Here is a 72,089-nt window from a genome sequence, read left to right on the forward strand (position 1 = left end):
GAAGAGCCAGTTTTGTTATTCTGTGCTAGAAGTAGTTAAAATTTTTGAATTAGAAATGCCATTATTAATAACAACACCAAAGACAACACATCCAGGAATAAATCTAGAAGAAGACAGGCAAGTATTTTGTGGAATTTTAAAATTTTCATTTAAAGATATTAATGGAGATAAGATATTTAGAGGCCTACTGTATTCAAAGATAGGAAGATTCAACTTAAGGACTATGTCAGTTCTTCTGAATTCAGTCTGCAGATAGAACATAGTTCCAATTTACCAGTGTGCCTTTCCTTATATGAAAGGTGTGCATGATGATTCCAGTGTTTACATTGAAAACCAAACAAAGGAGTCCATAATGTTCCTACAGGAGAACTTCAAGGGATCAGTGTTGTCACAGATAAAGACTTACTAAGATGCTAAGGCAGTAGATTCTGTGATTTTGATAAGGAACACACAAATGGAACAATGGATTCAGCAAAGAGTTCCAATATAAAGCCAAAGCTATGTAACATTTGATTTATAAAAATGCACTGGTCAAGCCAGAGAGGAAGGCAATGACAGTTCAATAAATTAGCTGAGAATAGTGGTTATACACATGAAAAAGTTTCAACTCATGACGCATAGAGTTCATGATGCTTAGCTGCTTCAAACGTGAAAAGCAAAACATAGTAACTGGAAATGATCCCCGAGAGTATATTCATGAGAATGAAAAAGTCTTTCTCATACTAGACCTTCACCTGGGATGATCCTAAAGGTGGGGTGGGTAAGCTTTATGGAAACCTCTAAACTTTCATTAGAACTTTTATTTTCATAGAGAAAATTGAAAAACCAGTGTGCAACTAAAGAAAGGATACATGTGTGTTTATGGATATACACCTATCAACAGAACAGTGCAGGAAATATAAACCCGAAAGAGCATATCAGTGCAAACATACGGAACTCAATTGTAAGGTGATCAGAATAATTGGCTGGTAGTTTATTGGGGGAAACAGCAGGAGTCCTCAAGATTTTCCATGGTCAATGTCATTAATCATTAAGTAGATGCAGATTACAGCCACTACAACCTTTTCTATCTTTCAGAGTTTAAATGATTTTTAAAACCTGAAACAGCTGATTATCACCAAAGACATGAATAATAAGACCTCCTATTTACCATAGGTTGGACCATAAGTTGATAGAATCACTTCTGAAAACAGTTTGATAATATAATGATAAAAGAAAAGTTGAAGGCAGAGGTTTTCAGAGTGTGGACTGTGAAGCTGTCAGCAACTTTGGGACACGTCTTGTTTCCAATTACATGTTGGAGAGAGCAGATGTTTTCAAATAGTTGCACTGAAAACAAGTCCAATACACTGAATACAGGGTCAGTAGGAGAATTTAGTTACTGTTTTTTTTTAAGCTATACAACTAAAATGATTTGACTTTTTCAAGCTTGAACCTATTTTCTTCTTTTAAAAACAGCATTTTTCATAAAATTGTTACTGATTTTAATATATGTCGTAGTCAGGCGAGGGTGCTATAACATAAATACTATTGACCCATGGCTTAAGCAGCAGAAATTTGTCCCTGGCTGTTACTGAGAATGTAAAGGGTAGGATGGAATGGCTGGCTTGCCCAGGATAAGACTTCTGCCAAATGGACTGCAGGGCTTCATGCTGCTTCCTTGCTGGAGGGGAGAGCAGCATCTCTTTCCTGTCCTTTCTTAAAAGGGCTTTGGCCCCATTTCTGAAGATCACTCCTCAGGCCCTGCCTCCACAGACTATCACAGAGACTAATGCTTCAATTTAGGGATTTGGGAAGAGACAAGGAACACTCTTTCCACGGCAATGCATAATAGGGTTACTCTGCTTACTTTTACATAAGCTAATACACATGCAAACATTTCTGGATCATGTACTGCCTCTTTTTTGGTGGGGGGGGGATGCTGGTTGAGAAAAAATTTTCTCTGTGTAGCTCTTGCTGTCCTGAAACATGCTCTGTAGACCGGGCTGACCTCAAACTCCCAGAGATCCACCTGCCTCTGCCGTCTGAGTGCTGGGATTAAAGCCTTGTGCCATCACTGTCTGCTACTCTTTCAACACCATAAACTTTGTAAATATAATCTACCTAAATCACAGTTCTTTGCTATCCTTGACCATCTCAGTAGTTAGGGGGGCCTCTGAGATAGGAAGTTTGAGAATGGCTGTGCTTAACCCTTATTAGTCTGTAAAAGTTTCCTTTCTCCACAGAAATGACTGTCATCTCAGAGGCTTACTGCCTCTGTCTGCTGACCTAGCCCTAGTCCTGGAAGGTTTTAGCTTCCATACAATCTAATCTAGCCCTAGAAAGTTTTTAGCCTCTGAGGCTTTCTGCTGAATAAGTTCATCTTTTCTAGCTTATTCTGAACTCTTGCTGGCTCACTAAACTCAGCTGTTCTGGCTCAAACTTGTCTTCAAGCTGACTGATTAAAACTGCCTTCTCTCAGTTTCTCACCGAGTTGCTAACTGTTAGGCCTCTACCTTCTCTGGCAGTCTGTTCTGATCTTCTGCCTCATTCTCATTCTCTGCCCCTTTCTGTTCTCACCTTTGTCTAGTTTGTTGTCTCTCTGACCCAGTAAAACTGCCTCCTCCTGTCTCGGTGCTGCTTTCTCAAGTAACTTCTTTCTTCCCTCTTCTCATCAGAGTTGGATATATCCTGTTCTGTCAAATCTTTCTCTAATTTGTCACTTTGTCTGCCTCTCAATTACATGTCACTTTCAGACATGGCTGCTTTCTAGTACAAACTTATTTTACCATCAGTGTTTGGGATTAAAGGTGTATACTAAGGGGTGTTTGCATTCCAGCTGAATCACACAGACCTAGAAGGTCTTTGAAAGTGATCAGAGCAGCCATGTTGCCAGATTGAAATTCCTCTGCAGCTGGTGAAAATTAGGAGGTTTGTATAAGAGTGCTCATATTAATTGTAAAGGAAGCCAAAACAGGGCACTGTATGTGTGTGTTAGCATGTGTGTACTCACACATGCAAAACAAAATAATAAATACATTTCCCCCAAAGAAACTAAAACAAATACAGAAAACACTAGAAGAGCCCTAACTCCCACTGACAAATGGATAAAATGCCATGTTATATACACTAACTAGAATAAGTATATTTTAAGAAATAGTTACTAAGCATTATATATATATGTATATATGTATATATATATATATATATATCATATGTGACATACGGTGAAAACATGAACTTTATCCACAGTCATTATTACAAATGGGCTTTAAGGAAAAAGAAAATTGGTTAGTAATATAGTTATAATCCAGGCATGATGGCATATACCTTTAATCCCAGCCCTTCTGAAACAGAGGCAGACAAATCTTTGTAAGTTCAAATCCAACTTAGTCTACATATGAGTTCCAGGAAGCCAGTGACACTCTGCTTAATGAGACCTTGTGTTTAAAAGAGACAAATAATCATACCACAACTACTACTAATGACAACAACAATAATAAAATACGCATGATAGATATGGGGGTCTGAAGACTATAACCCTATCTCTATATGATATATTGATTGAGGGGACATACATTTGGTAAACATGTAAAGAAAATCAGAGAAATACAAAATATAAAATTAAGAATATGATTTCTCTAGGAAAATAGGAGGTATAGAGAGAGAGCTTTCAAACTTTGTTCAGTTCCTTAAGCCCTGTGGTTGTTTCAGACATGATGTGTAGTGAGAAGAGGAATGGGAAGTGGGAGAGAGAGAGAGAGAGAGAGAGACAGAGACAGAGACAGAGACAGAGACAGAGACAGAGACAGAAACAGACACAGAGAGAGACTTAGCAATTGTCAGGTACACAGGTTTTAATGAACTATTTTTAGTTTTTTTTTTTTTTAAATTCACCACACATCCCAGTATTATTATTTGTGTCAAATGGAATTAGAACAGTTCAAGATAAAACAGGGCATTGAAACACAGAAGTGGGAAGGAGGAGGAAAGAGAAGCAAGGGAGGATGGAGGAGAGAGACTTCCTGACCTTTACTGGGGCTAAATCAGTCCATTAAATGTGCCTCCTCCAATGTTAACCAACTTTTCTGTGCTTAGAGAAGATAACCTTTTAGAGAAAGATATCACCTGTTTGGCTCCATCCATTCCAAAACACTGTTAAAACAGCCATTTTAGAATTCTTTCAGATAAAGAGACCCATTAGAGACGAAAGCCAGGCCGAGCTGACTCCTCCCAGAGTTGGCCCTATACTTATCCAATTTACAGAGTGGCCCACGTTATGGGACCAGAAGAAAAGGCCTCAGAAAAGGGTTCTGGGGGTTGGCAGGAAGCACTGTGTCCCCTCCCTGGCAATCTTTCTTTCTCACCCTCTGAATACCCCAGGTAAGATACACGGCTTATATGCTCTTCACACATTTCACACATTTTACACACCAACCGCTAGACCGGTGGTCTTTCCTTGGAAATGCTAACAAACTTCAGATGCCTTGTAAGGGGGTTTCTGTGCGGAGCCAAGAACAGAGCCTGGCTGCCAGGGTCCTCTCATTTCTTTCAGCCTTCTCCTCACTGTCTTGTACCCCTGTGATTCTATAATTAGCAACACTGGCACCTATCTTGACACTTTGAAATTGCATGGCTAATTATAGTTGGGTGGGTGGGTAGGGGAAACAAAGAGATTCTCAAAGGAGAATGGAAAAATGGGAAAAGAAGGAGAAAAGGGTTTTTTTTCTTCTTTCTTTCTTTCTTTTTTTTTTTTTTTTTTAAATATCTGGCTTGTGCCTGTGCCAGGAGCAACTGTGAACTCTCAGGACTAGCAAGGCTTCAAACACACACTTCCTTTTGCAATGCTGTTGCTCTGTATGTGAAGAGTCAAAGGTAGTGAAACATGAGTGCTATCAGCTGTGTCATGGCAGTTCGCTCTCTGATATGACAACAAGAATGATTTACTGCAAATTCGATGTGAGTGAACAAGCACACCCCAAATGAGCTCTGTTGTATGGCTTTACCATGACATACTGGGGAGCTTCATTCCAACCTTCTGTGGAGGAGGCCATCTGAAGCTTTCAATGGGTGTTCGGAGCATCCCTTCTCTCGGAGGATTGTAAAGAGGGTTTTGCTTAACAGGGCTTAGACTCTTGAAGGGAATATTTAAAAGAGAAGGAAGAGGCTGTGCATGGACTGCCCAAAGAGATTGGGTGACCCAGCAGGGTGTGAGTTTCTGGTGGGCTTTCTGTGGATATGGGTTCCTGGATCACAAGAACTCTGAGACCTGAACACAGGAACACTGAGATCAGACACAACACCCATGATGGAGTCTCCAGGCTTTGATGATCTGAGCAAAGGCTTCGGTGGCTTTGGAAGGACTGGGACAGGAGACACATGCCTCAGCCTTACATACCAATTCCTGAACCTTGTAGTCTTTCCCTGGAAATGCTAGCAAAACTGCAGGTCCCTTGCCTGGCTGCAAGGGTCCTCTCCTCGTTTCTTCTTTTTCCCATTTTCCTTTCTCCTACACGTACTTCTCTGCCTTTTGTCCCTTAGTCCCTACAAGCCACCCCTCTTCACCTGGAAAACTGTCTAGCAGAGTGCAGCTTTGCTAAAGTGGGTCATTATGCCGCTGCCACAGCAACTGTACATTGAAATGTTTTTCTTAGTGCCCCATGGATGGTGAGTGTCAATTTCTAGCAGAACATCCATATTTCTGAAGTGTGGCTTCTGTCAAATGTGAGAAGAGGACTTATATGTGGGGTCACATTTGAGGAGTTGAGTTGGAGGTGAGGAGGGGAGAAAAAATAAATAAATAAAAAAACCCTCAAACAATGATGAAGTGTATTATTTATTAAATGATAATCTGAAGCATAGCATAGCACAGGCCAGATCTATGCTAGTTAAAACATTTTTTTTCACAGTACCAGGAGTAGAGCTGAAGGTATTACATTTGCTGAAGATGGTGCCTCCTCTGAGTGGCAGTGCCCAGCCCTCATGCTAATGCCATTCATCCCAGTTCCTAACAAACCACTCAAGCAATCCTAAAATTTCCAGGATGGATTGGAAACCGAATTCTTATGAAAATTAAGTACTGTTCATGTCCACAGCAAGTAAATGATTAAACCCAGTTTGAAGCATGTTATGATTACTTTGTACTTAGTAATTATTTCAAGAATGATTATCTAAAACCCTCCTCTGATTGTGATACCCAAAGAGTTACAGTTACCAAGTACTGAGAGTTTTACTTATATTTCAACATTTGCATACCAGGACAGTCTACTATGATGGACTAACGACCTTGGTTTCAGAAACAAAAATCAAATGTCTTATGGAGAGAAAAGGACACACAGTATAATATAATATGACATAGCTCAGACGGAGGCTCGCCTCAGCTGGGGGTCTCTACCCATCATTCTTGTTCACCGTGTGAGCTGAGCTGGCTCCTCTACACTGAGGCAGTGAAGACAGACAGCCCACTACACTTACTCAGAGCTCCCAACCTTAGCACCTGTACTCACAATAGTCCCGGGGAGAAACATCATCAGGTGGAGGGCAGAAGGGAAAATGTGGTATATCGGTGCAGCGGAGAGCTACTCAGCAGTGAAGGACACAGCTAGAGGAATACTGTTAAAAGATAAACTTCAAAAGGCCAGGACAGAAAACAACACAACAAAAAATTGTATATTTTCATTTCATTATTATACATTATCACATAATTTATTATACACATAATTATTATAAAATGCAAAGTCTAGAAAAGACATTCAGATATATGTAAGTAGTAAATATATTATTCTTTATATATTACTTACACACATACACATAGTATATATGTGTATTTTCTGCTTGTGTGTACATACATACACATACACACATATATATAAACATATATATTACTTTATGGTTACCTGGGATGGGGGTAGAGGAACGTTTAACAGAAAAATTGGCATGGGGAATTTTATTGAGGTAAGGAAACACTTTGAAATAGAAAATATGTTGATTATTATATAACTAGATTAACAATAAAAATCAATACATCAACATATTATATACTTCAAATAAATAGACTATGTGATCTGCAAAGAATATCTCACCAACAAATTTTTCTTGAAAAAAAAAGAAAAGAAACCTTGAAGGGCTGGTGATGGATCAGTGAGTAATGGTCATTGCTGCATTAGCCTGGCAACCTGAGTTCCATATGTGGAACTCACACAAAGGGAGAAAGGACTCCATATAGCTATCTGCTGACCTCCCTGTGTGTGCTGAGGTGAGGCTGAACTTTACATGCATGTACACACAAATACTATTATAATAATATTGATAAACAACAACAATAAATAATAATAATGGAGTTTTAAAAAGCACTATGGTATGAATGAATGTAGCTGTCATGGTGAAACTCATTTCTTTGTATGGTAACCCAAATGAATAAAAAGTTTGAGAAAACATTCTGTAAAACATCTAGCAGCTTTCAAGTACTTTACATTTGGGTCATTGTGTGCTTTTCCAGCTATTCTAGACTGTCTTGGTTTTAAATATGGTATTGTAGGACTACATTAATGCCTGTGAGCAACTTATGTTCTTGACATGTGGACAATTGGGGGAAGGGAAATAATCAAAGTACATTGTATGTAATTCTCAAAAAAAAAACAAAAAAAAAACCAAAACGCACACTATTAAAATGCTCACTCTTGAATCCATTACCCCTGGTGGAGATTTCCATTTTACATAGTATTTTCATGAACACTGAAGAAGATGCTGAGAGGCTCATTGTCATCTCTATCCATGTGCCTCTCATCAACTATTGATAACTTTTAAATTGATTTATTTATACCATTGGGGGCAATGATTTTCTGTCCCCAGCACTGTGCCTAGACTTTCTTCTTTTTATCATTATCCATATTCTTGAATGAGGAAAGGTGAGGGGTAGGGGGACTCCCACAGAGAAGAAACTCCACTGTTGCAAGGAATTGTGGGCTCACTTCTGACTAGGATCATCAAGAGACTTGTAGTGCTGAGCCTTCATGGGGATGCCATGACACAGAAAAATGCTTAAGAGACACTGCAGACATATTGTGTGAAGAATGAAAGAGGAGTCCAAATGTCTCATGAGAAGGTGGGACTTTGATTCAACTTTGGTAGCAAGACACCTTGATCTGTCTTCATCATTATGCCATAAGTATACATACATTTTCCCCCACTTTTTATGAAGACAGAAACTTGCCTGCTGCCCCTGAAGCTAGTTTAAGGCAGACTTTTATGAGGCTCACATCGCAGGGTGTATCCTCCATGGCCAGCGGCTGTGTTGAGGCATATCTCCATGTTGCTTTCTTGTTTTCCTTTGCCTGAAATGTGTGATTCAGCCACTGATCAGGGAGGGATGAGGTTCATGGAATTAAAGAGCAAACTCTGACTTAGTTTTGAATGGAATATCCCAAATCCAGGTAAAATTCTCCATCTATACTAGCTAGCAGTAAAAGGGGACTTAGAGTCTCCTGAAGTTAGGAGGTTTAGGGTAAAACCATACTTTTAGTGGTGGTGGTGGCTCCACCTTTAACCCCAGCACCTGAGAGGCAAAAGCAGGCAGATCTCTTGAGTTTGAGGCCAGCATAGCCTATAAATCAAAGTTCCAGGACAGCCAGACTACAACAATAAAACAGACCAAACAAACAAAAAAATTATAGGAGGGCTACAGCTGGGATACAAAGTAAATAAACTGTAATTAAGATAAAAAATAAAAATTAAAAAAACATACTTTTTCTTCTTCCATGGAGGTCTGTCCTTTATTCTGGGATAGAGAAAACAATGCATACCAATATTGGAGCATTTTTATGGGTCTCTGGTACTGGAGCATATATGAGCCTTTGAAATGTATTATGTACACGTGTGTGTATGTTTGAAAAAGGTAAGTAATTGCCAACTTAAAGGGATTTCTTAAAAAATATATAAGGCCGAAAAGAAGCCTAAATTAAATTCTCCACCAATCAAAGACTTTGTGTCTATAGGACCAATTGGGAAAAATTAAAGCTGAAACTCAAAAGATATTAAATAACAATAATAAAATAATTGGAGGCTTTAGATTTTAATGAAGGGCCACTATATGTGCCCTCTATCAATATAATGGGCTATAAAGATGAACTCTTACTCAGTCATCAGTACTAAAGACCACGTCCCCCCTTCTAAAAACACAGTGTCTCACAATGCTCTCTGAAGACTCCAATTTGGGTTGATGACTTTTTGACACCTTGGCAAGGAGCTCAGGTTGTTATCTCAGGGACTCTGAAGTTTGTGTTCTACGGCTTGACCCTGACCTGCTCTCTGCCATGCCATGTCTCCAACATCCTCTTCTTGTCATTTTTCTCTAGGTGGCAAAAGAAAACTCACCTAGGTACATGCCATTTTTTTTCTTGATATTTAATATGCAGCAAGTAGACAAAAATATTTTAGTTGGCAAACGTCAGCAGGGGAATACAAGCAGAAACTTAAATCAAAATCTTGCATTGTAGGTCAAAGACTCATGTACTTTGTGTATTATTCTGTGCCATTTCTGTTGCAGTACTGGAATAGAACACAGTACATGTGAGAGGGAGCGGGTGATGGCAGGGGTTGGAGAACACGTGTTAGGAAAAACAATATGAAAGCCCAGATCATGACATCAGAAACCTACAGGAGCCACACAGTTCTGAGTGAGCACTGAGCAGGCCAGAAATTGAAGAGCGTCCAACTGCTGTGTTTGGATGTGGTTTGTTTCACAAGGAAGGTGGAAGCTTGGTCCTCAATGCCATAGTGTCCAGTTGGACAGTGGGGAGGAGATGACTACCGTGTGAAGGGGTTAATGCTGTTGTCTCAGCATAGGCTTTGTCTCATGAGAGTGGATTGGATTTTGTGAGAGCAGCGAGTTAGTTACAAAAGAGTGAGCGTAACTCAGCCCTAATCTTTTGCTTCTTTTCTTGACATGTGACCTCTCTTTGCACACTCCAGCTTCCGTTTCTACAGTTCTATGTAACGATGCATCTAGGGAGTTCTTCCAAGAGATACTGTTGTCATGCTATTTGGACTTTATAGCCACCAGAACTGCAAACAAACTGTACCTCTCTTCTTTTTACATTGTTTAGCCTGAAATGTTATATTATAATAACAGAAAATGGATAAAATACATCTTAAAAACTAGTTCCTTTCCCACTTTTTCTTGAAAATATAGACTTAATGTTTGTTTTATGACAGAGAAACAAATCAATGAAATATCTTTTTTTCTTGTCTCAGAAATTTAAAAAAAAAGCAAGATGACCAGCATCAAAAAAGACCCAAAAGTCTAAGAGTTTGGTTGTCCTACAAGATGATGCAGTGAACACTTGGCTAGTTGGGTGCTATGTAGGGAAACAGAGAAGTACTTCTTCAAAGTTTCATTATCATTAGAAAATGAAGATGCCATCCCTTGGCTAATGTACAAATCTTCCAACTTTTACGCTTACTATATTATAACTAAAAGTAAAGAACCTCTGTTGTCATAACAACAAAATCTCAATCAACTTTACCAATGAAGACTTGGAAGCTAGATGCTGAGATGAAAACTTGTTAGCTCAGAGTAGCAGAGAAAGTACCCAGAAAGTATGTTCCTACTTAGCTGATGTCACAGAAGGAAAAAGCCCTTTCTAATTACCTCAGGTCTAAAAGAAAACAGCCAAAAGCACTTTTTTGTTCTCCATGCTGTCTTAAATAAATACCCTTCTCTTAATGTCCCTTCTTTCTATTTAATCCCTGTCAGCTGGTTGCTTGCTCTACCTCTTGACCTAGGCTTAACTTTATTTAAATCCTGCTTACAGAAAGCTCTTGTGTTAAAGGTGTGTGCTAGGGCTGAACCACAAGAAACAAGGAACAGGTTTTTATAGTTTACAGTCTGAGAGTCCAAGATGTGGTCAAATATCCTGCAACACATTTCAGAAAGGTACATGTTGCAAATCATGTCTGCAGAGAAAATTGAGCCAAAATTAATATCATGCTTCTTAGAAAATCATCCTGCAAAAAACAGAAATGAGAGCTGGAGTTCTCAAAGATCTAGTCATCATTTTGGGTTACTCTACTTCAGAGAAGTTGCAAGGCCTGAAAGTTACCAAACACATCTTTGGTGCTTCAGGAAGAAAGCAGTCTACAAAGTGAACCTTCTGTGAGTCAAATGGGCTGGCTCATGAGATGACAGGCATCTAAATCTCGGCCTTATGGGAAATGGTCTTCAGTGAAAATGATGCCAAAGAAATGTCTTGGTTCCTCTCTGAATACTCTGAGATCCAGCCAGGACAGCCAGTGACTTCAGCCCTAACTCAACCAGAAAAACCAAATGCACTCACCAAGCTTATGTCTTTATTTTGTTTACTTAGTTTTGACTTAAGTTGGTTACTAATTATGTCTTTGCAGGCTCTGTAGTGAAGGAGGCTGAAATTTCATGGAGGTTTTAACTTATTCACTTCACAACCTTGAATGAATTATAAGGGTCTGTGAGATTAACTTTCCTGGTGTGCAAAATGGACTTGGTAACAGTGCTCTTTCATGATGTCAGTGTGTATGTATGTGTGTGTGTGTGTGTATTTCATTAAGCACTACATACATACAAAGTGTTTAAAATGCTTCCTGTAACAGAGTCCTGGGTAAGTGGTAGAGCCACCAGAGCAGTAGTAACTTTAGCAGTAACAATGGTAGTCCTGTCCATGGATCCTGCAGTGTAAGTCAAGATATTAGAATGTATGCTCTAGAGAGCATGAGCTGAGCCAGCTTCTTTATTGCCATGCCCCAGTGCTAGGCCCACAGGCTGTTAGAATCACAGTCTTAAATAAAAAGACATTTCAGACTTCAGGTCCCAGCACCCACATTTGGTGCCCACACATGCCTGTAACTTCAGTTCCAGGGTATCCAATGCTCTAGTCTGGTTTCCATAAACAAGTGAACCCATGTGCACATATCTTCACAAACACACACATGCATATACATAATTACAAGTTTAAAAAATTCTAAGTAAAGGAGATTCAAAGAGAAACGTCATAAACCTCAAGTGGCAGGGGAAAAGATGGGGATGAAATGCAGAGCTCAGGTTTCAAGCAAAGGCCAAGAGGTTCCCCTGATCCCACCTGCAGCTCAGCAGACATTCCACATTCCTGATAAACACATCTTGAAACTGAAAATCCTTGTTTTGTGCAGGCATCAATAAAACATTGTTTTCTGGAGTCTAGCTGAAAAATACATGAGCCCCTCAGACCCTGGATGAGAGTGATCCAGCTGGGCCCATTCACTCGTCATAAGTGGGATTCCAGCGTACATCTTCACAAAGTCATAAATGGGAGTCTCATAGAGAAACGGTGGGAAGCCTGTTCAGTCTTTGGATCCTGCCAGACTGGACGTCCAGGCAATCAGAATAGACAGTGGCCTTAAACAACCCAGGAACTGATACATTATAAACATGCCGGGTCCTGGCCCTTGGGATCACTCACTCTTAAATAGATGCAATCTTAACTGTGGGGTCATTAATGTTGAGGGTTCTTTGGTTCTGTTAAATACTCTTAGGCAATCATACAGTTCTCAATTAATGCTGTCTTCACATGCCCCCTTCCTATTATTTTATTTTTATCTGAGTGTTGTCCTTGCAAAAAAAAAAAAAAAAAAACTGTAACTGTCTTGAAAAAAAAAAGACTTGCAAATGAAGACTATGTTTTGCTTGGGGCATGCTTATAATTCTATCATGGGGTTCTGCACGTCCAGTCCAAGGGACTAGTTGAAAAGATCAGAGCCTTCTATTTTTTTCCTTGCAGGCCCAGAGTGTCCTGTACCTCTGTGAGCACTTTGTAAGGAACCAAAAATCAACACTCTAATTACAGGCAAGAGGAAAGAACATCGTGAAGCCATGCCAAGACGGAATGGAGATGGCTGCAGCTTCTCCTCGCAGAGTTACATAAGCGGCTCGCCGTGCTCTCCTCACTGACATGGAGGCCTACAAGGCCAACAGGCACACTGTATCTCCTGGAGCCCCCGACCCTTGTTTAAATGTGAGTTCATTAAAAGAAAAATCGTCATGTGTTTATGCACATCAGAAGCTGCGTTTATGTGTGGGGTGGATCAGCGTCATGGTTGTGGAGGTCAGAGGACAGCCCTCAGGTGGTAGTTCCATCCTGCTGTGAGGGTTCTAGGGACAGATCCCAGGTCATCACTCTCAGCAGCAAAAGCCTTCACCCACTGAGCCAACCCAAACTCTCTATAAATTTTCGAGAACCAACAGAATATTTGTGGGAAAGATTAGACTCACCAGAGGAGCTGGACTGTATAATTATAGTCACTAACAGAGGACGTTTGGAGGCATTAATAACACCAGTTAAAGTATTATCAACATTGCTCTTTGTTTACTGAAAGTTCCAATGACTAGGCTTAAGATCTATGCCGCAGGCAGCTCTGAACATCAATATTAAAAGACATTTAACATTCTGTACCTTCCTCTGTCTGTAATGAAGAGAAGTTTAGGACTTTTAAAAGTAAATTGTCACTCACCAGTGTTTGGTACATTTTGGTCTTCAGACCACCTACATCAAAATCTCCTGGCAAGACTGTTAAAAAAATGTACATTAATACAGCAAAGCTCTACCAGGGTCTACATCTTATTAATGTTTGTATCACTAGCTCCAACATACTACTTAGCCTAATGTAAGTGCTCAATAAATTTGTTGAATAACATGACTTATAAATTAATAGGATCCCGAGAGGGATGAGTTGGATGGGGTTGAGCTAACCAGGCCTTTGCTTTTATCTTTCATTCCTCTGATCTTCAGTTGGCAGAAGTAAAACCGTTGGAAAAATCCAAGTCAAAACATTTTCCATAGTTTCCTCTAAGCTTCCAAATTTCCATCAAGTCAGTAATCTTTAAGAGATGAAGTTAGTCTTGGAGCAGTTCTCTGCTGGCTAAGACTCAAGGGAGTCTTAGTGGTCCAGAATTAAACCCTAAAGCTCAGACAAATAAGAAAGTATTCAACACCTGGCAAGGAGTGGGAATAAATGCATCCCCAGCAGAAAGGAAGACTTCAAAGTGTAAGACCCTGGGGACAGCTGAGGAACACATTTGTACAGGTGTGCACACAGATGCCATCTTTGACCTTCAGAGCTGGCCTGACTACACTAGGAAAATGGCGTCTTATAAGGCAGGGATTGGGTCCTGAAAGCCTTTGATGGGCCTGGAGGGAAGGCTCAGTCAGGAAGATGACTTACTGCTCTTGTAGATGACCCAAGTTTACTTCTCAGTGCCCATGCTGAGCTGCTCAAACCTGCCAGCTCCAGGGGATCTGATATGCTCTCTGGTCTGTGTTGGTCTCTGCAGCCATGTTCATGTACCCACACACAAATACACACAGACACCACACACAATTTCAAATGAAGTGAATCTTCTAAGAAGCCTCTGAACCCCCAGTGTTTCTGTTCATCAGCTTGTCTTGTTTAAGCGTGAGGAGTCAGAATATCAGTAAAATACCAAACCAGGTATCACAGCACTGAAGTTTACTCAATTTAACCCAAGACAGTGATTGAGCCTGGTATGTCCCTCACATCCTCCTGAAATCTTCACTACTTTATCTGCATGTTGTCATAGGCCCTTGTGAAAGCAGAAGTTGCCGTGCTCAGCAAGAAGCATCAAAGAGTTGGCTGACTGGGGGCATCGAGACACCCTAAGACACAGTCTAACTGCCAGCTGCTTTCCCAACGATTAGCTACTTCATACCTTCCTTGAGCCTTTTTATAGAAGGCTTCCTATAAGGTAGAATGCAGACCCCTGGACACAGCCTTCTCTGCACCAAGTCCTTATTCTGTGTTTCTTAATTTGAGCAAATACTTGCTGTTCCCTTCACAGCATCAACAACTAAATGAGACTTGCTGACTTTTAGAGGTACATTGACAAAAAGTCCTACTAGAAGCAATAGCAGCCAGCCAACAAACCAATCATGTGTTATCTGGGAAAACATAATTTATGAAAGGTCTCTCCGCACGGGGTGGCCTGCACCTGGTGTTTCTCCACAGTTTGCCTCCTCTGGGTTATTATATATACCAAGAGCCAAGAAAGTGCGCACTTTGTGGTGAGTGGTAAAGTGTTGAAGGGAATGGAGCGTACCCTCAACGGCTCTCCCCCTCACAGAGCAGTAGGCCCAACTCAAAAAGACCCAAGGGGCTGGTCACGCTCATCAGAACTGACTTAAAAAGCTTTTAATTTCCTGGAAAAAGAAAACCTCAGATTTATCCGTATTTAGCTCTATTTCATCTGATCAAAGTTTAAGAATACAGGTTGAATCATAAAACATATAAAGTTCTTCATTACTTGAGGATAAAGGATCGAAGGATGTGTGGTCAGGAGATACAGCAGCTAACCCATGCTGTGGTGTGTAGGGCTGAGCCCCACCCTTCCACCTGAGGTCCTCTATGTGGCCTGTGAGCAATCTCTGCTTCCACAGTGGTACTGCTTTCTAGTCTCATTTGGCCTGGGCATGTCTTCAGCCTCAGTTAACTTTCTTTCTTTCTGATTTTGCTTTGAATCCCAGGCACCTTCCATGTAGGGAATGGCTTTTCTAGACAGTTCCAAACGAGGTCTGCAGGATGGAAATGGAATCTTCCCTATTTGGATATATTCTGTCACCTGTGTCCCAGGGTGGGGTTGGGAGAGCTGCAGGCATCCAAGACCAGCTGGTAAGGGGCCCAGAACAACTGCAAACAGCAGCATCATGTCCTCTGAATGCTTTCCAATTGCCACAGTTCATTTACTTAAACGTAATATCTTTGTTTATGCCTTTAGAGTTTGGCATTACATATTTTGATACTCATCCTCCTCCTCCAACTCCTCCCTGTCGCACCCTTTTTAATCTATTTTTTGGGGGTTTCTTTAATGCTTCTTTCTCCCTTTTCCACCTCAATCCTTTCCAATACCCCAACACTGGATAGGAGAAAAAAAAGGTTAGTGGGGAGAAGGGGCATGGTTTTTCTTAGCTACTTTCTGCTGGTTAGGGTTATTAGGTTCCTTAGGGCAAGTCCAATCTTCATTTTAGGAGATCTCCAACTTCTTCTTATCCAGCTGCATCAACAGCAACCAGCAGCAGCAGAGGAGAGCACCCACAGCCTTATTCTTTTCTGGAGCTCCCTCAGTACTCTCTGGACTCTGGCCTTTTTTCTCTTTCCAGAGTTCTCAGATTTAAACTATATGCACCTGGCAAAGAGACCCTCTCAGAGCCTGCATAAAGCAGGCTCTTTGCTGCTGTGGACCATCTGAATCAGTCCCACATTCTATACCTAGGATCAAAACAGAACCATCTTTAGAGCCAGCAACACCTCCCAGATCCACTCTTACCTCTCTGCTCACCCAATTCAGTTTTTTTGTTGTTTTTTTTTTTTTGCTCTCTCTCTGTCTCTCCATCTTTCTCTGTCTCTCTGTCTCTGTCTCTCTATCTCTTCCTTCTCTTCCTCTCTTAAAAAAAATTCCCAAGAAATACAGCTTATATTGTGCAACTACAGGCTGTGGATCCTTCCTTAGAGTTTGGTGGATTTATCACTCCATTGACGAAAACTGACTTTACCTCATACTTAAAACAACACCCCCCTTAAATGTATACCACCAAACTACAAAACTTAAAAGAAATACATGAATTTCTACCAAAATTAAATCAAGACGAAGTCAATGCCTTAAAGGCACCCATAGCATAGTTGGAAAGAGGCAATGATCAAATTGGCTTTAAGGAACACATCAATTATGATAAACTATTTTGATGGTCAGGTCTGTAATAAGTCATATGAAAAGCTTAGCTATCTGGACGCTGTTTATTAGAAAAACATGGAATTGAGTAACCATTAGGTTTTACCTTTCAAATTATTGCTAGATAGGGCTAGTACCCTGACATAAGGGGGAAAAATATTGCGATTTTTCAATTAAAAAATTCTGTCAAACAAGGAAATTATACAATTGAAAATAACACTGAGCATCTACTGAACATATTCAGCCATTTCACATTTGCTTGTCTTCTCTGGAGCCATTGGAGGGGGTGTATCATACCTACTTTATGAGCAGAAATATTGAGGCTTAGGGTTTGGGCTCAGGCATGGGTCCAGGTCATCTATGCTTCCACTGTCTAGGGGTCTGGGAAGGATAAGTTCTCTCTAGAGTTTCTCTGGCTTGAAGGCTTGTACTCTTAACTCTGCTGCTTCATATTGCCTATTATGGCTCTCTGTGCAGATCTCTAGTCCTAAATGGCAAAGCATCTTCTTGTCTTCATCTTTTTCTGCTTCTCAAGCTTTACTACTCACTGATCACCTCATCTAGATCTCTACCTAACTCTCTGTCTCTTTCTCAACAGAAACATTACTCCATAGTGCCATGGTTTCTCTCCATGTCCAAGAGAATCTACCCTTTCAGAGTCAGCTCATGTAGCTGACAATTACCCTGGCCTCTTTAACACAGTTGTACAGCATCTGCACTGTGCTTCCATGGCAACATGCGTGACTAGTTGTTCACAAGATTAGGACTCTTTCATATCATCATTCTAACAAAAAAAAAACAAAAAAAAAACAAAAAAAAAAAAAAACACCTAGACTCTCACACAATGCCTGCTGTCTCATAGGACCCCGGAACACTTTACTATTTGATTTCATAGTGTAGAACTCTTAGTCTTGACTTCTATTAAACTGCAATGATTCATTACCTAGAGTTCTTGACTTTACAGCTTTGTTTCCCCAGGTTATCAATTCAGGCTTTGCTCTAAGCCAACAATACTAATTAATGTCTACATCATCATTTCTATCTCTTTGATCTACATATACTTTCTCACCTTCTTCCATCATGCCCCCGGCCCCTTATCCACTTTCCTTGATACCTGGCCTTTCTATTCCATTGCTTTATTTTTGGGGTAGGCATGAACTCTTAACAGTGGTATGGTGAGGATTTAAATTCCCAACATCATTTTCCAGTTTTAGTAAGGCTGCTCATGCAGGTGATTGTCTGCAGGGGACACACAGGAAGTCTTCGCCTCCTGGAAGCAAGTCCTTGACACTTTGGTCTCCTCAGCTCATGGCCTCAGTTTGACAGGGACCCTGTGAGCAATCAAGCTCTGTAGTCCCATGGTGAGGCAGAGGCCAGACTTTACCACCCAGCTCCTCTCCTTCCTGGCAGATAAAACATTCTTTTGCTTCTAATTAAAAAGATTAATAAAGAATCAGGACACATCAGGTTCACATCAATCATTGCCCATGTGGTTCTTATTAATGTAATTAAAAGCTATCTTCTCTAAATTTCAGGATGAAAGTGTCATGATCTGCACTTGAGAACAGATTGTGAGTTCTACATTTGCTAACTTCTCTCATCTTCTCCCTTCACAAGTAGAGAAACAAAGTGAAACTCTTGTGGTAGATCAGCTTAGAGGTCCCCTCGGTACCAGCCCATCAAGAAAAAGGCATTGCTTTATTCTCAAAATACCTTAAAAGGAGTTGCACGTCTTTTATTTTTCTTTCAAAACATGCCATTGCTTATTTTTATAATTCTCGTGATTGCCTTTTCTTTCTGTCCAGCTGTTGTTGTCCTTGAAAATTCTGAAAAAAAAGGCATTTTTAATGACTAGTTAAAAAACTAACAGCTCTGCATCGTGCTTGGACCCAAGCAAGACAAACTTCAGGCTTGTAGAGTTTATGTCTCGCCAGTATATCAGTTTTCCTGAATTGACACCAACTGCCAGCATACCTTGTCCCTCAGACTGACCAGGAAATGTGTGCGATTCTGAGGCCACTGATCCTTTTATAGGATTTGATGGAGTGGAGTCAACCCTGGGCCAATTTCTGGGGCATTAGCAATTTAGTTTCCCTGCCATCAGATTTTATTAAGAACCAACAGGTCAACTGGGTATCATGGACTTACAAGGATTTTGGGCATCAGCCTGGATGGAAACAGTTGGAAAAATAGAATCCTAGAAAATTCATAGCTCATTGCTGTGTTCTGGGTATGAGTTCTCCCTGGCAAGAATGATTCTCCTGGGAAGTTGATTGTCAATGCCCCCTCCGTGTGTGCGTGTGTGTGTGTGTGTTTCTATACTTCTATATGTGCCTAACCATCTTGGAAATGGCAGTTCTTCTGCTACCTTGCTGCTTGTTCGTTCTTCCTGCATCCTGGTGGCTGGGAGCGTGGCTGGTTGAAATATGTGAGTGTTGCCTTTCTCCAAGTACTCAGCCCTCTGACCCAAGGCTCTGTCTTCTCTCTGTTTCCCTTATCTGTGTCAAAGCTGGGGCCTTGTAACATTCTCTGCACATCTCACATCTGCACAGTTCAAAGCAGGAGCCTGCAGCCTCAGTGTTTTTTTTTTTTTTTCTTTTTCCTTATCTCTCAAGTCTTTGCTGTGCAAACAAGAACCTCAGCAGCTTCATCTACAAGATGCCCTCACCACCCATCCTAACACACGTAGAAACAGACTGGATGCTTCTATAATTCTAGCCACTTTCTTGAAAAAAAAGGGGGGGGGGGTGGCATGCAACTTTAACTTACAAGCAACAAATTTCTTAAAACTTCATGGCTTTTGCTTTACTGATATCTAAACTTACCAAGGTCCATCGGACCCTTGTCTGCAGAGAACTAAATAGTCTCTTTAAGTTGGAATTTCAGCCTGAGAAGATAGTTGGTTAAGTGCTACTTTTAAAGCCAGAGAACATAAATTTGATCCCCAGAATCCACATAAAAAAAGCTTGGTGCCATGGAACATACCGGCAATCCCAGCACTGAGGAAGAAGAGATGGGTGGTTCCCTAGAGCTTACTAGTGAGCAAGACTCTCCTACTTGGCAAGTTGCAGGACAGTGGGAGACCCGGTCTCCAAATCAATAAAAGCAAAAAGTAATGATAATAATAAAGTAATAAATAAATGAGAAGTCAACAGCCCCTAAAGACTGATATCTGAATTTGTCTTCTGACCTCTGCAAGCGTGTACATGAGTGTGTATTTGTGCCCACTCATACGCATACAGAATTGGAATGTGCATTGAGTCATATTCCTAGACCACAGCATTTTTCTCAAAAATCTCGTGACCAGCATCATTCCCATCACTCAAGTGGCTCTGAGGGTAATGCTCTTTCTGCCTTTGTAGTTTTGTTCAATACTATCTCACTTATAGTGTGAGTCTCTGGAGCTTGGGAGATCTGTGTTTTTTTTCTCTGCTTCCCAGTACTCACAGTGTTCTCTCATTGCAGGTCCTCACAGAGTGTTTAGAAGGACTTTTAGAGATTCACATAGTGAATGAATCTGGAGTGTCACAGAGCCAGACCCAGCAGGTGAAAAATATACATACAGAAATACTTGTAGTTATAGATAATTAATACCCATTTAGCACAGCTGCCTGTGTCAGTGGCTGTCATCATGGCCCCCTCTGGATTTCTCAAAAGCTGATCATCTCTCTGTGCGTAGTCAGAGTCTCCTGATGCAGTAAGGCAATGGAACAAAGCATGAAATCAGAATTTCTTTGCCAAAAGAGGAGTCCCTTCATTTACGGAATATGAGTGAGGAGAGTCCAGTCCAGTCCAAAGACAATTCTCACAAGATTATACTATCAAAAGTACTCACAGGCTGAAAACCCCTGCAGCTTTCCGAAGAAGTATTGGAGGGCCAGTCCTAGCCTCTCTTCCAAACATATGAGACATGGAGCAAGCCTCAGAAAAGTTAAGCACCAGATGGAAGGTTGCTATCCTTTGGGCTCAGAACCGGAAGTCTGCAGTTTGAGTCAATCGCAATGGGGAGAATGGTCCGCATACTGCATCCAGACACAGGGGACAGACAGACAGAAGTGATTTCCAGAACCTGCAGGAGAGAAGGCAAGGCTAACGCTGAAACTGTGCACTCCCAGTTGAGCCTGTATTTCCGTAGCTTGCTGATGCCCTCCCTGTAATCTCTCTCCTCTATTGAAAGTTGAATTTTCCAAGGGAGAGGCATACATTTCAAATATTCTAGATCTGCAAATATTTTCAAAGAAATCGAACAAAAACATATCATTTGAAACCACAGATATTTCCCACACTTTTTTTCTTTGTTCTTTTTGGATACTTCTCTAACTTATGTTTGGTTTCATCACTTTTAAGACGAGAAAACATTATCAGTGGGACAGCAAGAACACCAGCCCAACAGAACACTCAGAAACAAGCAACAGAAGCACATTGTTTGGGCTGCAGATCCTTTTTTTACTTTTCCATATGTTGGTCTACGGAGCTGGTGATGAGGCAGAATGTCTGTCACCCCGACAGCTAGTCTGGAGCTCTTGTAAGGGGATGGGGTGGTATGGGGGATGGGTTGGGGGGGAACACAGCACAATGTATTGGCTGGAAATGGAAATGGATGTGTGGAGGAAATGTTTTGTAGGTAAGGGACTTGCTTTCCAACTCGTCTGTAAAATCCTTGAGACAGAGCCATGCACCTCTCATGCATAGCGCTTAGCTTATTTTTAGTATGCATTTACATACAAAGTTGATTCGAAGTCCTTGACGAACACTTCTCTCCAAAAAAAAAGTTTGCTGGCTGTTGCAGAGACAGTCTCTGTTTAAATGGCATCCGTCCTGCTTTGCTTTGGTGGCTGGCCATGCATCTTAAAGATAGCCTCTTCTACCATGTTTGAATTAGCAGTCTTAGTCTCCAAAATCAAGAACAGTCCGGTGAAGTTTCACCATGTGTCCCAGTTGGCCAAAGTGACTGTTTGTCTTGTCCTTGTCATCCTTTGACCATCAGCTAAGTAATATCTCCAGCAATCACTTTCCATATATTTATCACATTGTCTGCTCAGATGTATATTAGGGGCCTGCCCTAATTCAAGATTAATAGAAAGAAATACTGATGGGAAAGACAAAGAAATGGGGCCTTTTAGGGGACTATGTAGGAAACCTTCCTGCTAGGGGGGAGTTGTTAAAAACAGAGCAGTGAGTGTTGCAGGTACTGCTATCATAACCTCCTGTCTGGTTGGTTCTCCTAGAGGAAGCTCAGGCTCGTGCTTTCACTTGCACAAGTCCTATAAGATGTGGACTTAGTGTGGATCAAAGTGAATGACTCCTAGCAGATCCCAAGACCACACGGGAATTCAGTAGGAAACTGTAACTGTGTATGGAGGATCGCCAGGCCAAGCCTGAGCAGCCCCTGTCCTTGTGTGAGGGACCTTCGCATGGAGGAATTCACTTCCCTGCGCTCACCTCTTTCTTCCCGGCTTTCGGAGTGAAGTTTCCCCACTATCTTCAGTAAGTGGGTCGGGGTGAATAAGGAGTAGTGTTTCATATAAACCCCTGAAATAGCTGCAGAGTTGCTGAGTTGGTGTCTCAAGACATGGAGGGTTTGGGCTATCTAGAGTAGTTTAGCACTTGGAAAAAAATGTGACCAAATGCATGTGGTGAACACAGAGAAGTCTTCAGATTTTTGAGGGAGTGTTTCTGAACTTTACAATAGACCAGAATTTGGTTTCAAGTTAGAGCAAGAAGGCTGCATAGGAACAATATTTCTTTGAAATTACTCCGCACTATGAGATTACATGGGGAACAGATGAAAGCGAATAATAGAGTTCAATACATTGTAACTCAAGAACAAGAAATTGTGTTTGGCAGGACTTTTGAGCATTTTGAACATGTCTAAAAGCCAGAAACAAGTGCCTAGCCTAAACATTAAACATTAGGGGAAGGTTATTTGTTCAGGCCTTGCTTCGTGCTGTGCAAAAGAACCACAAACAAGGGTGGTGGTTTGTTACATAGAATGCATTCAGTGCTATGAATCTAGTTGCGAATGTGGGGTGGTAATCATGACTGTTTACCATTTTATCATCGTGATTTAGGCCGTAGCTTGGAGGCAAACTGCCTTAGAAAAATGGGCCTTTCCACATCTCCACTAGCTCCAGGAGGGAACAAAGGAAAAAAGCCAAGCCTTTTCATGGAGATTTTTAGCATGACCATCAATAGCACAGCTTTCAACAGGAAAGAGTCCTAAAGCAAATTCATCAGGGTCTGGGCACTGTCGACCTCAGCCATATTAGTGACGATGTTCGAGAGAGATGTTGTATGCTGCCCAAATTCCATTTATGGTAGATTCGCTGTGACTCATTGAGGAAGGAGCCAGGCCCCTGAATGCACACACTTCAGAAGAAGCAGCACCTTGAGAGTACAACGTTTACTGGCTTCCTGCCTTAGGTGATGGTTATACACTGTGGAAAGTAGAATAGCATAGAGGAAACTAGCAGCTGATTTAATTCATATTACTTTTCCTTTTCTTCTTCTTCCCATTTCCTTCCTGGTTCCTGACCCGCAGTTTCCTGTAGGTCAAATAAACTACTACTGTAACATCCGTCAGTTGCTGAGCACTGTGTTAAATGCTTCAACATGTGCCAGCACATCTAATCATGCCCTCTGTGGTCAAGTGTTTTACAAAGCAAACACGTAAGACAGCGACACAGGGAAGTTAAGGCATTTTCCCGAGGCTGTGTAGTTAATGAATGAATAACAAATGGGAGTGTTACAAAACCAAAAGCTAATAATCGCTACCCAGTGTTTGATTTTCAAGAGTCACATTGACTTAACTACCCGGTGGCTGACAGACGTAGCTCTCCATTTCTGCTTCTTTTTTACCATTCATCATAACAGCTTTTACTTTTATGTGACTTTTATCTCCTTAAGCAGATATAGGACACTTCAAAACTAAATTCTGTTTGCTTTCCAAGTCACCATGCGTGTCTTAGGTGGACAACATTATCTGTCGTTTCTATGGGAAAATGACAGAGAATGATCCACCTGCAGAGATCAGCTTTCCATCCCTAGGGACATGCCAATAACTTTCCTTTATTTTTCTCAAAATGGTACTTGCCAGTCTATCCCAGAAACCCAAAGACCCAGATCCACCTTGACTGTGGAGAACAATTACTCAGAGAGTAGCAGGTGAGAGAAGAATATACTTAGGTTATTATTGAAACTAAAAGGCAGCGGGCACACACACATCACAACAAGCAATCACAGACTCTATAAATCTATTTAACAAGAAAGGCAGAGTTAGCCAGAACTAAAGCAGCACAAAGCTTCTGAAGTCCCTATTGAAGATCAATGACTAATGAAAAGTTCAAGGTGACATGCTGTCAACAAACACGTTAAGTATCTGCTGTCTGCTAGAACTGGGAAGCAGCAGTAAGCGTGAGGTAGGAGTGCCTCACCTTCTTTGGGCAATGTAGTTAATGATGGAACAGAGACCAGAAACAAGTTTCAATAGAACTGGATATGCAAAACTGAAACCAAAGAGCCAGCAAGATTGCGCGGCTGGAAAAGGAGCCTGCTGCCAAGTCTGGCGAACTGAGTTCAATCCCTGGGATTGAGAGAGTTCAGTCCCTGGTGGAAGGCGAGAACCAACTCTGGTCAACTGTCCTCTGACAGCTCCACTTTGTGTACATGATCACACGGACTCCCCAACACACAAAATAAAACAGTTTAAAATGTAATTAATTCAAAGCTGAACACTGAAGGGCTGTTAGAATTTGTCTAGGCAAAGACTGGGAGGTCAAAGAGATAAAAATACAACATGAAAACTGTCAAAATACCTTAATAATGTCCAGTATTTCTGAATACTTGTGTTCTAGAAGATAACTGACTCTGCGCCAGAATCAACTGGCTCTTCTCTCATGCCTTGTTCTACAGAGTTCTTCAAGGGTGCTTATAGATCACACTCCGTGATAACCTGATAGAGAAGAGAATATGTCTGTGTATTTTCTCTCTCTCTCGGCATTGAAACGGGAAGTGCATTCACGTACTCAATAAACACACCTCAATGTGAACAAAGCAAAATAACAGAAGGAAACCATGATGGAACATAGCAAGCAAAAGCTGCATGACAAATCTCACACATGCTTTCAACATCAAAGGCCAGAGTTTCAACAACCTAAGGTTATACTCCTACTATATAGTATTGTAGTCTAGGATATATGGATGAGGCTTAATTAAAAGATGAAGAAAAGGGTAACCAAGGTCAAACGGCCTCTGTGGACAGCAGGTTACTAAGTGAGCATTTTCAGATGAAGGGGTGAATGCTGGAACAAGGTGGTGCTCCTCTTTCTGTGACTTAGAACTCCTGTAGCTATATGGTTGGGACGTGGGGAGGAGATTGACGGCAAGCTCTAAGCCTGATGCCCTGCAGAGGTGTTGAGGTAGTGTGATTTCGCAGAGAGTAATTTAGGAAGATGACCAGAAGCAGCAGGAGATACTATGTGTATGCATATGCTGACAAAGAGAACTGGACTGACGTTGAAAAGAAAAGATGTATGTCTGTAAGGAACACCCATGGAAAGAACAGAAAGAAAAGGTCCATCTGCGTCCACTCCTTCCAGCCCTTTGCTATTCTAGACAGCAAAGGAAACACACACTAAGGGTTCCCAGTAACATTCTCCATTCTTCAGGGCCAATGAAAAATATTAGCACTTGACAAATAGGTGTGAAAGTGAGAAAATTAAATGAAAGAACAGAGTAAATGTGGACAGTTTCTCTTGTGCCATCAACAAGCAATCACTATGAAATCAACAGAAAATAACTGATGAATTACTATCCTGCTTTTTTCATAACTTATGAAATGAAGAATTTTTCTAAGGTGCAGCTGAGAGAATTGTGTTAAAGTCCCAGAGCTTCTGCTCAGGGACTAGCTGACTTCTCCACCTTCCCTCTGCTTCTGTCCTCTCTGTGATATTTCCTATTTTGATAATGGAAGGACAGCTCTTTCCAGCAAGTGGCCATTTATTATCTTTATAAAGTAGCCCCCGTGGATGGGTAGATAGCTCAGCAGTTATGAGAACTTGTTCTCACAGAGGATCTCGACTTGAATTTGATCCCCTGCTCTCATGTAGGGTAGTTCACAAACACCTGTAACTCTAGCTCCAGAATATCTGGCTCCTCCCCCTGGTGTCTCCAGGCACCTGCACTCATATGAATATAACTGTACACACACACACACACACACACACACACACACACACACACTTTAAAAGGGAAATGAATCTTTTAAAACTATTTTTTAGTCCTTCCCAAATTAGCTGTCTTAAAAATTCTCTGTCAACTACGGAAGTGGACACTTGAGTGGTAATTGCTCTTGATGAGATATCACAACGCAAAGCACTATTCTGTTGTGCAGTCCCTCATCCATCCAATTACCGCTCTTTAAAGCGTTGTTTTAAGGACTCAGTAGCCCCCCTTTCTTCACTTTGATAACTACATACACCACTTCTGCTTCAGAGAGCATCTGTAGGATTCCCAGGCTTGTGCATTTCTGGAACTTTTGTTTATCTTCCCTAGGCTGCCCTCGTTCACTAGCTGACCTAAAACTCTCGGTGGATTATTTACCTCCTTATAACTTTGTTTTCCCCTAGCACTGAAACATTATAGGAGCTTGCTAAATATTGTTGAATTTACTTCATTTGTTTGAATGCTAACATTTTCAGAATATGATCATGTATCATACCTACATCTATCTATCTGTCTGTCTATCTCTATCTATGTATCTATGTATCTATGTATCTATCTATCTATTGATTGATCAATCGATCTATCTATCTTCAATCTATTATCTTTCAATCATATATCTTTTGGTATCATCATCTATCTATCTAATCTATCTATCTATCTATCTATCTATCTATCTATCTTTTGCTATTATTTTTATCTATCATCTATCTATCTATCTATCTATCTATCTATCTATCTATCTATCTATCTACTTACCTATCCATCCCAGGTATCAATTTAAACACCCATCTATCTGCTCATCACTCCATCTACAGGCATGTTGTTAAACATTTTTCAGCATTTGCTACAATAGGAGGGCTGGAGACAGGGCACTTCTACCTCCTGGCAGCATTTGAAGCTTCTGTCTTATAGGTAGGTGTAGGTGTTGTATGCAGGGCACCTTTCTTGGAGTGTCATTCTGCCACAAACCTGTGGTGCCAGGCCTGGCCATGTAAAAACACGATGTAACATCCCTCCCAAACACTTACGTTGCCCAGGGGAAAGCGAAAGAGACAGATCACCAAATCCCTGCCCCTTAGAGGTTAGGGGACAACACAGTGAGGGTTCTTTCAAGCTAGCCATTGAAGACTGATGGAATAGTCCAACAAGCAAGAGAGCAGAAGACTGGTCCTCGGAAGGGCTCAGGTTGCACAAAGGCACAGAGATGTGTAAGCCAATAAGGAAGTTTGGGTTCTCCTGGCTCAGACAAAGTATTCATAGAGATGGAGCAGAGGCCATGGCAGCAAAGAGAGCCCTAGAGGTACTGTTATGTTCTCCCCTCTCTGAAGGACATGGATAGCCAGCATGGGGTTGAGGAGGACTGATAGAATTAACCTTGCATTTCAAAACTCACGTGGAATCAGCTCACACAGGGGGAAATTCATGAGAAATGGAATCTTATTACCAGATTCCAAAATGGCTTGTGACATGAATTGATTTCTTCAGAGTACTCCATACTTTATGACCCTAGTCACTCTTCCTGATATTAATTGTATTTAAGGAGAATATGGCACTCTAATTGTGTCAGAGAAAGATAACATGTTTTCAAGTCATAGCTGTCATATTTTTAAAAGTTTTCTCCCAACGTAAGAATTTTGGACCAAGGACCTACAATATTTCATCTTTCTCTGACTGAATTGTTTCTTCTAAACAATTTCCTGAGATTTCTCCACTGATTAAAGTGAGAACTTCACTGTGGGAATCCTTGAGTTTTAGCCAAACACAGATCACTCTTTGGATAATACTGTGCACAGTGAGATGGAATATGCCTACTCTTGTGTATCTAAAAATGATTAAGAAGCTCTGTCCTGAATGTGAAAGCCAGAATGAAATGATACACATTAGGCACAAAGCAAAGAAGTAAAGTACCACCCAGAGGGCAAAAAATATGGGTTTCAACATGGGAAGATCTGTAGGTCTATCAAAAATATGATAAGGCAGAGAAAGATGCTTGCATTAAGATCCAGGTCAGACTCCTGAACTCAGGGGGCGGGTAGTCGTGTGTTGGGAGATCGGCCTGTTCCTGGGCAGGTCCTCAGGGCAGAGTGAGGTCCCAGGAGACCAGAGATGGTGATGATTACCCTGCTGTGGGCTCCACATAAGGAATTCATATTGTCAGATAAGTTGTTTTGTCTCCTAACACTCCGTCATTTTTCCTTTCTTTTGAGACCTGGGGTGGTATGTGTGTGTGTGTGTGTGTGTGTGTGTGTGTGTGTGTGTGTGTGTGATGGCATAGGTTATTCCTCTATACCTGGGAAAATGCTAATTCCTGTTTTTAAGTATATAGGCTAAGAAAAGCTCAAGGGAGTCTAGGACATCAAAGAACTCTTAAAACAACTTTTTTCCCCCACCATTTAAATGAAAATGAGGCAGACATATATGGATTAAATTTCCCCTTCCTATGGCCTGAGGTTTCAAGATTAGGGGGGAGCTGATGGCGGTAAAGTGTGTCGGGGGTTTATCGTCAGTGTTTCCACGATGCTGACGCTGAGCACATTAACCCGTGATGTGGCTGTGAGCAGGCTCCCATGGTCTCTCCCAGGTACATGCACTCATGCGTGTGTGCCATGTGGTGGGGAACGGTCCCTCCACTGTGGATGATTTATGCAGCTTGCCAAGAGAGAAATAGGCCACCCCAGCCTTGAGCACTTTCGTCTGGTTGATTTTACTCTTGAAGGACATTTTGTCCTGTAATTACTCTGTCATTTCTTAGGTGAAATCGTGAACAGTTTTGCACCTTCTTCGTTGCTAGGGCACTCTGTCAGAGCATGTCTAACCAAGTTGGACTCCCAGGTCCACCTCTCCTTTATGAGGAACAAAGAGGAGGCAGACAGTGCAAAATGCCTTAGCACACAAGAGAGGGAAAAATTTGTTAGTACAGGAGGGTTAGGAAAGATAGGAAAATCGCAGACAACATTCTTGTTTCCCCTTGGGATCTCAAAACACCTACAAAATACATTGCATTAAGTTTTTAGTTTCCTCTCTGCTTTGTCAGTAAACAAGTGTTATTTTGTATCTATCTGTAGCAGAACAGATGGATAAAAATACCATGTTTAACTCAGAGGCAAAATGAACTAGGATTACACTAATGTAAATTAACTACTGTTAAAAGCACACTTTAATACTTAGGAAATCTAAAGAGAATGCTGGCCTTAATTTTGTTAGCTAGCTCTTCCCTATATTACTGATACATTTTTCAAGGTTAGTGAATTTATAAAGAAAAGTGTTAGAGCCTGGAAATAACCTGGAATTTTACCATTTCATTGATCAAATGCAATAAGTATGTAATTATTTTTTTTTATCTCATACCAAAATGATTTTTTTTTTAATTTGAAAGGTGGCTCACTGACATATGTTACAGCATGCCCTACAGGGCATTTCTGGGCTGTCTCAGAATAAATAGTTAACAGGCTTATCATCAACTTAAGAATGATGTTTTGGTTTTATAAACTATTAACAGTTCTGATGCTGTCCTTTCGAGAGACACACTTATGGGTGAGTTCCCCGCACACTGTACGATTTGTGTGGCTAGGGAGCAGGTACCTCATCTCTGAGTGTGGCCCAGGCACTTACTCCAGGGAGAGCTTTCAAGACTCTTCTCCCATAAGGCTGTAAAACCACAGCCATAACAGTTACGGATTCATTTAGCTCCAGGCTGTAGCAAAGCACCCACTGGCCACCAGCTGGTTGCCCCCTGGGAGGAATCTGCAGGGGTCCAGCTCTTCCCCTCACACTGCTGCTCAGGGATCTCCATTAACCTGAACTTGTGAATTGAAGCACTTACAATACTAGCGTGGAGGTCGATTCTTAGATTCCTAGTGTTCTTCTCTTCTGTCTTGTTTCTGTTGGGAGCCTTGTCCGGTGGTCTGTGTTCTTCCTCATCTTTGGTGGTCAGTGATAACTGGCTGGTTATTATATATTTTGAATATTGTTTTTGAATGGATGCAAGGTGGTTGATAGTCACAGTCTCCCAGATTAATATCTCTGCCTCTCAAGTTACAGGACCACACATTCAGCCTTGGCCCTGGTGAATTAAGCTGTTACAATTGGCCTCGCAGTAGTACCCCCTGGGTATAGGCATGATGAGTTATTCCTGGGTATCCAGGCTCTCCACTATGGCTCTATTAGATCTAGAAACCTTAAGAAACAAACACGTTTCAGTGATGACAGCAATAAAGAGAGCTGTTTTGGAGTGTGCTGTTTGGAAGATGGTCGAATGTCAGAATGAAGAGGTGATTCTGAGACTGAGTGGGCTTGTGCTCTGACAGCTCTCAGATTATAGCCTTTTGCCTGGCTCTCAGGAAAGGTGGATACAGGTAAGATTTAACATTAAGCTCCTGCTGTCTCACCTGGACGTTGCTGTGTTGTTTTGGGCAGCATTAACCTTAGTACCTTTGTAGCTAGGGGAAGAGATGCCATCGGAAGAGAGCTCAGTTCTGTTAGAGTCCTGATGGAGTTGCCTGTGGGTGGTCACAAGCAACGTAGACTTTTCACTGGATTCATGAGCCATTAAACAATCCTTGTCAACATTGATGTCCAAGGTAGATGTTATCCATTCATTAGTGATGGTGGTAGTGACGAAGAAGATGGTGGAGGAGAGGAAGAAGAAAAAGAAAACAAGAAGAAAAAGAAGAGAAGGAAGGGGAAGAAAAAGAGGAGGAGAAAAGAAGAAGAAGAAAAAGAAGAAAGAAAAGAAGAAGAAAAAGTAAAAGAAGATGTTTATGATGACGATGATGCTTATGATGAGGACAGCAACAAGTTATTTTTTGAAACAGAGTATCATGTAGCCATTACTGGCTATTAATCCTCTTGTCTTTATCTCCCAAACATTAGGATTTTAGTCACATGTTCCTGTATCCAGATTCCATTCATTAATTTTAATCAACATGTATGAAGTTCTTTCTACTTGCCAAGAACCAGAGATTAGGAAGATAGCAGTAAAAATAATATATTCACTTTTTGACAGTTGACCACAGTAAAAAGTGTTTTGTACTAACCCAATACATGCAAATGCAAACTTATGCATATCTGTATGACACAGTCTCATGAATCAATGCCTAATCCTCTTGTGTAACTCCAGATGCTTTTCATAGTCTACTAATGTTATCTATTGTATTGTGTCATATAATTTATTTAAAGAAATATACTAATTGGTCCCACAAAATCAATCAGTGTACCACTAGTGGATGGTGATTCAAAATTTAGAAAACATATAAAATATATCAAGTGTTTACTATGTGGTAGGCACTTTCCTAATTCTTCTATACACATTAGCATGACCATTAGCATGGTCAGAAAAGCAAATATCATGTAGTTCCAAGCCTGGAACTTGCCATGTATAGTCCAGGCTGGAACACACAGCAATTTTCTTACCTCTGCCTTCACTGTGCTGGGATCACAGACATTCATCCTTGCGTTTGCCCATTTATTCTGCTTTTATTTTTTGCTACTTGTTGTAACATAATTATTGTGCCATAATTATTACTTATCTGTTCAGTTTTCCACACTTCATTCGAACTGATCAGAGGACAAATTCATAGTCCTTACCTAAATACAGAAGGCCCAAAATAAGGTAAAAGATATCTGTTGCTTCCCTGCTCTTTCTGGTTCTAATAACTACTCTAAATGGCTGAGAGCATGGACTAGAATTACACTGGGGAGTATTTAGGGTGGGAAGTCTCTATTGGAGGTAATAGAGTATTCCTGTAGGCAAAAGCCAGGCCAAAGTAAACTCTTTTGGAGAAGGCAGGATGCAAACACTGCAGAAATCAAATCAATGACTAGGCAAGGTGCTGGGCTGTAGCTTAGCTATAATGTGCTTACCCAGCATGCACAGTATCCTGAGTTTGATTCCCAGTATGGCTGATAAAAAGGGAAGCTGCAAGTGGTGGAAGGTGCCTGTAATCGCAGCTCCAGGGGAGGCAGAGGCAGGCCTATCTCTGTGAGTCTGAGGCCAGCCTGGTTTACAAAGCGGATCCAGGACAACCAAGGATACAACAAAGAAACCCTGTCTCAAAAACAGGAACCAATCTCCCCAAGAACAATAAACAAACAAAAAAGGTGAGGAGACATGTCACAGGTATTTGCCGAAGCCTCAGAGTCAGTGGCGGATATGGGATGCTGACAGGATCATAGGTGGCTTGAACGAGTCAAGCAGGTTACAATCTAAAGAAAAGATCAAGAATTTAGTTTGATTGGCTTTTGAAATAGGCTTTCACTATGTAGCTCAGACTAGCATCAAATTCATTGTAATTCTCCTGCCTCAACCTTTCAAGTGCTGGAACTATCATCGGACTTTACTGAAAATGTAGTGATTTTCTAAATGTGATTACAAAAAAAAAAAAAAAAAGCACTGAAAAACACAAATTCTTAAAGTTTAAAAATATACAAACTTTGGGCAGAGTGCAGGGAATCTTATGAAAGAAGATAGAAAGACCTGGAGGGGACAGGAACTCCAAAAGGAGACCAACAGAGCCAAAAAACTGAGCCCTGGGGGCCCTGCAGAGACTGATACCCAACCAAGAACCTTGCTCAGAGAGGACCTAAAACCCCTGCTCAGATGTAGTCCATAGACTCAGTCTCCAAATGAGTTCCCTAATAAGGGTTGCAGGGGCTTTCTCTGGCATGAACTCAGTGACAGGCTCTTTAATCACCTTCCCCTGAGGGGGAGCAGCCTTACCAGGCCACAGAAGAAGACAATGCAACCAATCCTGATGAGACCTGATAGGATAGGGTCAGATGGAAGGGGAGAAGGACCTCTCCTATCAGTGGACTGGGGGAGGGGCATAAAGGGCGAAGGGGGGTGGTTTGAGAGGAGACAAGGGAGAGGGCCAGAGCCAGGATACAAATTGAATAAATTGTAATAAATGATAATAATAAAAATTTTAAAAATATCTCCAAATTTTAAAGCATAATAAAGCATGATTAGAAAGAAAAATATTTAAATATATTTGATATATAAAGTCTACACAAAAATAAGACAATATTACTCAACAAGAAAATACAATTTACAAAGTGAAAGGTAATATAAGAAGACTAACCACACACACACACACACACACACACACACACACACACACACACACAGTACCTCCGGGTTCAGTCACTGAGGAAGAACATGCTAGCAGATTTTGTTAAGAGACTTCTGTGTACTCTTTGGCTCAAGTGAAGGTAGGCACTGGCTAGGGCTGCATCTGCTGTCTATAGGTAAACTTCTTTAAGAGAGAATAATCACTTAAGAAAGGCCTCTTACGTGATGGAAACAGGCCCACTTGTATTACCCGAGATGATCTCCTTCTTAATGTCAACTGATTCTGAACTTTAATCTCTTCTAAAAATATCCCTACAGCACCACCTGGTAATATTTACCGGTAGTCTGTCCCTTAAAAATGTGGCAAATATGCACATTTGACTATAATTAATCTACAAGTAAAAGCTCAACAAGTCAGGATCCTGCCTCCCATGAAAAGATTATCTCAAATATAACTGAAAACCACCCTACACCTTTCCTGAGAGGGTGTGAAACTCTTGGGAGACATTTTCTTCTTTGTTTTCCTTTGCTAACTCTTAGCATCCATATAGAGACATAAGCTATTCTCAACCAGGGCATCTGAAATATAACAAATCAGGAAAGAGAAGGGGAAATAAAGATGCCATGAAGGCCTCTACAGTCACATGTGCTAACATATATTTACCATGAAAGAAGAATGTATGCCTGTAGCAAGTGTCTTCACGGTGTCTGCCGCTTGTGGCAAGGATGTATGTGGTGCTTACTGCTGCCTTCTCCTGCTTTCCATCCCATACTTTTTCCTTATCAAGTTCTTTAGGTCACTGTTGCTTACCTGGCAGCATGAGCCAAGTCTTCACTTCTAAAGATTCTGGGGCATTATCAGTCTTGCCCAAACTGGTTTGCTATAGTTTTTCATTGACTTTAATTACAGGACATGATGATACTAAGAGATGCTTAAAGGGTCTTCAGTTTTGTAAATACATTCTGTTATCGCCATTGTGCCATGCATGAGACTTTAAATTTTACTGGGATAGACAGATCCCGAAATCCTGGGCAGTGCAATGATTTTCCAGCGCTGTTTATTCAGAAGCAAGTGGGGCTTTAGTGGCCAGAGAATAGCCCAAGCTTCCGGTACAGTGCGAAGGTCACGTCTTAGGTGGGAATCTATATTTTTGAACTATGACCCCTAGACCAGGAACAGATGTTTGATGGAATGGAAGCAAAACAGCATTAGAGCCAAAGCCGGCCTCATGATAGTGTGGAAGAAACAGCATGCTGTCCTGTATTGAATATTGATGTAGAGCATATTGGCCTCCCTGGGGATGAAGCTTCCACTTTAAACAATGATTATCTAGGTTTTCCAAAGACCATTCGATTGTTCTATAAAGCAGCTGCTAAGGGACGAAGGCTTGAATAGGTCTGGTCTCCGTAGCTCTTGTCTTTGAATGCTCGGTTCATACAAAGTGACACTATAGGGAGGTGTAGCTTTGTTGGAGGAAGTGAGTCACTGTGTGGGCAGACCTTGAGGTCTCCTATGCTCAAGCTCTGCCCAGTGTGGAACACAGTCTCCTTCTGCTGCCCTCGAATCAAGATGTACAACTCTCAGCTCCATCTCCAGCACCGTGCGGGCCTCACCAGTGGTACGCTGCCATGCTTCCCACAAGGATGATAAACCTCCGAATCTGTAAGCCAGCCCCAATTAAATGTTGTCTCTTCTAAGAGTTGCTTTGGTCACGATGTCTCCTCACAGCAATAAAACCCTGACTGAGGCAGTGGGAGACATACTTTGCCAGTGGATCATGGGAGCATGTGTACACTGCAGCCCTCCCCACGCCACAGAGTGAGTTAATTGATCCAAAGCAATGTACTGTGGGATCCCGTCCTACAGGATATTCACATGGTGAAAATGACATTCTGCATCTCCACAGACTGTGTTTAACAAATCCATATCCAGAATGAATGTGTGTTTCAGCACACACAGATCATGTCCCCCAAATGATGACAGAGCAGTCCAGTGTAAAAAAATTGCTATCAGGGAGCCCAGGGACACTGTCAGGTCACTGACATGCAGCTGGCCTCTCCACACAGTTTGGGCACCACACTAGCGGTTGTAGGCCGCCCAGTCTTAGAATATGCTCACACCTTGCCAGTTCAGACATTGTACCTTACAGAGAAAACACACATCTGTGACCTTCCATTGTCTCCATTCGGAAGGCTATACGGTATAATTACTGACACTGTTCACCGAAGCCTATGTAAACATAACCATATGTACATAAAATTACATGTATGCACCTGCATATTAGCAGTCAAGGGGAGATCACTTCAGCTTGTTGACAGATGTCCCTAACACTAGAGTGACATCAGTTACACAGCGTTTATCTGAGCACCTGCCCCCTCCACCATCTATTTCATAGTCCCCAAACTTACAGCTTTATCATTACCACTCAACAGATAAAATAATAGGGATTTAAAGAGTTCTTTTTAAACAGAGGTGACCAAATACAGTAAAATAGTCATTCCTCACCCCTAAGGACTTTATAAATCCACCTTTGGATTCAGTGATCCACCCAAGAGTAATGTAGTGTAAACTAAAGTTCTGAACTCTCCCAGTGCCCAATTGTGTGACCTTGCCAAAATCATTTCCACTTGTTGATCTTCCATACCTGGATTATACAATGTATATCTTCTATTATCAGATAATCCTAGATCTTTAATTATTTCGTGAGCAGGAACATGGGATCCAGATGTAAAAATAATGCTGTGAACTTTCTGTTGTAAGAGGCTGAGTGAAAAAGTTCTAAACAGCAGATAACAATCCTCAAAATGATCCTTATAGATAGTTCACATAGAAATTAATATCCTTACAACAAAACATAGAACCCCAAATGCCAACTGAAGAAAATCAGTAACACTTGAAGGGATTTTCTGAGGGGATTAAAAAGATATCCTTCTAAAAGACAGGTGAATGAACCCCAGTACTGAGCACCCACTCCCTCCTGCTAAGCAGCGTTACCCCTCTCACTGAAACTATTGTGTTGACGAAGTACTTTGCACGCCCTCCCAGGCCCAGCATTCTGTCAACTGAGACCTTCAGGATGCTCAGGCCGGGACCCCTATCTCCCACCTTACTCTGATGTGCCTGGAGAGCCTTATGAGAAAGTCGGTCACCCAATTGATCTGGGTTCATTTCAACTGCAGAACTCAAATGCCAGCGAGCCGTTTGGTCTGCTTTTCTGAATTGAATTGACCTCGCGGTGCTGAAAAAAATGTATCTTTCATTGACTTCGCTGCCAACCACTTAATCCCTGGAAATTAATCGAGGGAGTTTGAGTTTGAATTTCCCTGGTGTTATTGGCCGATGGAAAATCTTGTTACTTACGTCTCACATTTGTGTGTTACATGGTTACTTTTAAGAGATCACCACAGCCTTCTCCTGCTTCTGTTAACACTCCGAAGATCTGAGCGGGTTTATTTCTTAAATTGCTAATAACCTTACCCTGGCAGACAAATTATCAAGTATATGGATGACAGTTGAACACAAACTCATCTTATTTTATGAAGGCAAAAAAATAAAAATACCAAGATTTCCATTTTGAGAGTAAAAACTGCCAGAGCGAGTTACTGGGAAGGCAGTTCAACATGATGAGATGCCATAAATTATACTGAATATTTCTTTGTGTAGGTATTTGGGGCTGCGTGCTCTTATTGATGAAGCGGCCACTTCCTTCCCTCCTTTTGCTTACGAGGACTAACAATTGCATTACCCTGAAAAAGAATTTCCTTCTATTAGCTGACTGCAGCACTCGGGCAGAAAACTCATGTTGTTTTATAAAAATTTTGACAGGAAAAAAAAAAGTTTCCGTAAGAAGGTCTTTCTTGTAGCCGGAGCAGACAACGCCACGTGCCTCTTGTACTTTTGGTCTCTCCTGTGGAAGAGCAGACAATGGTCATTTCCCCCCAGTTATACGTAGAAGGCATGCTCAGATTCGACGCAGCAAATGCAAGGCTGCACAAAGATTCTTTCCAAACAAAAGTCTGGCAGAACCCAGGGATCAGAACAGAAGGGAGCGGAGTTCTCCCCGGCTGCTCTGGAAGCTCTCACAGTGTGCTGGATGAGTCCCCACACTTTTCTCCCCGACTGGGCATGCTTTTTTTTTGGCAATGGAAAAGTCCTCTGTTTAGGTTCTGCCATTTGATTTTCAAGAAATTGCGGTAGTATACAAAAGTGAAAAAGAAATCAAGACATTTCAGTTCCATATGTTTGCGGAATAGCTTCAAGACTGACCGGCTGCATTTCTGCAGAACCTGTTTGAAAAGCTTGGAAGGTAACTCAGGGAGGTGCGGGCCTCCTCTGCTACCCCTGCCATTAGTCACTCCGTAAAAGATTAATCCTAATGAGCTCCTTTCTCGGGGCAGACACACCCAGGCTTTACCTCGCATACCTGCGATTTCTCAACATTCAGGCCAAAATGTGTACACTCCAGTGCTGAGAGACGGCATCTTTCCAGAAACCATTAACCACAGTATTAGCTGTAATAACTTAGTTTAAGGAATGAGGCCAAGCAGGGTGGCTCAGAGTCGCTGGGGAAGCAGTTCTCAGAGCAAAATGACAGAACACTGTGGTGGAACTCAGGATTCGTCAATCAGGAGAAGCTGGCCCCGGCCCCTCTCTGGTTCATCTTCACCAGGTGGCCTACTACCTCGTCCTCTGAGCCGTCGCTGTTCATTCTGCGAGCCGTCGCTGCTCATTCTGCAGCAAGGAGAGCCACCAGCCTGCTTTCTACACTTAACGGAAGCCCCTTCCCCTTATTCAAAGAGTCAGAGGCGGATTGAACTTCCTGCTGCTTCTGCCAGGCCCTGGGACCACCGCTGCACACAGGACATCGATGCTGACCCAGGAGGCGGTAGTGAGAAGTTCCTTACTCTCACAGGGTGAAACAGCTCTGCGCTCTGAGCACATCTCGAAGTTGAGACATTACATAGCTCCTGCCTCTGTACCAGTACAGCTATGAAGACTGCACTTCTGTTCTGTGGCTGCTTTGCCTTACTAAAGACTGTTTCCAAATAGAACAAGGGTTTCTTTTCTTTAATTTTATTTTTTCTCGCTTGCCTTGGAGACTGTGGTGACTATTGCAGCTGAGAAGACAAAAGAGTAAAATGAATGCAAGAGCCACAGACACAGGGAAGCAGCAGAGAGAGGGCAGGAGGCAGGGAGAAGTCTAAATCCAGGCTCTGGTAGCATTTGATCTGAATGTGTGCTTAAAACAGTCTCTCACTGGATAATTGTGCACACAGCCATATGCCCAGAACAGTTCTAAGGGAGGTGGACTTACCAAATAGCACAGTTCCTTCCTCACCTTAAAAGGCTCACTTTTTTTTTTTTTTTTTTGTGGAAAGGGGAACATTAGCTCACAGCACTGTACAATTCATACCAAACCCTATAATGAAGAAAAGTACTTTAGCCTTCCCTAAACTATGTGATTAACTGATAAACATTTTCCCATTTTGTTGGTAAGAAATTTGAGGCTCAGATAAAGCAAAAAACTTTGCCTAACAACATACAACCAATTCACGGGCAACTAGGAATCACATCTAGATCTTCTGAATTCAGGGATGGCCCTCTCCTGGATTATGGTACAGTAACTCTCCGAGGATGCCCTGCTTCAGGTAGGCAGCTCAGTGAAAGAAAGGCAAAGCAGGCGTAGAAAAAGTCCTACACGCGGGAGTTGAAGCTGGGTCTCTCTAATCTCACTGGGAAGCCGCTCATAGACTCATCATTGCTTTACTCTCCATGGCTGTTGTATAGCTTTGTGTGAGCTCGCTGTGGGATGCCTATCAAGAGACTCTCTCAAGGCACTAGGACAAAGAGTGATGGAGGAAAGCACCCTATGTCCGTGTCTTCCTCTGGACTGCGCAAGTGTGTGCGTGGGCAAGCAGGCCCACACACTCACATCCATGCAACACTCACACACACACACAAATTACACATATGAAAACAGTTAAATCAAATAAATTTTAAATTTGTAGACTTACGAGAAAATATGAATGGAACATTTGTCTGTAATTTTCATGATTTTGGTAGAATAAGTAAAATGAACTATATGTTTTTGCTTCTTTTTGTTTGCTTTGCATGTGGCTGCTAGACAATTTTAAATGATTTGTGGGGGTTATATCATATTTCTTTTGAACGGTGCCGAATTAGACTAGGGGCATATTTCCGCATAAGTGGTCTGTTCTATAAAAACAGCCACTGGAATGTACTCATCACGGATTTGGCTGTGTCTGTTGTGGGTCTGTTTCAGTGTTTGCTATGTGTCTTCAACTTCCATGGGATGCAAGATAACCTTAACTGACTTCTTAGGTAAAAACTACAGAAGCCCCAAACAGCATAAAGGCCTCCCTGGTGCAGCCTCTCACTACCATACTCTCGTGGATCCCTAAGCTATCTCTCTCACCTTCTCTGTCTAGCCTTTTCAGGCATTAGAAAAGTTTGATAAATCAGCCTTTTTGTACTCTCATTGTGTGTGTGTGTGTGTGTGTGTGTGTGTGTGTGTCTTGTATGAGCATGTGTGTATGACAGCATCACTCATGATACCTGATCAAATTTTAGATGGCAAAACGTGAAAGTCCATTTCTTTGTAGGGTGATCTTGTCATAGCAGCATGTAACTCTACTCAACTGCTGTTTACTTTCAACTAGTTACTAAGGATTTCCTCTGCATTATGGTTATTCCTTTTAGTTGCTGTGATAATTCTGCTATCAGTTTAATTTTATCTTCCCAGTGTGTTTCCTTTACCTTTTCTTTAGTTGCTCTTAGAAAGTTCTTTGATTCTTTGGTTCTCTGATGTCTTTCTATGATGTGTCTATGTCTAGATTCCATTGTACTTTCATGTTGGACCTAATTCAGTCTGGTAATTCATAGATATTGATTTTGGAATGATTTCTTAATTATTTCAACTATGCATTTTCTCCGTTCTCTCTATTCTATTCTTCTGTACTCCTTTGGATATCTTTTACATATTACCCTACTCTGTTTTTTATGCTATATTATGAGCCATTTCTAAACATTCATTTTCCTATTTTCTAAGTCCATCTTTAACTAGATCTAATCTTTTATTTAAATAGGTTCTTAATTTTATATTTTTAATTACTATATTAAAACACACATTTAATTAACTTTTTCCAATACCTGACTAATCCTCTTTATGTTCCAAATGACACATCTGTGCCATGTGTGTATTCATTTGCAAACATAAATAAATATATAAGTATTACATAAACCAACACAACACTACTCTTTTAATATTTTTTTAATGATTAAATATTTAAACCTTTAAAACATTTATAATATGTAAATTGCACATAAGGGTAAGGTGTTCATAACCCTCTGCTTCCTGATGACTCCTATTTATCAACAGTCTCATTCTGTGTTAGGGAAATTCTAAGCTGTGGGTTCATTTCGAATTGTGATTACTTGAATGAATTCTAGCTCTCCACTGGAGGATTACCCCATTAATATTTTGTGTTTGAATGCATGCAGTATTCCACATCACCCTGGTAAGCTATAAATGTACACATTTTATAACCATCAGATTATATATTTGAAAGTGCTTTTAGGGGAGATACAAGGCTGTAAGTTCTCAATTACACAATCCCTTCCCTGTTTAGAATTTATATTGACATAGAAAACAATGTATTTTCTTTTCCTATACAAAGGGGAAGGATATTTAAATTCCTGCTGTCCAGTTCCAGGTTTATAAAGAATCGTCCCTTACATGGTAGGGAATCTAGGTCTTGCTTCCAGTTCCTCATTGCTGAGAATGATAGTTTCCCTTACTCCCCAAGTGCTAGCTCAGACTCACTGCACTGTCTGGCAAATTCCTGTTTACTTGAGAAGCCTGAAGTTTGCCCTGACTTTATTTTATTTTTGGGCTTGAAAATATAAATACATATTTTAAGTTTTCAGTTTTCTATCTACCTTGTTCACTAACTTGGGAACACTGAGATGTTCAACATTTCCAGTTTCACAGATTTCTAGGTAACTTTTGGAATAAAACAGGAGAGACTTTGTCTCTATATTGACTTTTCTAGCTCAGTTATAGCACCAATTTCTCTGATGCAGGCTGCAAGCTACCTGCTATGTTGGTACATGTGCATACTCATCCATAAATATGCATTTATTTGTGTATGTAAATGGATACATATATAGATACAGACGTATCATCTTAGAAATCACTGCTTGTCAGCTTCTGCTTCTGTCTTGCCCAGCTGTGCTTCTTAAATATTTCTTCTGTCGGGGGACACTCACCCTAGTTCCCAAAGCAGTCTAGATTCCCAGCAGACAGTAAGAATGCCTGCTACACTTTGTACAATTTAATCTCCCCATCTAGTGAGCTCTATATTCTGGGTGCTCCTCACCAGACCAGGACTCATAGCTCTTAAGGTACTCATTGAGTTCCCAAGTTGTTTGCTTGTTTCATAAGCCTCACTTGGTAGACAAGAGATTTACATAAAATTTGCACACTATCATAAAATTGCTGTTTAGAGTGATCTGGTATGATCTTTAATCACTATGTACTAGATAGTTTTTCTATGTTCGTGGGCCACTATCAATTATTTTTATAAGACTTTAATCCCTATAAATGATTAAATACTTTGTTCTATAAAAACACATTTCTATAAAAGATAGGACATAAAAATATTCATCCAGGCTAATCGTTTTGTTATTTGTTTGTGAGTTTGCATCAGCTATTAGTCAAGAAATGGAGATAAGACCTCCTTTCCCTCTGGATTTTTATTTTTGCAACAAAATAAGGCATTATTGTTCTTATGATTGTTCTGTTAATGCACACTTAATTCTCCCTTTTCTGTTAGTGAAACTGAAGCAGCAACGAGAACTCCACAATAAAAAAAATGGCCATTTTAAATGTAAAATCTCAAAACACAGATATTCTCAATATTTTAGTAATAGGACAAAAATGCTCTTTTCAGTTTTCTATGAGTATAGTACAAGGTGAGAAAAAAATCCATAAAATTAGCAGGAGAGGGAACAGAACTGATTAGAATAAAGACTTGGTGCCAATGTGCATTTTATTTTTCAAGAGGATGTGGGATGAGCTGTGAGAAAGCAGGCTGATGAGAAGAAAATTGGAAGGAGATGTAGAAGGAGCTATTCAAAGAGTGGGAGGACACGGTCTATACAGAAAGGCCGAGAAGGACTAGAGGACATTTTCAATTAGCCAGACAAAGGCACTGGGCAAACACTTTAAAATGGTAGAGCAGAACGAAGTTCTTGCTGGGAGGGAGCTGTCTTAGAGGGAGGGAGGGTCACTGGGAGTGTTTGGTAGAGTTTTTGGCAGAGTTTATTCAACTGGATCTTGTAAAATTTATTTCTGGAATTTGGAATTGGAAAGTTGGATGTAACAGAATATTTAAGTAAAAATAAAACTATGTGAAATATACCAATAGCAGAAATGTAAAGTCAAGCCTTACATAACTTTTAAAACATTAATCTTATTTTTCCTCAGGAAATGATTATAATTCCATCCATGACTATACAAGAGATTAATTTAAAATTTAAAAAACTTCACAGGCTCTAATTATTCTTAATATTCTGGAGATAGAATGTGGTTTTGTGAGAGTTAGAAATAAAAATAAAGCATAGAGCACAATGGCATCAAGTAGGAAACCAGCTGAGCCTAGTTTTGAAAAATCATAATACCCACTAAACAGTACACATAGAGGAAACATGTATCTTAACGTGTTAGTCATATTCAAATCCATTAGTCATATTCAATATGTTTTAAAATACCACTATATACTTAATAAGCGTAATTCAGAAAAGGCTGCTGATTTTCGCTTCCCTAATCTGCAAGCCCTCAGTGCTCACAAAGAACCCTGCAGTCTCCCTCTACTCCTGGGCAGAGATTTAATAGCTGTGAGCTTTGTCGTGGTCTCATGTTACTGGGACTTCATTACTTTTACATGCCACTCTACTGGGCACTTACTAATATACTATTAAGTATTATCATAAATAATTAAAACACAACTACACTCGACAAAATGAAGGAACAAAGTGTATTCTGTATGGCAGTCAACTTGTGTGTGTATGTTGGCTGGAGAGAGCCAAGTACATATTTTAAAAATAGAAAATCAATTACTGAGAGACCTCAGTTGGACTGCAATGGGCTTACCTCTCATTAGTGTGAGTTAGTGAGGTCTTTTCCTGGCTTCTACCTGCCAATTAAATCATGGAGCCATTATATCATTAGTAAATTGAAAAATATATAAAGAAAACAAGTGCCAGTGAGCTGTGTCTTCATGCCAGCCTCGTCTACCTTGCCATACTCCCCATTCCTGGTTGATTTGGGGTAGCCAGCACTTTTTACCACTGACTCACTTCAAGAATTGATCATCTCACTAATTGGCCAACATATACCTGGTAGCAATACAGTGTGGTCAGCATTCAAGGCATGTTTTTCAGGATGTGTAATTCTATATTCTGTATTATCTTCTCTGTCTTCGAGTAGTCTACATTATCGTTGAAGGAAGAAGATGGGTGTAGAATGGAAAAAGAACAAGAGGCTGTAAAGGACACAAACAGTGGCAGTTCCACGCAATGGCAAACAGATGGTGAGGCTGCATGTTGCACATCACTGAATCCAGAAAATCCTTCCAGATTCCCTGATAGTGAGTTAAGCACAGATCCTATGAACCCCCACGGTCGTCCAGACCTTAGTCCAAGCTGCCGACATATGTAGTTGTTGTGGAATTCATGTGAAGAACTGTAACAGCTCCCATCAAGCCATAGGGAAGGCAGGGACCAAAGCTCGTTCTTAGCATCTGCCCCCTCTCCGTCAGTCCCAGGGAGCGATGTGAATACAAAGTGACCAAAGGCTGAAGTCTAGGTGGGGCTGCATCAAGCGGGGTCTTGCAAACGGGGTTTGGCCTTCAGCCCACGAGGGTTAGAACCAGGAAAGCCTGATGTGAGGTTTGCAAAGAGCCCCCTGTCCACAGTGCATTGAAGAAGAATGCAGGGAGTTTAGACAGCTCAAAATAAACGTTCAGCAAAGTACTAAGGGTGGGCCAAAATTAACATGTGTTTGTGGTGTGATTTACTCACATTTGGGTAATAGCCAGGCTTTCTTGGCTGGTCCCATGGAAGTGTGGTTATTGCTCTGTTGTTATGAATCAGTTCATTATTTCTGAAGGTAAACAACTTCAGTCACGTGACTCTCTCTTTGGATAATCTCTGAGAGTCCAGAGTATTTTCTGTGTTACAGGTTGGTTCAGCACGGATGAACATTCAGAACACTGTCCTTCTCTTAGCAGGTGGCTGAGCTGCGCTGCTCCAAATGGAACTTTTCATTCTCTGACTCTACTGTTGGTTGGTAATCCTGTTAGGTTTTAGTCCAGACTGCAGCATTTTCCGTCAAGGTCAATGCTCTTTTGGAGGAATATGGACCTGAGTCATTAGCGTTCAAGGAAAGCTGAGCTTGCTTTGGTCTCTAAGAGACGTATACCTGGACCTGAAGTGGGAAGAGGGGAGTGCAAAGCTTTGGAAGGAGCAGCTACCCTCAGCAGACTCCAGCACGAAGACCGCGTGTGATTTGAGAGCAGCCTGGTCCTCAGAGTAGGACTCAGTCTCAGAAAATGCAAAGGCCGTGTGACTTCTTTCTGTTCTCCAGACTCAATTCGCTTCCAGTTTTGCATAACCGGTTCCCACAGTTTCTTTAAGTCTCAGCTTGGTAATTATTTTCCCAGGAATGCCTGCTCTAAGACCCTCCCACCACCACCTCCACCCGAAAATGAGTTAAACTGACTCACTTATGCCCACACGGCACCATATAATTAGCCTCCACATTGCTTAGCACTTGTACTCTTAATTAATTTATTTGAATCCTCATTTGAGAGATGCTTTTCTCTCAATAAACTGTGAGCTCTGAGGAGATGGTAAGCCTGTCTGCTTTTGTACAACATTATATCCCTAGGGGATTAGCTTAGTGTGTGGCATGTAGTATGTGCTCAATAAACACCTGTGAGAAAAATAAATGAGCGAAAGAACACAGTTCTGCAGTATTGGCGTGGTCTTAATCTTTCCTTTATCTGTGGTCTCAGCATCTTTTCCTAGAGCTTTTGTTTTGTTTTCTGCATGTTACCTTGGGCATCCAACTCCTTCAGTGCAGCTGTAGATCCTCAGTGGATTTTCTTGCAGAGGAGGAGAGACAGTGGCGCCCATCAGGCAGAGCTTATCTACGCAAAGTCTTATATTGTGGGTGGGTGGCATCTGAGCTGCAGAGAGTGGACTCCTTGCAGCAACAAATCGGAAGTACCAAAGGGTCAGGAGGCCCTGAAGAGACCAGGTATGTGCTAGTCCTTTGGGCTCATTCTCTGCCTCTTGAGCGGAACACTGGGTGTTATAAGCCTGCATTTTAGTTTTCTACATCAACACGTGGAATTTTAAGGGAATTGGTGGGCTGAGAAGATGGCCTAGTGGGTAAAATGCTCGAAGTGTGGGGAACTGGGATCTGATCTCTAGAATTCATGCGAGACAAGAAAGGCAACACATCTCTGCCATTGCAGCGTTATAACTGTGAAATGTGGAGAGAGGAATCCTGGGATAGTCACAGGCCAGCTAGTAACTGTCCTCATTGAACTCCTGTGGTGAGCGAGAGAGCCATCTCAAACAAGGTCGAAGGCGAGCCTTGACGCTTGATGCTATCTCCTGGCTTCTACACCTGAGTGGTGGCATCTTCATGCCTGCACACACATACACACACACACGAGAGACAGAGACGGACACACAGAGAGATAGAAAAGAAATGAAAGGAGTTGGGCTTTAGTAAAAAAGGAAATGCTGTACTAAAAAAAAAATGGACAAAGATGATCTCATAAGTTCACTCAAAGGTGTATTGGTCAGAGGCTGGTGAGACAGGTAAACTTACATTGACAACCCAAGTTCAATCTGTGGGACTAACTTGGAGGAATGAGAGAACTGACCCAGCAAGGTGTCCCCTGACCTCCACAGGATACTGTGTTATGTACATATACCCTCACTATAAGTAATACATTTAACTAACTAACTAACTAACTAAATAAATAAATAAATAAATAAATAAGTTGTCTCTTCAGGTTTTCTCAATAGAACTATACTGTTAGAGAACAGTGTAAATAGCTTGGTTGTTCCCATGGGTTCATAAAGGTACACTGGCTTCTCCCCTTTCTTGCAGGGCATACAGGGGGCTTGTATCATCGTCACAGAGAAATGACACTACGGGTACATCTAGCCTTGGACTCATTCATCCTTCCTGCAAAGGAGGGGTCAGCATGGTGCTAGTGACAGAAAGCCATGGGGCAGATGGTCACTGTGGAAATGGAGGGACTCTGCAGACAGCAAAGAAGTAGGAACCACTGAAGGCCTGACTTCCTTCCCTGCGGGCTTCCTCGGCCAGAGTTCACACAGTTCCTCTGCTTCTACTTGTACCAGACACAGGACAAGAACTGGTGACCATGACCACATGGTCCCAGGGAGAGCAGAGGGGGATTGCTTCCAGCAGCATCATCTGGAAGAATGCGCATGCTGTCTTGGGGGAGAGGTGGCAAAGCCAGCCAGGGCCTTCTGGGAGACTTGTTTCCAGTCCTCTTTAGAGTTGCAATAAAATGGTAGAAAGCAGTTTGGAAACCTCCTTTGAGTTATTTTATTGTCTGTTCCCTTTGCCACCAAAGTGTAAAGTTGATAAACTGCTAAATAATCAACCTTTGTATATTTCATTTGAAAACTTTAAAATTTTAAATACTTGCTTTATGGGCCTGATAAAGCATGGCCGGGACTCAGTACTGTCCTCATTGAACTCCTGTGGCGGGTGGATGGGACATGTGTGGTTTAACAGCGTGCTGAGGGGCTGTCCCTGGCCTGGGCTACTGCCCCAGCCCAGGACTCACTGATTAGAGAGAGTAACGGCTCCCCGGAAGCAACCATTTCACATGTTTCCAGGGAAGAGGCTGGGCTCAAGACAGAAGTGGAATGCAGTCTTCCAAATGCAGTCTTGGACAAATGAATCATGTTTCCTGGGAAAGGACCACACGGGGAAGGGGATACTGACAGGGGTGGAAGGAGCCCTACATTGTAATCATTTATCAGCTCTGACATATTGCTTCACTCTTTTGAGCATGGGGATTGGACACGACTTTCTGCTTTCTGCTCCAATGTTCTGTGTAGAGCTGGTACATTTTAGATGCTCAATGGCAAGCCCTTGCTTGATGAACACATAAATGAGGAAGTAAGACAACACGGGGGGGGGGGGGGGAGCTTCCGATGGAAGTGCTTGAGTTGTTTCCTAAGGGGTCCATCATAAATGTCTACTGTGTGGCTTGGACAACAGCAATTCATGGAGTCACAGCTCTGGGGCCTGGACACCTGACCTCAGGGCATCAGCATGATTATGTTCCATCTGTGAAAGTATCTGCTGTAAGCTTCTGGAAGCTTCTTTCCTTGTGACCACTAGCCCTCACATGCAGGTATTTTTTTTCTTCATGTATGCCAGATTCCAAATTTCTTCCTCCTTTTGAATAAAGACAATTGTCAAATTCAATTAGGGACCCAAAGCACTCCACTTGGACTTCTTCTTAACTAATTATCCCTTCAAGGTCTTTCTTTGCTAACTAAGGCCATAGTTTAAAGAACCAGAGGCCAGGGATTCACCATATGAATTTAAGAACTGGGACAAACATTGTTTAATACAGAACACTCTTTCTTATACCACGAATATATTTAAAAGTTGAATTACAAAATACATTTAGAAGTTTTATTACATAACTATTCAAAGAGCACCCATTTATGAGATGTTTATTTATACATATATACATTTATTCTGAATGTCAACAGATACTAAAGACATAGGTTCTGGACTCAACGCAAGCACAAGCATAAAACAGAATTTACTTGGAGCTAATCAAGGAGCTAATATGTAAGGTCTTTGAGGAGATTTAAGGTCAAAAGTTTTTGAGTTTCTTAGTCATCATTTGAGACACCTCCAATGAGCCTCCCCTAACGCTGAATATTTAGAGTAGGCTTTCAAAGTACAATAGCTGGTGAGTCCAAGGATTCCTTTTCTTTAAGGAGTTCAAGAGCTCGGGCCTACTGCTCTCAGGAGAGCAATGATTTAAATCCACAAGTTCAAGACCCATGTCTATTTTGCTAACTGATGGGCTTCAGTACTTCATATAATGCTTGACACCAAGATCTCACTAGGAAGCCTGGAATGGTGCTGCATGGCTTTAATCCCAGCATTCACAAGGAAGAGGCAGGGGATTGCTTATGAGTTGCAGGACAACTTGGTCTATGTAATGAGTTTCCAGACAACCAAAGAAACTGTCTCAAAAGACAAAAATTAAAAATAATTCTCAATAATAGTGGACATTTGTAAATATTTATGTGAGTCATTTAACATCATATAATTATCTTGATTTATATTTATAATAAATATAAATTTGAGAAATGTTGAATGAAATGGATGCACTGATTTTGATATTATTTCTATGAATTTGTTAATGTGTCCAGCTTCACCTATACTTTCATCTTTCTGTAAACATTTTTCATTACCTATCAATATCAGTGAAACTTAGATTTCAAAGATTCATGTTCAAGGTCCATAAATAAATGGTTATATTTAGGGTATCTTGCAGAATATAATAAATTATGACGCTTTATATGCTTTGTATTATTTGGCATGGTGGAATATTCCTGTCTTTCTAGTCCTGGAGGAGTAGAGGTGAAAGGCTCAGGAATTCCAGGCCACACACAGGCCACATATGAAGACACTGTTGCAAACAAACAACCCAAAGAAACAGCTGATCTCAGAGCTCTGCTCAGGTGAGCCAGTCCCAGTGCTGTGAAAAAAAAGGGGGGGGGGGTGCGGTGGGACGGGGGAGGGAAACACATGAACTGTATGGAAAATGGCAAGAAACTCCTATCCATGCCCGTGTCCTTCACAGAGGAGGGAAACTCGGTATCCTCTGTGGATGTTTGGAAAGGGATCTTAGTTTATATTTCTCTTTGTAACGTTTATATAGAGGCTGGTCCATCCATGAGGTGAAGCAGCTTAGAGAGCCCAGACGACGCAAACGCTGGTTCCTATGTCTTTGAGTCTCCCGAATGGACCGTGCGTGAGATGGAGTGGGAGAGTATGTGAACAGTGAAGAAGTTTATGAGATATACAAATTGTTAAGTTCCTTCTTGCTACTAAAGGCCTCAGAGGAAGCTGATCTTTCCTGTGTGTGTGTGTGTGTGTGGTGTGTGTTTAAATTTAGGGATTTGGCATGGTCCCTTTATTTGCAAGGTCTGAGACTGAAACTCACTCTGGGGTGTGAAAGAGTGGCGGTGGGGTTCATGTCTGGCTCTGCCCTCACTCCTAACAACAGCTGAACTCTGAACGAGGAGGTAAGACCCTCGGAGAGATGAGAGGCACGCCTGTGAAGCGAACTGATGTTTACAACACTTTGCTCCTTTGAGGGATGGTTTTAAGTTGGGGCCTGGGAGGTCCAGAGGAGCCGTCTCCTCTTTCCCACCTAACCCAGTGGACCCTTTACCGTTCGAACTGCCTCAAGCCTTTAACCCAGAATCAGGGGACTGTTGGAGCAATCTTTCGGAGTAAAGAGGTGCCTTGTTCTCTCAAGCGGTGAAGGGAACAGACTTTTCGCTGCCACAGTGGGAGAAAAGTCATATCTTCTTCAATTTCTCTCCTACATCCTAGCTTCATTTCTGAGACGACTCGGTTCTCTGAGGCTGTAGCCGAAAATCGGGAAAGCTTTCTCTCCACCCCCCAAAGAAAAAAAAAAAGATTTCCATTTGACAGAAATACCATTCAGAGTGATTGATTTTAAGCTCTGAACTCATACCCAGAGCCTAAAATCCAGGCACTGCCAATTGGGTTGGGATTTGAAATTACAAGGACAGAGTGCGTTTCTGAGTTGGGATGTTTTAAGCAGTGGGGGCAATTGCTTTTCTCACCTATCTCTCAAGAGAGGGAGGAAGGGAAACATTTAAGAATTAAGAAAAGAAATTCTAGGGCTTTTGAGTCACTGTGTCTTGCGCTGCTCCAGGCAGAATCTCCGTTTGCATTTACTCGTGGAAACTTTGGTGAGGAATTTAATAAATCTTTTGGTAACTGTGAATTGTTTGAAAGGAGAGTTGGAGAAGACAAAATAAATAATAGAGGAAGAAAAGCATACAGACCAGTCATGTTATTAAGGCTGGACTTGCTGGCTGTGTAGGTGTCTGAGAGTATAATGGGACTGTTTAAAATAAGCAAGGCATTTCCAGGGTGGGACTAAAAGGACTTGGTCTACTGGAAAAAATACCTTTTGAATATTCTTCAGGAAACAGCAAGCACAAACAATGGTGCCAGGACATTAGGAAATATAATGTTCATGTTCTTTCTTTCTTTTCTTTTCTTTTTTTTTTTTTTTTTTTTTTTTTTTTTTTTTTTTTTTTTTTTTTTTTTTTTGGACTGTGGTTTTTAACGGATGGAATTATCCGTGGCTTACTTCTTCTTTTTCTCCCTCACCCCACCTTCAGGCATGCCGAACTGTTTCCCTGTGTGCCATTTTAAATAAAAATATTTGTAAAGGGAACACAGTGTTAAGGGAGATGTATAAATAAGACGAGCACTAATTGCAGTGTCTGAAAGGAGAGTCTTGGTGCTGTAAATCGTGCTGTGGCTGCTTACACAGAGAAAGGGACAGTTGCCATCTCGAGCTGTGCCTTCCATCAAGTCATGGGGTATAAATCTGGCCTATAAAAGATCAGGAGGTACTGTACTGTGTAACTTGTACAATGTTCATAAAAGAAATTAATGAACAAATAAATATTCTCTGATGGAAGAGCTGGTAAGACTATAGCTTGAAAAAAAAAAAGAGAGGCCTTTCTCTTTAGTTGGCAAGAATGGCATAGAGGTGACATTTCTTTGAATAGTGTGCCTGGTCTCACACAGATTCAATACTTGGCCAGTAATCTCAGTTCCTGGTCTGAGAGTTGTGACATAAGCCAAACCTTTGTGGCTATCCATGGGGGTCTGCCAGTGGTGAGGGGGTAGGGCAGGACTATTTTCTTTACCATCTGGTAACAAAACTTATTTGAAATTCTAAGATGTAAGTATTGATTTATATCCACAGCCAGAAGAGAACTAACCCTCCAAACTAAAAATCTATGAAGAGAGATGACCTTCTCTACAGAAGTGCTAGAAGGATAGCACACCTATCGGTGGACCCTGGTTTGGGGTTGTCAGTCCAGAGCTATCATGGCTAAGATGCACACGCAATGCAACAACTTGTCCAATGCTCATTTCTTGGTAGGAATCTAAATGACTTTGTATCCCCTCTGTTCAGAGGTGACAGCCCCTCTGAACTCTGAGTAAGCTTGTTAGGTCACGAGCAGCCTTGCCATTGATGAGTGTGTCCTGCTGTTCCCAAAAAGGGTTACAGGTATCTCTCGGAATGCATAGGTGATTGGCTCCAAGACTCTGGGAGGGCCTTGAAACCCATGGATGTTCAAGTCCCTAACATAAAATTGTATAGGATTGCAAGTAACTCATGCCTACCCATCCACATGCCTTAAATCATTCCTGGGTTACTTATATAATACCTACTACATCATACACAACATGAGCATAGTAATTGTACTATATTGTTCAGCAAAGAAGGTTCTGAAAAAAGTCTGAGCATGTTTAATAAAGTGTCTTTGATTTGAGAGGTAGAATCTGTAGATTCAGAGGGAAAGCTGTGATTCTACTTATCATTGCTTCTACAACTCTGTCTTCCATCATCATTCTCATTTTCTTGGTCCCACGTGTTTTCCTTTTCAACCATACATCTTGACCCCTCCAGTGAAACACAAGCCAAACTTCATTGCTTAACGAGGTTCTCCGGGACTCCAAACCCTAGAAATTCACCATAGAACCTGATTAAACCAGAAACTCTTTTTCTCAAAGCTGTCACTTTTTTTCATTTTACCCTCCAAAGTAGACCCAACTGTTTAGAGATCAAGGATGATAACCTGCATGAAAAAAAAATTCCTCATACGAACACATAAGAAGGTGACTTTAAATTGTGTAACTTAAAATCTTAACTTCTTGCTTTATGTACAAAGTTAAAAATGATCACTTAAAATGTGTTTATCATTTTAAAATATCAAGGACTTTAGTATTTGGATGCTTTATTCTGTACCTTTTTGACAGTATTTTCTGTTGAGTAGATGCTCTCTCCTGTCCTCATTGGTAATGTGGGAACCCTACTTCCATTTGTCTGCAATGGGAGTTTTGTCAGACATTTTACTAACTCCTTGTAGCTAATGTAATTCCAGTATAATTATACTTTCTAAATTGCAGACTATCAAATGGAAACCCAATTTATCACTTATCAATGTTAATACTTTAGCACCAAAATAATGTGACTCATGTTACATTAAGTCATGCTGAATTAGGAGCCAGGCACAATCAGATGACACGAATAAAGCCAAATAATAGCCAGGATGTGATGTGAATCATGCAGGGGATGAAGTGCCTCATGCAGTTCTGGAGATGGCATGATGTACAGAAAAAGCAACCTTAAAATAAACATGTTTTAAAATGCTCAAAAACTGTGGAACAATCCAGCCAAAAAGTGACTTTTAAAATGGGGAAAAAAAGAGTGAGTCCACCTGGTGTTGTGGCTGTAAGATCAAATCCCCCAATCTGCCCGTGGTTTGAATAGAAACACATCTGATAGAAGGTGGGTGTGCCTTCCCCTGCTTTCCGCTTACTGTATTGAGTAATGTAAATTCTGAATTCTGGAGAAACGTGCATACTTTCCCTTTCCTATAGCTGCTTCGTGCGGCAGAAGGTTGCCAGATAGGATGTCGGCTGAATTTAAAGGCAGAATTTCAGTTTGATTTGAATTTCGGATAAACAGCAAAGAAATTGTTGGTTTATGTTTTCCCCGCATATATGACATGTGACCTATTTACGCAATTAAGTTCCTGCTTTATATAAAATCACACTTTAAGAAGGTATCTTCTAATTTGGAATTAATTTGGATGATTTGTAGCAATTGAAAATCAGTAAGCCTGCCTGTGCTTGCTTTTACGTGTGCCTGATGGACGTGTTTGAATGGTGCTACTCTCAAATTTATGGCTTCTCTCTCTCTCTCTCTTTTTTTTATTATTTTGATTTAATTTGAGAAAATAGCTCCCCCCTCACACTGATAGCCTCTCTTTTGACTATTATGGCCTCACACATACCTCTCTCTTCTCTCTATATGCATATGTATAGATATTCTTAAATTTATAAATATAATCTGATAAATATAATCTGTTGTTTGCATGTATATGATTTCAGAGCAAGTCACTTTGTGTTGGATAAGCAATTAAGGTTCATCCCGGGGGAAGATAATTCTTGCTCTCTCAGAGCCATTAGTTGCCTGTAGTTCTTTGTCTAGGGTTGGGACCCCAGGAGGTTTGATCCATTCAGTATGTCTATTGAAACTGTTGCTGTCCAGGTCTTTTAGATGGCCATTTCTAAGAGACATAGTCTCACAGCTAATTTCCCCATCCTAATTTTTAGCCCCCTTTTCTGTGTTGCTCCCTGAGCCTCACGTGCTGGAGCTGCCTTGTAGATTTATTTATTGGGGCTAAGATCCCCAGGACTCATTGATCCTGTCACTGTCTTGAGTTGTGGTTTTTCTGTGCTGGCCTCCAATTGCTGTTAAGAGAAGCTTCTTTGATGAGGGAAGTGCTATACTTACCTGTGGTTATGAGGATAAGCTTTAGATTGCAGCTAGGAATTAGGTTGGTGTAATGAAGCGACAGTAATAGGTTCTCTTCTAAGATCCATCACCTCACAATCCCCGGCTGCTTAGCTAGGTTTCTAGTTTCCACCAGATATGATTTCCCTACTGTTGAGTGGGCTGCAAGTCCAATTAGAGACCTGTTGTTTGCTACCAACTAAGATATGAGTACCACTATTGTACCTTTAGGGATATCTTACTGTACTGGTTTTTGGTGTAGTTCACAGACATCACTGCTGAATTGGACTGTTGATGCTTCTCTTCTGTGGCAGTTTGCATTGTACTTTCTTGAACTACAGAAGAGACTTTCAGGTTGGATCCACTTGGAATTATTCAAGTCTTGGGTCCTAAGTGTATGGTGCCTTCAGCAATAGAAACCCCCCTCAACCCCTGAGAGAGGCAACCAAGGGCAACAGCAATAATCTTTTTTTTTAGGCTACTGTGACCAACAACTCAAGGAAAAATTTCTCATGCTTGGAACTAGGGTTTTTGTGAACAATCTCTGACTCTTGCTTGGAAGGTTTGCCAGCTCAAGTACTATAACCACATATATATATATATGTAGGGGGAAATCAGATTATCTCTTACTTGATGCAGTGATAGAATTTACTTCACTACTGTACAGCTCTGATAATTACAATTGAAAATTAAAGTAACAAACTTTCTGAAACCTTTGTGTCCTCTCAGGAATAGATTATGTCTATATTCCATTTTAGAGAATTTCTGCATAATATTTAAAGATAGCTATATTGTTTCAGCCTTGACCATCAACTTTTATATTCTCAATGTTTTGTTTTGTTTTGTTTTCCAAGATGAGAGAAATCATGGTGTTTTTAAGATGTCACCCATAATGATTTAGTTTTGACTACTGTTAGATCTTGGTATGGTTCAGTCTTTGTAGTTTCTGTCAGTCACTTTTCACTATTACCAAGTGCTTAGAAGGAACACTTAAGGGAGGAGGAATTTCTTTTGACTCATGGCTTGAAGGGATATATAGTTCATCATGGTAGCAAGGCATGGCAGCAGTAAACAGCATGGGGACTGTCTCCCTCCTTGAATCTCCCTGGAACAGGAAGCAGAGAGCAGAGACAGGAAACAGGGACTGCCTATAAAAAGAAAACCTGACACCTGCCCGCTTCCTGTGCCCCACTTCCTGTGCCCCACTTCCTTTAGCTAGGCTCCACCTCCAAAAGTTCCCACAACCTCACCCAAATCATTGTCACTAACTACCTCAGCACCCAGTGTTAAAAGAAACAAGACAGTTGGGCAAATTTCACATTCAAACCATAATATGGACCTTTTATGAACCACATAACTGTTCCAGGCTTGAGAAAGTGATTAATGAGCAAAGTAAAGATCCTAGTTTATACAATTTACATTAAAGTGTTGGAGATAAAAAAAAAAAAACACTAATTGACCAGGTTGTGATTAGTAATCAGAAGACAAGCAACATGAAAGAGACGAGGCTGCTTTGATAGTGCCACAGCTGAGGAGACCCCGATGGAAGTACAGGTATTTGATGGCTGAAATAATTAGTGTCACTGGCAGTCTGTTTTCTGAGTCCTGCCTGAACTCTCCCTGACTCAGTAAATTAAAAATGAATGTAGAGGTGTTGAGCCACTCAATCTAGGATATTTGGTAACTTCCAAAACCCCGATACACTGAGGTTGGAAGTTCCCTGACTCTACCTTATATGTCTACTAGTTGGCTCACTGTTCTCCTGCTCTCCCTCAGTGACATTTTCCAAGGATGCTTCCAATTTCTTAGTCCATGTGCATGAGTGATGGTCATTAGAAATGACACAGGGGCACTTCTCCCTACCCATTTCCTTTCCTCTGTCATTGATGACACTGGTGTTCCCAGCAAGTAATCCCAGGCTATGTTGCGTCACCCTGGGACTTTCTGGTCATTCCTGATGGACACATTTTAACTGGAGAAGCAACAGCCAGAGCATTTTGTCTTTATCTGGTAGTCATGCCTGGCGGTAAAGGGCAGAGGAGCTCCTCCAAGGAGCTAACAGTCCCTGACCCTCTTGAGGTCTTTACACTCCTTCATCTAGACACTGACTGAAACTCTTTACTGGAAAGTCTACGCTTCTAATCTTCAATCTGGTGCAACTCTAGACTACCCTCACAGCTGCCTTCCCCTACCCCATCTCCCATCATCCAGTGAACATTCTGCCTACTCTCTTCTCCAGGATTCTTTTTCTTTTGGGTAGAGTGGGTGTTTAATCATACTGATTTATAACACAGTATGTATCTGAGATACTGCCTCATGTTCTGTGTTTAAAAGTTCCTCAAAGCATAACTTCTTTGGAGACCCTGCTTTTACCAGAATGCTTCTCCAAAGTTACATTTACTTATTTTTATTTATAGTTTCAAACAAAAGTATGACATGATAAGAGAGAAAGCTCTTCAATGAGTGAGAAAAGTGATCGTTCTGTCCATGTTTAACTTCACATTGTGAAGCATGAAGAGCTGCCTCTCTCCTCGGGATCCTGTGCTTTCACATAAGACAGAAGATTAGCAGGCAGCTTAGGTGCCACCTTGCTGATGACCCACAAAGCAATTCTGTTGTAGCAACTAGCGTTAGTAAACAGAATCAAAACAACCATGTTGATCTCATTGCTAATGGAACACCAGACAAAAAGGGAACTGAGGATTCTCCCAGCCCCACCCTGCTCTTTGCTCCTGAACTATAAGCTAATCTTTAACTCATTTTCTTTTTTAGGATGAAGAAACTGGTACCTTCATGAATAAATGAAAATGGTAGGAGGAAGTAAAGAGGCTCAGAACCCTGGTCCAGTGGCTATGCCTTCTGAAAACAGACTTCACGTGCGTTTATCCTTTTGCCGTCCATGTCCATGGAAATTCTTCTGCTTCCATAGGATGTTCCCTGGAACCATTCTGTAGTTCCCCTCCTTTCTGTGCGTCTTCCTAAATCCTACTATGGCAGTCTGGGCATGCATCCAACACCAGTAAATGAAAACCTCTTCATGCAGCCGAGCCTTGGTATCACATGCCGGCAGTTAAATGCTGTCTTTCCCGCCCCACATCCAATGTTAGCACACACAATATCAATAGGCTGCTCCTTTCATCTTCTCCACACTAAGGAGGTGTTTATATTTGTGTGGGACAGTTAAGAAATTCCAGCCAATGGGCTCTGGCATAGGGTGAGGGTGTCGCAGGTACTGAGCAGCCTCCATTGCAAACAGGAACCCAACACTACCTTAACACAGCTCTAGTTGTCTAACTCTATTCCTGACTGTCTTGAAACAGGTCATTCTCAGAATTATGGGGCAGTTTGATAAGCTGGGATATACTAATTTATTGGCCATTTAAAAGAGAGGAAATTTTATTATGGATTACTCTGCTTTCTTGAAAATGTTTTCTTATAATTAAAAACATCTGGAAGGCATTTTAATATATCATAAACAAGAGGAAATCCAAAGCACATGACTTCAAGAAAATGATGCAAATAAGATTCCTTGCCAAAATTTACTGTAATCTATTTTTCTCGCCCCTTTTCTGGTAGGCGTGTGGAGGTGGACAATTCAGAAAGGAGGGCAAATGAGAGAGCATATTGGCGATTCTTCAGGGAAAACACTTATTTTCAAATTATTCCACCGCTGCCTTTGGCCAGTGTTATAAAGCATTACACACTGGCGGAGACTCTGAAATAGTCTCGGTTTCTTTTAAAAACTTAGTCATTTTACTGGTAACTTTATTTCTGAAATGGGCAAGTAATTAAATAAACACAAATGAAATTAGAAGATTGTAATCAGGAACTCAGAAGTAAAACCGGAGCGGGGACCTCATCCAGGGTGGACTCAGGTAAGAAGCAGACTGCCTGCCTGCTTGGCCCGCACTCTTCCCAGCATTGGCGCAACTGCACATTTCGGCCACCCTCCAGGATCGACGTGACGCAGCACTTCAAAGGCTTCCCAACCTGCCTTTCACCACATGGGGAATAATACAACATATAACATAAAGGATATACTCTGAAGATCTCCCCCTCCCCCATGCTCTGCTTATTTTCCTGAAACAGGGTCTCACCCTAGTGCTTGAGTTGACTTCAGACTTCCTTCAATCTTCCTGCCCGGCTTCCCAAATGCTGGGATTCCAGATATGAGGCTCTATGCTCAGCTAAAGACTTGCTCCCTGAACATGGAACTGTGTGGAGAATATTCTTCAAATGCAGGAATGACAGTCCTTAAAGTCATGGTTAACAGGCCATTCCACCACACACACTTGCTCCTCCACAGAGTGGCCCTAACAGTAACAGTGAGGCCGGTGCTTACCTTATTTGGCTTCTAACTCTCAAACGTTCACTTAATAATTCCATGAAAATAACAAAGTACTTTCTTGTTTGGTGTAGAGTCTACTTTAAGTATATAAATAGTTTATAAAAGCTCATTGTACTGCTATAAATCTATAATTACACAAAGTGTATGAAAGAAACAGTAGCATTTTATATAATGCAGGAACCTCTTACTTTCCTGGCTCCGTTCCAAGTCGGTGCTGTGGGGAAATTCAGAGCTCAGGGCAAACAAACTGCGCAGAGAGAGCCTGACTCGGCATCAAAGCAGTGACTTCCCTGAGTTTCATGCTCTCTTATAGGATGGTGATCATATAACCTTTATTTTCTGTGAATTATCTTAGATAATTCATATACAAATGACTTGAATGACTTCTAGCAGATGGCAGCATATTGCTTGATCCTACTGTTATTACTGGTGCTATTGTATCCATGTTATTATTGTTTGAATGTTTCCATGACAGACCTGCTGGTGACAAGCCTTTTCCTGTTTTGTTCTCGTTCTCTTTGGACATTCTGCATTGCTCCTTTCTGTGTAGAAAGTGGACCAATCATCTTCCTCGCCCCATGCAGCTATGTAGAGGAAAATTCTGACTTCTTCCTTTTAGGCTCTGATGTGGGCACATGAGGAGGCTTAGATCTGGCCCTACTTCTCTGTCCAAAGAGAGAGCAATTCGCTGCAACATATATTTGTATTCATTTAAAGCCAGACATTGTTGAGATGCAGGCAAGAAACGGATGAAACAGTCATCTAACTAGAGTAGAAGAGCTCTAGAAGCATGTTTCTCCAACATGGGTATGAAGACTGGCCAGTTGAGGTCATTAATGTCAGCTGTGGAAGTGGAAGGTAGTAACATAGACCAAAAGATAGAAGCTGCCTTACACATTTTCAGCTCCCACATCCATGGCTTCAACTAGCCTTAGATTCAAAACACTCAGAGTGGCCATGGCAGTGCATAGTAGCAATGCTTGGCAGGATGGTATAGGAAGATTGAAATGTACACGGTGAGGTCCTATCTGAAAAAAAATCCATTAATATAACGTATAACAGTCATCCATGTACCATTTGCATCATATTAGGTGTTTGTTATGATTGAGAAGTGACTTAATGTGCAGGTCTGAGTGGAGTCTATACACTCACTATGTAGTTTATATAAAAAACTTGAACATCTGTCAATCGATGCCTAAATTGATATATATATATATATCATATATACGCATGCATATGCATATATAGGCATGTATAAGCACACAGACACATACATAACATATGGAGAACACTTCTTTATAGAAAAATATCCTGAATCTGCTCCGGTAATTGGTGTTCATATAAGTCCTATTAGGAAGCTTTCATTTTACAAATTGTTGGGGCAAGCTATAAAGAGGTTGAGTAACAGTGTGCAGTGGAGTGAGGAGTGGAGCACCCGCCCTGTCAGATCCTGACTCAGCTTCATAGCAGCGACTTCCCTGAATTTCATGCACCTTCCTTCTAAGATGGAATGGTATAACCTCTGTAATTCTCTAATATGAAGCATCAGTTGGATTATCTAACCTGCTTTGAGTTCCTCCTCTTCACAAAAAGAAAGAAAATATAGTCAGAGTCACCATTAATATCAGTGTTGGTTTATTTTTAAGAATCTAGCAGGTGCTATGCTTATTATTATTATTATTATTATTATTATTATTGGCCACTGTTATCATTAAGAAGGGCAAAGGACATAATGCAGAAATGTCATGCCCAGAAAACACACACACACACACACACACACACACACACACACAAATGTCAATCACAAATTCCTATGTGTTTCTATTTTAGTTCGTCTTTGTTTATTAATGAAACAGATAGCTTTGGAAAGTTTTAGAAAGTGCCTTGCCTACAAAAATCAACGTATGTCGGAAGTTTTAATTACCAACTATATTCCAAGAAACGTATTAAAAATAAAGACAGACTTTGATGCTTTCAAAGATGACAGCCAATGATTTGTAGAGTTCATATTAAACTGATGCTAAGAGTGTGGAGAGGGACTCACTGCAGAAGCACATCTGAAATAGATGGTAGTTGCATTAGATTTACCGCTCTTCCGCCTCCTTTGTCCTTAATAGGAAAACAAAACAGCAGCGTGAGTAACAGTCAACTCCAGATTATGTGAGCAAGAACAGACCTTCATTACAAAGGAAATTACAAGGCTGATTTGCGTCAACTGGTTTAAACAACAGTCTACCCTCTAACACTAATCTCAGAAAACATTATACATCGACAGAAGCAAAAGGATAAGGCCAAGAGAATGCTTTTTGCACATTTGTGTTTCAGAATCTTGATCTCTTGAAATAGATTGTGGAATGTGTAAATGGGCCTTACTATTTCACTTTAAACTAAATAAGAAAAAAGTTATATTTCTGGAAGGTATTCTCTATAGGAACTTCCATGAGCCCAAATCCCAAAATTGTGAGTGACAAGAAGCGTGGAGCAAAGGAAGCACAGCAAGTACAAGTACCTGAGATTTCATCATTAATATTTCTGCAAGGAGTTCAGTCTAACAAAATGAACAGTAAACTGCAGTCAAACACTAATATTTGATTTTAAAAAAACCCAAACTTTTTTGAGAGACAATTATGAGGAAGTGAAATAATATGTACTTGTATATAAAGAATATTAATAGCAGTTTAGCAGTTCTGTTTAAGCTCTGATATGTTATCTGTTACCTTCTTGAGGTTCAGAAATATATATATATATATACATATACATATATTTCATTTTGGTGATATTCTGTAGATCATAGTTCCTACTCATATAGTTTAACAATTTATATTTTATTGTAAGGCAATAATGTGTGCATACATTTTGAACAGATATTTAGTTTTTGGTAGTGGAATCATTTCCAGATCAGAAAGTAAACCAGGAGGGAAAAAAAAATTTCTCAATGAAATGCTAAGAAACTGACAAATTAACAACCATAAAAATCTCTCCAGAAATAGAGCAAGTAAAAACATATTAAAATGGAGTTCATGATCATTCTTTTTAACTGTATTAGTTTAAGGATGTCAGTCACCATGTGACAGACAAACAAGGGTAAGGAATATTTGGGATGTTTTTCAAGCTGCCCCAGTTAACGTATGACTACTGTAAGAGGTCATCAGTAAATTTTAAAACAGTGTCTGATTACTCTTCCTCTGTGCCCAGTTACTGATGCTATCTGTAAAGCTATAGTCAAACTCAGTAAATAAATAAACCAGTAAAGCCCTTGGAGAAAAGTCCTTAATCTACAACACAGTGATTTTATAGCTTAGGAGAAAATAAACTTTAGAAAATAAACTTTCACAGAACATCAGTAAGAATGGTATTCACTGCTCAAACTACAGTGTTGACCAAAACACAAGCAGTGCAGTTCATTAATTTATTGGAGTAACACTGAGTTATACAGGGCATTTGGTTCACTTTGGAGAATTAGATGGAACTCGTCTTCATTCTCATGGATCCCAGGGTCCAGAATCTTATCCTTTAAATATTTACAAGAATTTTTAAAATATTATCATTTATTATAATTTATTCAATTTATATCCCGGTTGTGGCCCCTTCCCTCATCTCCTCCCAGTCACACTTTCCCTCCCTTTTCTGCCCCTGGGCACCTCCCCTAGTCCACTGATAGGGGAGGTCCTCCTCTCTTTCTATTTGACCCTAGCCTATCAGGTTTCATCAGGACTGGGCTTCATTGTCTTCCTCTGTGGCCTGGTAGGACTGCACCCCCAGGGGAGGTGAACAGAGAGCCAGCCACTGAGTTCATGCCAGAGAAAGCCCCTCTCCCCTTATGAGGGACCCCACTTGGATACTGAGTCTATGAGCTACATCTGAGCAGGGGTTTTAGGTCCTCTCTCTGCATGGTCCTTGGTTGGGTTATCAGTCTCTCAGGGGCCCCAGGGCTCAGTTTATTTATTTTTGTTTCTGTTGTTCTCCTTGTGGAGCTCCTCTCCCCTCCAGGTCTTTCTATCTCCCCACCTCTTTCATAAGATTCCCTGCACTCTGCCCAAAGTTTGGCTATGAGTCTCAGCCTCTGCTTCAATACCTCTATCAGCAGAGTCTTTCAGAGGCTGTCTGTAGTAGGCTCCTGTCCTGTTCCCTAACTTCTCCTGTTTCCAATGTGTATCACATTTGTCCTTCTGAATGAGGATTAAGCATCTTCCCTAGCGTCGTCCTTGTTTAGCTTCTTTAGGAGTGTAGATTTTAGGATGTTTATCTCCAGACAATTTGGATCTTAACTTGTCATCCATTGTGCAGACTCGCTGGAATATAAAGGCTGTGAGCATATCTGATGGGAAATATGTTGGAGAAACAAGATGTGAGTTCCAGACAGAAACCTCACCTGACTAGCTGATCTCACTTTCTCAATTAGTACCACTAAAAATGAGGGGAAAGATCCCAATTTCTTCCTTCATAATAATATTATTAAGAAAATAAAAACATGATTTTTAAATATTTTTAAAGAATATATGGTCGGAAAACCCATGTTTTCTCATTTAAATAGTTCTTGAACACAGCTTGGCTTTGGGCTCTTCAGAGTCAAGAAGCAGCTCCCATGATTGGGATATGAAATACATCCCAGAAAGCTCATATGGCGAAATTCTGTTTCCTAGATGCTGTACCCACCACTAAAATATGATTGACTGAGGAAGACTCTGATTGGATCAACAGACTGACTCCACTGAGGGGGTCATCATTGACTAGATGCTTGGTTTCTAGAGAAAACCGTGGAAAGTGATTGGAGGAGGTGGCTTGCCTGCCTCAAAGGTGCATATAAAGGGTATCTCTGACCCTGCTCGGTTTCTTTCTGTTTTCACGTACTAAAATTAACAAATGCAGTCCTGACGACTTTTCTCGTACTTGTCATGATCCAGGCAGCAGCCTGGAGCTCAGAGTCCTAAGCTGTGTGGCAAGTACATGAGGCTTGTTGAAGTGGAATTGGGAAAAGATTGTGGCTGATCAGAACTCAAATCATTGATGCTTAATTTTTGAAGCAAAAAGACTCCTTGGCTATGGTCAGAGATGGTCTTTAGCAGGGTTAGTTTAGCAGTCCTTGCCCTGTGGCTTAGTGATAAGAGGAAGACTGGAGAAACAGTCAGGCAAGAATTGGGTGGAATAATGGGAAAAAATAATCATTGGAGCAATCTAAAAATCATAAAATATGACAGCCAAATGTATATAGGAAAATGGAGTGAGAAAAAAAAAGACATTCAAAAATTACAGCCATTCTTTAGTGAAATAACTGGAATCATGGCTTAGAGTACTGAAAAGTGTTCAGATTTTGGTAAGAAGGAAGAGCTGAAAGACAGGATGAAAGAAATATAGAAGAAAGAGAAAAGGAAGAAAAGAAAGAGGGAAAAGAAAGAAAGAAATAGCAAAAGGGAGGGAAGAAAGGAGGATGGTTCATGGAGGGTGTGGGTAAAGAGAGAAAATGAAGGATGAAGAAAGAGGAAAGAGGAAAGAAGGGAGGAAGAAAGAAGGGAAGAAAATAAACAGAAAAAACCCTAATGTTATAGTTAGTTTTGTCAATGTGACACACTCCAGAACCCCCTGTAAAGGGGAATCTTAACACGGAATTTTCTAGAAGAGGTTGGCCTAGACATATCTGTGAAGGAAGACCAATTCTGAACATAGGCAGTGCCATTGCACTTGCTGGGCCCTGGTCTGATATACAGGAGAGGCATGATTCTATGGTTTCTTTATTCTTTCTGTGGACATAATGTTCCCAGTTTTCTTAAGTACTTAATACTATGACTTCTATACAATCACGGAGTATAGCTTGGAATGGGTATCTAAAAACAACCCTTTCTCCCCTATGCTGCTTTTGTCAGAGTATTTTTATTGTAACTATAGAATATGAACTATGCTCTGGCTAATTTTATATCAACCCAACATAAGATTTTGGAAGACGGAATCTTAACTGAAAATTATTCCTCCAAATGACCTGTGGGCAAGCCTGTTATAAATGATATGGAAGGGCCCAGGACAATGGGTGGGTGCCATGGCTGGTAGTCCTGGGTATGATAAGAAAGCAGGCTGAATAGGGTTTCTTCAAGGCCTCTGCACCAACTCCTGCTTGAATTTCTGTCCTGAATGCTTTCAATGTCAGAGTAAAATGCAAGCTGAAATCAATCCTTTCCTCCTCAAGTTGCTTTTGGTTACAGTGCCTTATCACAGCAATAGAAGCTCTAACCTGGACAAATGCAGACATGTTACTTGTAGTATTTGCCATCACCCGTAACTGGCTTGGAGTTTGAAAAGATTCCCTCAGTGAGCACTCAGAGGCTGGCATAAGCCGGCTCTAGCTCATCATTACCACAAATGGACCCTGTGAAGAGAAGAGCAGGAGAGGTAAGGGTGACATTAGGTTAGAAGTGATTGGTATACCTAAATGATAATACTCATCCAATAGTTAGAAATTGTGAGCATTAGCACAGGGGAAAGAAGACAGAAATATAGGTTCCAAATTATTTTTCCATAGAAAATATTCAAAGTTCATTGAATTCGCTTAGAAAGAAAAATGTTAGAAAAGACAACAATCTTAGAAAACACCTATATGTAGCAAATTAGTCCACTTTCTGCTGCTATAGAAAAAAACTTGGAGGCATGGTGCTTTGTTGTTGTTTTTTTTTTTTTTTTTTTTTTAAAAAAAAAACAAAACAGAAACTTATTTTAGCTCATGGTTTTGAAGATTCATGAGCACAGTATCCAGCATTGTTCTAATTTTGTTTTTGTTGCTGTGCTAAAATGCCCAGAGAAAGAGCGACTTAGGGAAAAAGGATTTTTTTATATCTCATTTCCAGGTTACAGTCCATCATAGCGGAGAAATCAAGGTGACGAAACTCAATACAGCTAGTCACATCAAATCCAAAGTCGAGAGCAGAGAGAAATTAGTGCATGCATACTTAGTGTTCAGCAAGCTTTCCCTGCTAACTTGCAGGGGCTGATGTTGCTTGCTTTCAGGCTCGTTCTCCTTGTATCAATTAAGGCAGTAAGATACTTTCCTATGAGCATGCCCACTGGCCAATTTAATCTAAACAATCGAATCCCTCATTGAGACTCTCCTCTGAGGTGTTCAGGTCCTGTCAGGTTTACATTCAAACTGACCATCGAAAGCATCCTTTTATATGTGACAGTGTGATGCATCAGCAGGTACTATTACACACACACACACACACACACACACACACACACACAGAGAGAGAGAGAGAGAGAGAGAGAGAGAGAGAGAGAGAGAGAGAGACCACAGTATGAAAGTACAAACTAGAGCTTTGGGGATAGGCTTGCGGCTTTCTCTTTCATAAATAGTGCCTGTCATAGGATCAACTCTCTCTCAGAGATTAGAACTCACTCCTCCTTTCCAATGGACCTAACCATTCCCCACAGGTCCTACCTTTTTAAGAACAATCACCTTTCCACAGTAACACAATGGCACGCCACCCCATCACATGGAGGACGAAGAGCCAGATAAAAGATGAGCTGGCAAGGTAGAAGGCAAGCCAGAGAGATGCATTCCAGAAGCCAATGAAGGAACAGAACAATGTTAAGAGGGCCTGGTTAAGGACAGCAGACATGCCTCAATGTTAAGCATACTTACTGCTTTCACAGAGGACCTGGGTTCAGTTCCCAGCCACACATCAGGCAATTAATTCACAATTGCTTATAACACCAATTGCAGGTGATCTGACCTCCTCTTCTGGCCTTGTCTGGCATATATGCAAGCACTAATATATGCCTATAAAATGAAAGGAAGGAGAGAATGAGCTTGGTAAAAGGGTACTAAAGGTCAGTGGTGGGGGGGGCGAAAAGAATAAAGTTGAAAGAAAAAAAATCATCCTTGGGACAGGACTGGAAAGTACTTGCGCTCTGGTGAAAACAGTTTCAGGGGTCATAAGATGGGAGAGACTTTGAAGGCCTGTACATATTCTGATTTCCCTCAAAATGTTCAGTGAGAAAAGGAATAAGAAAAGAAAACATACTTGAAAAGAAAAAGGTTTCTTGGGGAGCTATTATTATTTTAGTAGAAACTTAGTTCGGAAACAGAAGAAAAGCAAGCCCTTGCAAACCTCACTAGTAGCAAGAATGGCTTGATTCCAAAGTCAAATCTCACAGCCTCTTCGGGACTGACCCTTGGGCTGTGGGCAATTTGCTCCAAGCCTCACTTAGTCAGACCACTTGGGAGAAGAAAGACACTCATGGACAGCTGTGACTAAGCAAACAGAAGTGGTGGAAGGAGCCAGCATCAGTCACATGGGGGGCGGTGCTATGTAGAACAAAGCATTTGTTTCATGAAAAGTATGGAGGCGGGGGAACAGGCGATGCTGTGCCAAGAACAAATATCTGAAAAAATACATTTTTCCAGAATGACTTGTGTTATCCAGCCAATTTAAAGCTGAATATAACAAAATTGTTCTCTGATCCCACAGTCCTTATTTCCTGTCATTCACCATGATAGTTGCTGCTTGCCTGAATGCCCAGGTTCTACCTGGAGCCTGAGGAGTGGCTCATTTTATATCACTTCCACCTTCAGGTCTTCCTTGACTCACTCTCTTGCGAAGTTGTTCAAATAGCCCATGAGTTTTCTGTGGTTGTTGTTGATTCAACAGATAATGCAGGGACTTAAATAGCTATTAAGTATATGTTATAGGCAGCACACACACACACACACACACACACACACACACACACACACACCTTAGTTTTTCTCTTCCTTCCACTGCACCCGTGGGCATTGGTTATTTACACATGACGAGAAGGATTATCCTTTCTCTTTGTAAACTGCCCACCTTTCTTGACTACCACATTTAAAGCTGACTTAAAACAAATGAATGAATGCATTTTTAAAAACTGAATTGAAATTTAAAACAGGTTGTTACTGAAGTCTTGCACATGGAAGTTATTGTATGACAGAAGATAAAGTATAGTATATTTTTATTTTAAACACAATGTTTATAAAGGTAGTGTTCATAGAAAAGGAGTGGCTCCCTAAGAAAGGCACCAGGAAATGACTGGGAGGTAAAAGTGATTTATCAGTATCTTCATTTTCCACTATTAAAAGGTTAAGACTTTTGAAATAAATGAACTGAAGCTCTCCCTATTCAGCCAGAGGCATCCATTATATCAGGCATGATTAAGATTATTAAAGTAGGAATACAAAGAGAAAAAAGTCATTATTCAAGGAAAGATTTTATAAAAATCATCAGTGTGTAGTGAAACAAGAAAATGTGAATTAGGATTTGTGGTCACTAAAAAGGTTCTTTATGAATTCAAAGAGCTATCAAAATATATAAATTAAACATTGAAGGGATGAAAATATGCTTAAACGTAAGGGAGGGAAAATAACTAGATGTTTGGAAATGTCAACCTCAGCCAAGAAAAAGCAAAAGCTGTTGAAGAACAGTTCTGAGAGCATTCCAGAGAAGGGAGGCAAGAATTCAGATTGGATGTCTTGGCTTTTCCCTTAGGAAAACACAGGAGGGAAGAAGGTGGTGTGGGTTGAAAGACTCAGTACCTCTCAGTACTGGATGGTACATGCTGCTGTTCAGGATGATGACAGCATTCTGACAAGCCAGCATGGTGATGCCACACCACGCCAATAAGGATGATGTTTAGAAACTGCCAACCTGGACCTGCACTGAGTCAGAGAAAGAGACAAAAGAGCCTTCTCCTGTGGTTCATAGCAACATGAAGGCAGTCTTTGACTGGAGAAAAGGCAGCTGCATCCTAAGGCAGGGTGAATGAAGTGGTAAGAAGAGATCTATAGGTTCTCATATGACTCTAGAGGCCTAAGCAAGTGGTTGAATTGCTACAAGGTCCAGCTGGACAATGGGTCCAGCACAGTGAGGCTAGGAACAGAGGAAACAGAAGCTGACCAGATATTTCACCAGTGGCCTGATGTTCAGCCTGCCAACCCAATAAAGGCAGTGAGGCTGGCAATCACTTTGAGGATGCGAATGCCAGATGCTGGAGACTAAATTCATCCCTGGTACCTCTGTCAGATCATAGACCAACAAAGGCCTTCTTCCTGTTTGAGGGGGTTGAATGTGAGGGGGAGGTACAGAGTTCCTGTGGGCCTCTGCTCTGTCCCCAAAAATAGGAAAGGAAGCTGGGTAGTTTCAGTAAGAAGCCTCTAGTGTAAAAAAACTATTTACTCCAAACACTGTGTTCAATGTACCAGGTTCAAATTTGGACTGCCTAATAATACTCAATGAGATTTGGGGCTTGAAAGTTGAGGATGATCATGGTCACAGGGGCACAGAATGGCAACATTTCTTTCTTTTTTTTTTTATTTTGCACATTTTGAATAACATACATTTTGTAATCCAAACTAACTGGAGAAGAACAAAAGTACTGGGAAATGTGGTTTTGCTCAAATCATTTTTAGGTTGCCATGGTGTTTTTCTGTCATTTCTAATCTTGCAGTGAGAAGAGTAAGTGAAGAGAAAGCCTTTTTCCTTTGCACAACACAGTAACGAGATAGAAGGCGGTGGCAGCTGGAGATTAAGCAAGGCATGATTTCGTATCATAAGATTCAAGCTGAGTTAAGACTACGCAGTGCAAAGTTTGGAAATGGTGCAAATCAAAGTACTTTTGGCACAGAAGCATCAGAAGTGAGAAGAAATTTATTCTCTAAAACAGAGTATGATTAAATAGAAGCTAATTGGTCAACTTAGTACAGCATCTAAGAAGTAAGGTCAATTTAAAAATCACCCTAAAGCTGTTTTTATTTTTGTAAATCCTGGAAAGTATAAATTTTAGCATTGCACTTACGTTATTTTGACAATTATTTCATCTTATATGGAAAAGTTCATTTCAGGAAAAAAAAACATATGTATATATTAAATTCAGTTTATGACCAGACAGTCACTATAGAATGGGCACATATTCATAAACTAGACATCACCAGTAACCTAATGGTAGTTGCTAGCAAAGAAAATATAATTTCAAGGATGAGCTGCAAAGTTGTAATGGGGTAGGAAGTATTATGTAGCAGAAACCTGGTTTTATAAGTAATCTACGCAGTACAACCTGGTTATTGCAAAAGTTCAAGGAATCTGGTCAAATTTGAGGGATTTTTAAAATGAGAAAAATAAATTACTACCTGGAATTATTTCTTTCTGACTGACCCATTTTGATTCATTGAAAATGAAATTGTGGAATACGCAGTAAGGAGCATGCATTTACTACTGCAGCATCTTTCGGTGCATTTGAGAAAGTCATTCATATTTATTGTCCTATTATCTTCCTTAAGAAAAGAAAGATGCCATTGCATAGCTCCAAAAAAATGACACGTAATTCCCTGGGTGTCTTCATTTTCAGTAACAAACACATTAATATAACTTGGTAATTGTGTCCTTCTCTTAAAAAAATAGTCTCATTTCCTATCCACTTCCCCACCCATATGAAACGGAATAAATTTTATACATTACACTTCATCGTGATTGAAATATGTTTTAGGTAAATAAATGTGAAATTCTATGAGGAGAATGTGGAACATTCAAAGAAGAAAGACAAGTGAGGAACAATCTGCAAAGCTTCCACACGTTAATGGAAGGAGAAAGGGAAAAACGCTGGATTGCACATTTTTGTCTACCAGATTTCATGGAAAACTTCTCTGTGGCTCTCTGTATTCTTACTTGTAAATACTCATACTTGCCACAGTCCACAGGAGGAGAGATCTCATTCATGGCTGCTTAAAACTTAGTTGTTGCAATCTTCCTTGAAATATTCACAGAATCTCTGTCACGATCATAGAGTTCCACTGATGGCCTCCATTTCTGCGGATCCATCCTAAAGACAGAGGTGAGTAGGAGCTCAGATGGAAAAATCTTTCTTCTTTCAAAAACAACTGTTTTAAAAAGTTTAACGTATGCAAATTACACATAATGGATTTCATCATGAAATTTTCATGTGTGTATATAACATATGTTGATCGTATTTACCCTCCCCGCTCCCCAATTCCCTCTCTTAGCCCCTTCTACTCCCCAAAATTGCCTTCTCAACTAGTCCCCCTTTTACTTTTGTTTTTGTTTCAGAAGGTGGTCAGTGTGTGTGTGTGTGTGTGTGTGTGTGTGTGTGTGTTTGGTGTGTATGACGATCCAGTGAATTTCATTAGGGTTGCTTACAGAGAGGGGTATGGGAGATAAGTTTTAGGGGATGTTTCCAGGAGCAGGAGAAACTCAACAGGGGCTACACCACTGAAGAAATCCTCTCCCCCATTAGCTGTGTCTGAATCCTCAGAGAGGCAAAACCTTAGAAGACTCTCCTTCATGGCAAGGTGTCGACAAGTTCAGTCTTCTGCACCATCTGCGGGGAATTCCGGCAGCTGTAAATTCAAATGCCCATGCAATGCCCAGATGTGAGCATTCTACACAACCCAGTGCCCCTTTCTGCCTCTTATATTCTTCTCATGCGTTACTCTGAGATATTTACCAAGCCTTGGGAGAGGTGTTTCGCAGGTCCCATTCACAGCAGGGCACTCAATGCTCGTTTATTCTCATTTTAACCAGTCTTTGCACTTAACACTACCTGCCTCTTTGAACAAGGCTGAGGGGAGCACAAAGTTACAGGAATAAACAGTCTTCTGGAAGGCTATTTGGTAGGCATATCATGTTTATTTAGCAACTATGACTTCTCTGGCCAGAGGTTTTTAACGAGGTTTACTGATCCAGATGTGACTTCCCTCCTAGGAAGCAGGCCTCAGAGCCGATGGGAAAACAGCTATGCCATGGTTGTATAGTAGGGACATCTTGCCTGTCTGGTCAGCAGTGTTGTGCACAGGGTCCACACATAAGGAAGACCATAAATCATAATTCTGCCCTGTGTGGTCTGTATATAATGCCCTGGCATTGTGAGGTCTATCCAGTAGGAACAAAGCTAATGCATTTCCAGCTGGATTATACCCTGAGACTAGAGCCTGCATAGGAGAATTAAAAAGTAGAAATATGAGTATACAAAGATAGAAAATAAAGCATTCGCATGTTCTTTGTTTGTTTGTTGTTGTTCCATGATTCAAGGTGCTCATACAAGCTCCTTAATTTACTTCCCTTCAGGTCAATATCAAACTTGACCTAATTTAATTTTGTCATTAATTAATTTGTTTTTAATAGCATAGTATGCTATCTATTAATAACATATTTTCAAAAAATATGTAAAATACCAAAGCATATATAAAATACCAAATATAAAGATATGTAAAGTAGTCAAAACATCACTATGAATTTTCTTTTTTATGTGTGTGCGCTTGAAAGGTAAGGGGAGAGAAACAACTCAAAATACTATTATCAATTTATTCTCAGTAGCAGAATAATTTGTGATTTTGTTTTATTTTCTTTCTAAATTTTTCTGAATATTACAAAAAGTTTATCACAACACCTTCCATTAATTTTTAATCAGAAAAATAAATGGAGGGGTTTGTGTTAAACTTTTTGTAATTTTTTCTGATTGATTTCTTTGTTTATTTTTTGATTAAAAATAAATAAGTCAGAAAAAATATTAAAAATAAAGAAATAATTTACACCATATCCCTTATATCTTTTAAAGTTTATTTTTTAACATAAACTTATTCTAATGTAGTATTTTAACTAAATATTTTTATAAAAATAGAAACAAATTTCAGAAAATTTCAAAAAATGGTGTTAGATACTACCCCTGAATCATGAGTAATATAAATAACACCTCAGATTTTTATAGAGATCTACATTTTTCTAAGTAGTTATATATGCACACATCATCTGTTTCTTCTGCTTGCTCAACCTGTTTTTATCATAGAATTAGAGAATCTGACTTGGAAGGATCCCTAAGAAGCAAACGATTGAAATCCCTCTTGTGTAACAAGAGTTTATTATAGCTTACTGAAATATGCCCTTCAACTATGGTTCCAAATCTCCCAGCACCATGAAGCAATTTTATTTCCTGGCTAGTTTGGGTTGTTATAAAGT

The sequence above is a fragment of the Meriones unguiculatus genome, chromosome 10 (genome assembly GCF_030254825.1).
Source record: "Meriones unguiculatus strain TT.TT164.6M chromosome 10, Bangor_MerUng_6.1, whole genome shotgun sequence".
Taxonomy (NCBI): domain Eukaryota; kingdom Metazoa; phylum Chordata; class Mammalia; order Rodentia; family Muridae; genus Meriones; species Meriones unguiculatus.